This window comes from Megascapheus bottae, chromosome 1 (assembly GCF_031878675.1).
Source record: "Megascapheus bottae isolate mThoBot1 chromosome 1, mThoBot2.hap1, whole genome shotgun sequence".
NCBI lineage: Eukaryota > Metazoa > Chordata > Mammalia > Rodentia > Geomyidae > Megascapheus > Megascapheus bottae.
Window position 1 is genome coordinate 11,873,646 of NC_143509.1, and position 72,089 is coordinate 11,945,734.

Consider the following 72,089-nt stretch of genomic DNA (forward strand, 5'->3'; position numbering starts at 1 on the left):
GTATATAAATATAACAGATAAGGTGAGATGCTATAACAATATGAGAATAACCAAACAAAAACAAAAGAGATGAGAAATAACCTAGGACACTATGGACAACAATCACTCATTATATGGCTCTTATTTCCATATCCTGGAGGTCCTTTCATATAGCCTCCAGGTCCTAACTTCCTGAATTTGCTAGTTAATTCAAAACAAGAGTTTCCCAGAATTCCCTTCACCAGTCTGGCTTCCACCTGTGAATCTCAGACCTCAGCCTCTGGAATAGCTAGGATTAGAAGTGTGAGCCACCTCAAACACTGCATATTTTAAGGAGCAGACTGTTTCAACTTCCTCCTATTCATGTGGTTAAACTACAGATTAATTAATGAGAGGAATTGTTCCATCAGAATCCTTTCCTGCCACACTTTACTCAATTTGTGTGTGCATTGATACACATGACTCTATATGTACTCATACATCTTGATACTTGAAATCTAATTTCCATGATTTAGAGAAAGATAAATGTCCCTTGCTTCTCTGAACCTGACTTATTTTGCTCAATATCACATTTCCAGGCCTACACATTTCCCTACAAATGCCATAATACCAGAGGTGTCAAGTGCAGAGGAACCAGAAGTAGATTCACGCCTGCCTGATATTAGAATACAGATGAATGAGGAGTGACTGTTCATGGAAATAGATTCTTTTCCAGTGTGATAAAAATATTCGCTGCACTATTAGATGGGAAACTGCTTTGTCCTGCTAACTCAAAATTGCTCTCTTGGCTTGGTGTACCACTGGCCTTATCCCCAGGGGATCTTCCTGAAATCCTCCAGACCAGTTTACAACCCAGAATCTCAATCTACACATGAAAGTCCACTCTCCCACCCTTTCAGTGTATGGGCTTCCAAGAGCCTAGGGCAGGGCACTGGCTCCAAAAATAGGCTCCTAGAAAGAGAAATGCATCATAAATTTGTAAAATTCTTGGATCCCTCCTACTGCCCAGGATCCTGCTCCCAACCACACTACACAAGGTGTGCTGTACTGTCAGGTGATCTTGCACTAGCCAGCCTTTATTTTCTTGGCTTTCCAACACAGCTGTGTGGCACTGGGGCACACATGTAGACAAAAGCCTGAGGAAAAGGCATCCCAGAATGAGAAGATTCTAGAAGTAAAGGAAAGTCATAATTCACAAACACTCACTAGTATACTGTACTGCATAGGTAGTGCATGATTCAAGCTTATAAATATTTGAGTTTCAAATATTTAAGGCTGACAATTCCTGGATATGTGTTTAGTTTTCTATCAAGATGCTTTTGGTTTTGAGCAGTTGTCCAGGTCATGAAGAAGCACCAAATCTGACCTATGTTACGGATTTTCTTCTCCTGAAAATCTCAGAGGATCCAAAATTACAACCCATGGTCTTTGGGCTCTTCCTGTCCATGTACCTGATCACTGTGCTGGGAAATCTGCTCATCATCCTGGCCATTATCTCTGACCCCCACTTCCACACCCCCATGTATTTCTTCCTCTCCATCCTCTCCTTGGATGACATCTGCTTCATCTCCACCACTGTTCCCAAGATGCTGGTGAACCTGCAGAGTCACAGCAGAGCCAGATCTTGTGCAGGCTGCCTCACACAGATGTGTCTCTTCCTCAATTTTGGTTGTATGGACGCTATGCTTCTCACCATGATGGCCTATGACCGCTTTCTGGCCATCTGTCACCCCCTGAATTACCCTCTGCTCATGAACCCTCATCTCTGTGTCTCCTTGGTTGTGCTGTCATTTGTTGCCAGCTTCTTGGCTGATTGCACGTGTGGATGGCATTATGGATGACTGATTTCAAGGAATTGGAAATACCAAATTTCTTCTGTGACCCTTCTCAAATCCTGGATCTTTCCTGTAAAGACACACTCACAAATGCTATCTTCAAATATGTTGTTGCTACCATATATGGATTTCCTCCAAACTTTGGAATCCTTTTCTCTTACTATAAAATTGTTTCTTCAGTGCTGATAATTCCATCATCAGGAGGGATATACAAAGCCTTCTCCACCTGTGGTTCACACCTGTCAGTGGTGTGTTTATTCTTTGGGACAGCATTGGGAGTTTATTTTGCATCAGCTTTGTCACATTCTCTCAGCGGCAGTACTGTCTCCTCAGTGATGTACACAGTGATCACTCCTTTCCTGAACCCCTTCATCTACAGCCTAAGAAATCGGGACCTCAAAGGAGCCCTGAGCAGGTTTTACAAACCAGGAACTGACATCAGGAGGTAGGAAATCCATCTTTAGTATGGTTTTACAGAGGAAAAAAAATTAACCCGAATTCCTGTAAATCCTACCTGTCTGTACACATTCTTTGTATCTGTCTCATTTCATTGGTATAATTGATGACACAGGAGTACTAGAGAAAATTGCTGGCTAAGTCATGGATAATTATAAGGGAAGGATCCATTTGTATTTCATACATAAAATTTTACTTTGTAAAGATAACACATAGCTAGAGATGATAACCCCACAAACTGAATTTTACAATGGTTGAGATGTGAAGTTTCTATCATGGATATTTTACCTCAATAAAAGTGTAGAAAAACAGATCATTTTGATTTTGGTAGCACTGGTGTTTGAACTCTGGACTTTCTCATTTCTTGGGAAATGATGTAAGCCAGATCTTTTGTTTTTAGTTATTTTATAGATAGTCTCCAGTGCTTTTCTTTCTTTTGTGGGTCAAGGGGTGTGAACTCAGCCTGAGTGCTATCCCTGAGCTTTTCAAATCTCTGAGCTTTTCAAAGTCTCAAGTCCTTTTGTGCACAGGCTGCGTTTTGACATTGATCCACAGATCTCAGCCCCTCGAGTAGCTAGGATTACTGGGTAGAGCCTCCCCACTGGCTAGGATCTAGTGCTTGTAAAAGAACAGGTCTGGCCAAATGCCCAGATCTCAGGGGTGAGCCCCTACCTGCTGACTAATGAATGTAAGGTGGTGCTTTTTTCTGTGGATTGTTTGTTTGTTTGTTTGTTTGTTTGAACCAGTGTTGGTACATGAACTCAGGGTCTAGACACTGTCCCTGAGCTTTTTTGCTTAGGGCTATTGTTCTACTACTTGAGTCATGACTGCAATTCTGTGTGTGTGTGTGTGTCTGTGTGTCTGTGTGTCCATTTGTGTCTGTGTGTTAGTGTGTGTGTATGCGTGGGTGCATTGTGTGTGTGTGTGTGTGTGTGTGTGTGTGTGTGTGTGTGTGTGTGTAAATGGAGATAAAATTCTGATGTACTTCCCAGCCCTGGATGGCTTTGAAATGGAAATTCTCAAGTTTCTGATGCTGACTTTCTTGAATTCTGGGTGTGAACCACAGGCACACAGCTAAATGTGTTTTTCATCAGGGAAACCAATAAATGATCATTGTTTGTGACAGGGTAGGAAAATGAATACATAAGCTATTTTCTGTTATGGAACTTTTATTGATTTAGAGAACATGGTTGAGACAAATCAAATGATGTAAGATAATTAATGTAAAATGTGTGGCTTATCGTGTATTATTTTTAATTATGGGGAGATGAATATGTGCTGATGTCACTTGTGTACTTGGCTCTCCACATATACTTAAAGTTTTACAAAACTTTGTATTTCACAGAAGTCACTGATGATAGTTAAAGAGTATATCTTTAATGATTTGACTAAGCTACTTTCTCTCTTTAACACTTTTTATCTTAACTTCCTTGTAGAAATGCCTTTCATATTAACATGTCCCATACTTGTACAATGTCTCTTCATCAGATTTATCTCTTCCACCATTCTCCTCTTCCACCTAACCTTTCCCCAATGTGCACATTACAATCTAAATTTCACTTTTTTACACACATGACCATTGATTATCATGATTCCATTCTCCTATGGCTCCTTGATTCCATTCATTCCAGTACCTTCTAATGGAACCCCACTCAAGACACTGATATTCAGAATATTTCTGTTGTTAAATTGTCTGGGGACTACTCAAAACTCTTACATCTTGAAATTGCATTCCTCCATATGTTATAATTAGCCACGTTCTTTTGCCAGTCCTGGGGCTTAAACACAGGGTCTGGACACTGTCCTTGGGTTATCTCAAGGCTAGAGCTCATGGCCACTGGAGCCATAGCACCACTTCCACCTTTTTCTCTACTGAGGAATCAAACCCAGATCTTCGTGTATGCTAGGCAAACAGTCCACCACCAGGGTGAACTCATGGCCCCTATTGACCATATTTTTGATGTGATCATCTAGACATAGAACTTGGAAGCTTTGTTTTCCAGAGGAAAATCTAAAATATATTGCTTTGGACATTTTTCCCCTCTCATCGATGTTAATGAGTTCATTGAGATTTGTAAGCTTTGTATCAAGTTTTGTTACTGTGAATTCTGCAAATCAGGGTCCATGATGGTAGGAAATCCCATCATCAACCCGTCCTCTGACATCTCATCAAATCTCCAACACCATATGACACTGCAACTGGAAATCCTCCTTGTCCACCTATAGAATTCATTTTGTGACATCATTTTTTATTTTCTTTACTGTATTTTTTTCAATCCTGGGGCTTGAACTGAAGGCTGGGACACTGGCCTTGGGCTTTCTCACAGCTAATGCTCTACCACTTGAGACACAGTCACTTGCAACTTTTCTTTCGATATAGTATTAAAGATTCAAACTCAGAGCTTTGTTCCTGCTAGGCAAGCACTCTACCACTAGGCACACACGAAGCCCTACATAATCCATTCAGAAGAGAGAAAGCTGAGTTTTTTTGGTCAGCTGAGGAGCCATTTAGGTTGAGTAAATGGAAAAAAGTTTTGATTTCTTAAAGTATAGTTTATTCTGATGCTTATTGTTCACACCTGTGGTCCTAACTACTCAAGGCACTGAGATCTGAGGATCCTAGTTCAAAGCCAGCGGAGGCAACAAAGTCCAGGAGAATCTTATCTACAATTAACCATCAAAGAACCAAAAGTAGAGGTGTGACTCAAGTTGTAGAAAGAGAATAAAAATCTCAGTGAAGTTCACAGACTCTGAATAAAAGTCATTGATCTGTTATACACACTGGAAAAAAAGAAAGAAAGAGAGAGAGAAAGAAAGAAAGAAAAAAAAGAAAGAGATAGAACCAGGATGGGAGTTCAAAACCAAGGAATGATGAAGAAATCTCCTGGGAGATAGAAGGCTTAGCATAGTGTTTTCTAGTGCTGAATTGTTTGTATGAAATTAAGGGTGAGAAACCAATTGCCTACATTTTCCAGAACGTTTACAAGGATCATATCTGCACTATTTCTTTATAATAAAAGAAAGTGTACACGAATGTTTCTTCACAGATTAGATGAGATAGAGTTTGGGGAATAAGGATGACTGCTGTGGATTTTTCTCCAGTGATCTTGAAGTGCAACCTCTATCGTTTTGTGATCAGAAAATACTGCATATGATTTTCATTTTCTTTCTTTCTTTCTTTTTTGTTATTCTTTGTTTTTATTTTTGGATAATCATGGGGCTTGAACTCAGGACCTGGGCTCTGTCCTGAGCCTCTCTGTTCTCAAGGCTAGCACTCTACCTCTTGGAGCCACAGCACCTCTTGCAGATTCTTCTGTGTCTGTGGTACAGAGGCATCCAGCCTAGTGCTTCCTACTTGCTAGGCAAGCACTCTACCCCCAAGCCACATTCCCAGCAACTTCCTTTCTAATGTAGGTGAGTGTCTAACATGAGTACTAAGAATTTGATAGAAATGAGGAATGTGGAAGAGAGTACCATGTTATATATTTATAGATAGATAGACAGATAGATAAATAGAAATACAGATATGCATGATAATAAGTGACTGTGCACAAATACATTGCCAAACAATGGACTATACAGGGGGCGATTCAAATAGTGTGATACCTTTGACCATGAACTTATTGCCTAACCTAAAAAACAATATGAAGCAGCTTGTGCTTGAAGAGTTGGGGAAGGGATCAAACCAAGAGGAAGGGTGTAGGTGAATGAAGATGCATGGGTGAGGGAGAATCCATTCATGATATTCAGTAAGTAGATTCAATATTATCCAACATATGTGAAACTGAATGTAGGACAATCAGGAGATGAGTAAAATTGAGAAATATGGTGGGGGAATGATGAAAGGGGTGACACTGACGAAGAAACATAAAGGGACATACTAAATTATGAACACTTTGACATTCACTTAAAGACAATAAAAGTATTTCTTGAAAGGAGTGTGGGTATTTCCATGCTGATTTCAATAGTCACTCATAAGCAGAAATACTCAGTCTAAAACCTTAAAAACCTTTATCTCCAGATCTGTCCAGAGACTCAGAAGTTACCATTACAGGTGTGAGCCTATGTCTCTTGGTTAATAAAAGTTGGGTCATATGTAGGGATGCAGAGTAATTTGTTTGTGCCAGTCCTGAGGACTTGATGCAATCCATGAATTAATTTCCTCAAGACTAGTGACCTATCATTGAAACTATACCCCACTTCTGACTCCGGATGTGTGTGTGTGTGTGTGTGTGTGTGTGTGTGTGTGTGTGTGTGTGTGTGTGTGTGTGTGTGTGTATGTATGTGTAGTTGGAAATAAGTTATATGGGATTTCCAGCTGGGACTGACCTCAAAATGCAAATCATCAGATTTCTTCCTTGTGAGCAGCTAGGGTAGCACCCGTGGATCAACAGTGGTTCGCTGTAAGTGCTTTGGGTCAGGAAAAAATAATAAATGACGTTTCTTTGCTATTTTACCTAGGAAAATATTCAATACACCATCTCACATGACAGAAAGTTCATTGGCATGTAGAATATTCTTGAAACAAATGAAACGGCCTAAAATAAATCGTATGAAAACTGTGTCTCATCATTTATAGTTTGTAATTATGGGGAGGCTCTGTGTGTCTTGATGTCATTTCTGGAATCTGCTATAGCATACCACCATGTGCATTTAACTGACATTTCTAAATAAAATTTTGCATTTCATACGAGTCATTGATGATAGTTAAATATAAGTTATATTCTGTTTCTAACATTTTTGTGCCAATCGTTGTGGTTGAACTCAGGGATTAGACACTGCCCATGAGCTTTTTGGTGCAAGTCCAGTGCTCCACTCCTTGAGGCACAGTGCCACTTCCAGCCCTTGTTGGAGATCAGAGTCTCACAGACTTTCCTGCCATTGCTGGCCTAAAAACCTGATCTTTCACTCACAGCTTCCTGAGTAGTTATGATCACAGATGTGAGCCACCAGTGCAGCCTCATTTTGGAGATATTTGTTCTTCATTTGTTGGTAGACAGAACTTTCCATTTAAGATATTCATGTACATGTACAATGCATCTTAAACAGAGTCACCCCTTCCATCATTCTCCCCAACTACCACATTAATATTCACACTTCCTCATGCACATTGAGTATTGTGACAAAATTCTCCCACTTTTAGTTCACTGATTTGATGTGAAACATTCCTTCCTGTTAGTCCCCCATTCAAGACACTGGTATTCTAGGTATTTCCTTTATGAATTGTCTGGGAACTGTCCAAAGGGTTTGCAACAGGGAATTGCCTTCCTGTATAGCCTATAATTAGTCATATTTTTCATCTTGTCATCTATGTATAGACAGACCAGCTTTGTTTACCAATGGACATGCTTCAAAACTATTCTTTTATGCCTTTGTTCTCCCTCACCCCACCAACCAAGTTAGTAGTTCCATAGAGATGATTTGTTCGGCACCAGTTTGGCAAATTGTGAGCTCTGCTAATTGTGCATCCACAATCATAGAAGAGCCTACTACCAGCAAGTCCCCTGACATCTCTCTAAATATCTCCAATGCAATATTAGCCCCAGTTGGAAATTCTCCTGTGTTGCCCTATTCATTGTCAACTGTGAGGATTGAGCCTGAGGTTTTCATACACTTCAGGCATGGGACAATCTTTTCATCTGTACTTCACGGACATGACCTAACAGAGAAGTAACACAACCAAGTGTGTAGTGAGTGTACCACATTATTCATACAAGAGGGCTTTCTGCAAGGTTCCTGGTGATTTAGAGTTTTCCTTCTTGTCTGGAAATACAGTCAAATGTCTTGTGTCTTAACTAAAGAGCCAAATACTGCAAATACTGTTTGTACATAATGAAGACAAGCTTTTGGATGCATCCAAGGAATAGCAGTAGTGAAGAACATAAATTATTATTTTGCTCCACTGAAGCTCACAGGAATCTTACCTAAAATATCTTATGACTTGTATGGAAGTGATGGTAGATGGTTAGATGAAAAAAAAAACAGTGTGAATCTAGCTTTCTATTTGTCTATTGTCACCAAATATTAAATACTGGAAAGTGTTTTGTGAAAGGCCTTCTTAGTCCCCCAGTGATAATCTGGGCATCTGTCTCATTTCTCCCTGACTTCCAGGAAGAGAATACCAGTTTCTTGTTTAGGGGATTATTGACTGATCACAAAACAAAGCTGCAGGGATCACCACTAGTAACGAGTATAGAACGTGCAATCATCAGATAGATTATTGAAGAGGAAGAATCCAGTAACTAAATGTTAACCAGCATGGCCTAAATCTCAGGAATAACTTCCTACACTGTCAGCAATTTCCACAACACCTGCATTAGTTCAGGAAGAAGCAGATATCATATCAGAGGTTTTGATTTATTTATATGTAGGAGACTAAAGAATTAGTGTTTTTTTAAGTATACTTCAGTGCCAGTCCTGGTGTCTCATACCTGGAATCCTAGCTACTTACTTAACAGGCTGAGTTCTGTAGAGAGATGTACAAAACCAGCACGGGCAGCAAAACCTGTGAGTTCTCATCTCCAATTAGCTACCAGGATGCCAAAAGTTGAGTTCCTTACTCAAAGGTTTGAGCTTTCCTTTGGGCAGGAAAGCCTCAAGGCCTGTACTCAGGCCCCAAGTGGAAATCCTAGGACACAAACACCCTCACACACATGTGCGTGAACAAAGTGAGAGAGAGAGAGAGAGAGAGAGAGAGAGAGAGAGAGAGAGAGAGAGAGAGAGAGAGAGAGAGAGAGAGAGAGAGAGAGAATGGGGGGATTAGGAAACAAAGAAACAGAGTGAGGATGCAGAAATCTCCTGGGAGATTGCAGGCACATTGGATGAAAAAGAAGTTCATAGGTTAAAAAAAATCACTGCTGTGAACCACTCTGTAATGAAGAATAATATGTATTTTCTCTGATCAGAAAACACTTCCTATAATGTTCTAACATAGTTGAGTATTACGATGAATACATACGTAGGAATAAATGAGACATAAAGAAGTGTGGGACAGAATGTCGATATCAGCTATGCATATTTGAGTTCAAAATGATTGTGGAATTCTGACTTCATTATGTTTTGCTCTCTCTTTATATCAAAGGTCTCCAATTAATGCAGAGCTATGCAATCTAACAAACGACCCAGAATTTTATCTCCTGGGACTCTCAGATGACCCTGATCTACAACCCATGCTCTTTGGACTCTTTCTGTCCATGTTCGTGATCACTGTGCTCAGAAATCTGCTCATCATCCTGGATGTCACCTTTGACCCCCACCTCCACACCCCATGTACTTCTTCCTGTCCATTCTCTCCTTGGATGACATTTGCTTCATCTCCACCACTGTGCCCAAGATGCTGATGGACATCCAGACTCACAGCAGAGGCATCTCCTATTGGAGCTGTCTCAACCAGATGTCTGTTTTTGTCATTTTTGCCTGTATGGATGTTTTGCTTCTTACTGTCATGGCCTATGACCACTTTGTGGCCATCTGTCAGCCCTTAAATTACCCTCTCATCATGAACCCTTGTCTCTGCCTCTCCTTGGTTCTGCTGTCATTTGTTACCAGCTTCTTGGAAGGACACCTGAACGTGTGGATGGTGTTACACATGACTGATTTCAAGGAAGTGGAAATCCCAAGTTTCTTCTGTGACCCTTCTCATGTCCTGGAACTTTCCTGTAAGCACACACTCACAAGTGATTTATTTCAATACATTTTTTGGTACTATTTTTGGTTTCTTCCTACCTTAGGGATTCTTTTCTCTTACTACAAGATTATTTCTTCTGTGCTGAGAATGTCATTTTCACACGGGCAGTACAAAGCCTTCTCCACATGTGGATCTCACCTGGCCATGCGCTGTTTATTACTTGGGACAGCATTGGGGGTCTACTTTTCATCGGCTGTGTCAAATTCTCGAGTGGCATGGCTGTGTCTTCAACAAGGTACACAGTGGTCACTCCTCTCCTTCATCTACTGCCTGAGGAACAAGGACCTCAAAAGTGCCATGAACAGGTTGTACAAACCAGGAAGTGAGACCAGCAGGTAGGAAGTTTTTTCTTATGTGGTTTTTGCAGAAGGAACAAAATTGAGCATATAATCTGATAACTTATACGTGTCTGAAAACATTATTATTGTATTTTCATTTATATAATCCATTCTTAGAAAGGTTCTCGCTATCATGATAGATTTCTAAAGGAGGACTATTTCTTTTCAGTGTTTAAATTGTTAGTTTGTAAAGAATGATGAATGTCTGCAGATGGTTGGCCCAAAAAGGAATGTTGCAAGGATTTAGTGGTGAAGTTTGTAGTATGTAAAATTTATCTCAATAAACTTGGACCAAAACAGATTTTTGGTTTTTTTTAAAGTAGGCTTTGAAATCATAGCTTTCTAATTTCTAGATATCCGGCCTGCTGCCCTTTTTTGAGTTATTTTAGAATTTTAACTTGGTACCTTAATTGATGCCTGTGATGCATTGTTGTTCCTTAGACATTTGAGTGTTCATCTCAAATTCACTTGAAGACACACCAAGAGTAAGGTACATCGGCTTGGTTGTGGCCTTCCAAGCCTCAACCAGCCATAGCTACCCCATCCTTCATCTGTCAGCCACATCCTCACCATGCAGTTATCGCTGTCAAGACTGGGACACTCAGCGGCATCAACTTGTGGATGTGAAATGCAGTGTACAGTCCCAATCTATGACAGGAAGATTCTGTCATGGATATACCTAACATCAAGTCTTGGTTAATTCACAAATGCAAAGAACTAGCTGGCCTTTCTGTGTCAGTCCAGGCCAAGTTGAGCGGCCACCCAAAGTGCGGAGTAACTGATGGGATTGGCTGCGACCACTGCATCCCATGTCAACTGCTTTTTACCTTCTTGCTTTACTTCTCAACTCAAGAGGTTGCTGCAAGAAACATTTCTATATGCAATTTTCAGCTCAAAAATCTTTCCATGGATTTCAACGGCAGTTTCCTATTAAGTCTTATACACTGTATATGTATGGTACATTGTGGTCCAAATACTTAGGAACATTTTGGAGAAAACTTATATCCCCTTAACTCCATTAATGTCCCAAGAGTACCAGGAGATGTAGATAGAGCAAGTCCATAAAATACTCAGCATTTCCATATGACAAAAACCTGATATACTTGGATACTTCAACTAGCCGATCCAATGTCTACCACCAGAATTACCAGTGGTAATGTTTAAGACAAGTGCCAATTGTTATGCTTTGCCTACATTGCCTTAGTTTATTCTTACGGTCTGTTAATAATTTGTATATATGTGTGAAATAATATTGTTGTTAGGACATCAGTATCTCATTGTGACATCACTCAACTAGTACAAAATCATAGTTTATGACATCACATTGATGGAATGACATCACTGACCTACCATAACATCCTAACCTTTGTGATATCACGTGGCAATTTTTACATCAGAGAAGCTTTGATCTCATGCCTTGATTTTAGCCTAATAAAGTTTCAGACGTGACAGGCATTGTGACAGCAAAAAATCACCATGACCTCACATCAGTATTTTGGTATCTTTTTGCCATTGTGATGTCAGAAACCAATTTTGATCTTAGAGTATCTGTGAAATTACTGTACTATTGTGACATCCTAAACCTACTGTGACACCACAGTGTTTGTGGCAATCAATTGATTAAACCTGAATTCAAAGTATCAGCAGATGTGAAGTAATGCACCACCCATCTGGCGAATGTATTGTAACCCTTCTATTAATTACAATAAAAATATATAAAAAAATAAAAGTATCGGCAGCCCCATACATGGAGATTAAAGAAACCCTTGCTTTATTCATAGTCACATGCTCACAATTCACACATATGCACAGACCCTATTTGTATAGGTTTCTAGTTATGAATATGGAGAAGTAGTACTTTTCTGATCAAAATATCTGAGCTATTGCAAGTATAAATATATGGGCAAGTACAATTTCATTGATTGCCATAAAAAGAAACGATAACACCAGTGGGGTTTTCTGTCCAATACCAGGGCTTATGCTCAGCTCTGGTTTGCTCATTTGAACTACATCTCCAGACTGCCTTTTTGCTGAATAATTAAAATGGGTTTTCAAACTTTTTTTTCAAACCAGACTGACTTAATGACATTCACAGGACAGATAGAAAATCCTGAAGATAGAAGAGGAAAATGCAAGTGACACAAGAAGCAAGTAAAAGCACACCTATAACATTTACATATATTCAAAAGACGTGGTTTGGCTTGGCTCTGATATTAAGCTTCCCCAAATCCGGGACTTGTGGTAAGCCATGCACAAGGAAGCCAGTTATGATTTTATGAGGCCCAAACCATGACTTTGTTTTCATTGGGCTGATATGTTACATCAGGACACAGTAGAAGTTCTCTAGGCCTATCCCTGAAGGCATACTACTGGGCTGTTCCTGACAGCCTTATTTAGATCAAGCAGGAGGATGTCATACTATTGTTGGAAGGTAGATTCTCTAATAATATAAATGTAAAAGAGTCTAAATTTTATTTATTTTTTGAAGTCCATGGGACTTGAACTCAGCCTGGGCATGGTCTCTCTGCCTTTAGGATCAAGGCTTCCACCCTACCCCTGGGCCTGGGGTCTGTCCCTGAGCTCTTCAGCTCAAATCTACCACCCTACCCTTGATCCAAGCCCCATTTCCTATTTTCTAGAGGTTAACTGGAGATAAGAGTCTTAGGTCCTTTTTTGCCCCAACTTGCTTTTAAACTTGATCATCAGATCTCAGCCTCCGGAGTAGCTAGGATGAGTCTGAACTTAGTCTGAGTGCTCATCCAGTATAGCCTGAGTTGATAGTTTTACTGTTGTTGACAGAAAGCATCTTTCTATCTATTCTCTAAGTTCATGACAAAAATTATTTCACTCCAACGCTGTCTATTTCACCCTCATAGACCAACTATTAGAAGTTTATAATAGTGGCTTTTCTCTTCCAGGAAATTATAGCTACAAATAGCCTTAGACTGAGGGTAAAACATCAGTACTTATAATAACTCCGGTTTCTGAAACCAATACCACTTAACTGTATTTCAAGCTTTCTAGTATTTCACTGGCACGTCGGTCAGTTTTATATTGATAGAAGCATCAAAAAATAATAAGCCAGTATTTCTTAATATATATATATATGTGTATATGTGTGTGTGTGTGTAAATAATTTTAATACCCATCTTGACTTGCAGACCAACCGGAAAAACTATAGGATTGAGTAACAAAATCTTTATGGTAGAAAATTAGTTGTTGCTGAGGTTTCCTGGTTTAAGGATGCTGCTTTTCCACTGAGTTATAACTCTCCATTCCTCACTTTCATGAGGGGGTATGCATTTCGAGGAGCTTACTTCATTAGAGAAAACAGGCCCTTGCACTTCTCCATCAGCCTTGTTGGAACCATGAATTTCAGATTATAATTTCCTGAAGAGCAAGGATTACTAACTTGAACCAAAGATCCTCTATCCTTTCCAGTGTTTTGAATACATTTAATTACTTACCCCTAACCAGAGGCCAACTGAGTACAGGGTATATCATTTGAGTCTGAAAGAGACATAGAGAGAAAAAGAAAAAGATTTTGAGAGTGTGTGTATGTGTGTGTGTGTGTGTGTGTTTGTAGTTTATGGCCTAACCAGATATTCCCTGTGATATGAATTTCCCAGAATATATTGTAACAATTCAATTCTGTATTGGTAAATAAAAGCTATTTCTTAGATTTGGACAACCTTACACACTTTGTTCAAACACCAGGACCAGAACTCAAGAATATATTAACAACTAAATACTGACAATAATTTTAAAATATTAAAAATATTTGATAAATTAAAAGAAGAGCTTAAACCATTTTAAATATACTCCTGGGATAGATGATTGGTAGAAAGGCAGGGGACACAGGCTGCAGCCCTCACTGTGGGCTTCGGCCTGTGAGGTGACACACTGGAGCCAGGCTGTTCACCACCAGGCTGCTGGAGAAACCAGCAATTCCAGTCTGTGGAAGCACTGGGAGGAAGGTCAAAGGGAAAAAAGGGAACACACAGAGCAGCACTTCCACAGACAATGTCACCACTTCTGGGGGCTTAACACATCTAAAGGGACTACCTGTGTCCTCCCCACACAATTTTCACCAAGAGGGTTCAACCTAGCAAGGGGCGTTTTCTAGACACAGCCCCCAGCCGGCCCACTCAGCTCATCACATCACCAGCTCTGGAGACAGCAGGACAGACTCTGCTAAGCCCAGTTTCTCTTTCCACTTCCCTACAGTGCTGGACAGTGGGTGGGTGGATATGTGAGCCATTCCCAGCTCCCCTACTTCATTGTGAAGAACCTCCAACACAAACCCAGAAAAAAGAGCCAGATAGGCTGTGTAAACTAGCTCAAAAGGAAATTCCTCCCCCTACTCAGCCTGCTTTCCACCTGACCAGAAGCAGTCATCCCACAGCACAGTACACCCTAACCAAGGGTAGTGGGAGGGTGGAGGAGTTGGACGTTACTGTTGATGGTCTACACTTCTGGGCCCAGCGTACAGGAGAAACCTCCGGCTCCAGTTCAACAAGGGCTCCCTCATTGCCTTCTACTGTGTCCTGGGCTACCTGGGCTCCCTAGCCCTGGCCAGCTTCACAGTGGCTTTTCTGGCCAGAAACCTGCATGACACCTTCCATGAGGTAAAGTTCCTGACCTTCAGTATGCTGGTGTTCTGCAGTGTGTGGCTCACCTTCCTGACTGTCTACCACAGTGCCAAGGGGAAGGTGATGGTGGCTGTGGAGGTCTCCATTCTGGCCTCCAGTGCAGGGACCCTGGCTACAACTTTGCCATCAAGTGATATTGCCTTTTTTATTAAAGAATTTATTGACATTGATTTTTACATCATATTTCAAATCTCATGTTTAACAAAGAAGTATTCAATAAGGGGATCTCTATATACAATCACTGGAACTTAGATTTTAGAACATAATTAAAATTAGGCTGAGAGTTTGTATGTCATAGACACATATTAATCTATGTAATAAAATACTGTGTCTATAGAGTCATAAGTTTTTATGTCTATGTATTTCTGATTATATTTCCAGTACCATGTCCATAGCTTTGGTTACACAACTAGTGAGTCCTTACTTTTGTACTGTTTGGATCTAATAGCCAAATATTAAGAATTCCCATGCGCCTTTTGTTCCTTTGGTCTTTACTTGTCTCACTCAACAAGATTCACTCCAGATTCATCCACTTCCCTGCAAATGCCATTATTTTATCTTGTCTGTTGGCTATGTAGAATTCCATTGGATATATATATACCACATTTTCTGTGTCCATTCATCTGCAGTAGAACATCTGGATTGTTTCCATCACCTGGCCATTGTGAATAGTGCAGAGATGGACGTAGCTGAGCAGGTGTGCTTATCATATCTTGGGTTATGAAGCTCAGGATAGATGCCCAGGAGTGGTATGGTGGGATCATAGGGAAGGTCAATTTTCAGTTCTTTAAGAAACCTCCACACTGTTTTCCAGAGTGACTCAACCACCTTAAAATTATTTTCAATTCTTTGTTCTTGTTTTTTTCCCCTTTCATGGCCTTTTACTCAGGGATAGGGAACTGTCCTGGGGTTTTTTCTCAAGGTTAGAGCTCTACCACTTGAGCCACAGTACAACTTCCAGCTTTTTTTCTATGCCTGTGATACTGTGGAACTGAACCCGGGTCTTCATGCATAATAGGCAAGAAGTGATACAGATTCTCAAGAAGATGTTCGAAGGTCCAAAGAGAGAGATCCTATTCTGGAAGCAAGATACTTTAACATGAGTATTAACTTGCCAGAAATGCTTAGAGTTTCTGAGGCATTTTTAAGCCATAACTCAGGAATTCCTTCAACAATAAGTTACTATTCTTCATTTCATTAGTGACATTCTTGTCACAGCAAGTTTCCTCTAAGACTTCTTCATTATGTGTTTTATCCTGGATTTTCTATATTTTCTATGCAACTGGCAGCAGAGGACTTTTGTCTTCCTTTCTTCCATCCTGACTTACTTCCACTCCCCAATCCCATTCTGCATTCTTTTGGAAAGAGACCCTCTAAAAGCACAGGCTGAGGCCAAGAGTTTGGCCAAGTGGAGTTGAACTTGACTAGCATGCATGAAGAGCAGGGTACTATTCTTTGGTTCCACATAGCCTGAAAAAGTTGAAAGTGCTGTTGGGGCTCAAGTGGTAGTGGTAGCCTAGTGCAAAAGAAGCTCAGGGAAGTACTCAGTCCCTGATTTTAAGCCCCGAGACTGGCAAAAACAAGCAAAACTCTAAATTCTGGAGAAAACCTGAATGGTAGAGGATCCTTAAACAATTACAGACCCAGGAAGTGTCAACACACTTCAGAGATGGAAGGACAGTGAAGAATTGAAAGCATGCCCCAAGAAGAAAACAAGGCTTCAATGGCTTCCCCTAGATCATTCCTCTCCCACACAGGTGAATGTGCTCATCTGAACGTCAATCACCAACTGGAAATTCATGACAGGATCTTAATCTACTCACTGCCTGGGAATCACTGCAGACTCAGGCCCATCACTTAGAAGGAAATGGACACAGCATTAGACAATAGCCACCCAACGTGAATGTGAATGACAGAAGATGACACATAGAATCCATCATCTCATGACACTATCAAGTTCAAGTATGAGAAGGACACGCAGACAACTAACTGTTGTCATCACAAAGGCTCAGTTCAACAAACCTTCCCGTTATCCATCTTGGTCCAGGTAAACACAACATGAGTCACTCCTTAATACTAATGGGAGAAAAAGTAGATTTGGTAAAAAGGAAGGTGACCAATATATTCTACTGGGAAGGAATAGCATGTAACCCATGCATTACTTTCATTTTATTTTTCTTCTTGGTTCAGTGTGGGTATGTTAATATTGGCTAGGAATCATTTTATTTTTCTTAAGAATAACTTATTTTTAAATTTCTATTCCTGGGCAGAATATCCTTCATGAAAGAGTATTTCCATTTCCCAGGAATTTCAGATGCAGAGCCAGGGGCATTCGCCAGGCTGCACACATCAATCTCTAAGACCTTCCATCTTTCCAAATGAAAAGTTCTTTCCTTTAGAAACTAACCATAGAACCCTTCACTGTGTGGACGATCTACATTGTATAATGACACACTGTGTGCTTATCTTTGTGTGTTTCTAACCTGGCAGATGGCAGGATTCACAGCACAAATTGTTTGCTTTTGTGATTAATTTCCATGCTCCATGGAGACATAAAGCCTACAGGCCTGAGATTACACAGCTCTGCTGTGGAGTCTCCTCAGAGAGCTTTGAATGTCCTTATTTCTCAGGCTGTAAATGAAGGGGTTCAGCATAGGGGTGACCACAGTGTATATCACGGCCCCAGCCCATTTCCAGGAGATTCAGACACAGCTGATCAAAGATACACACCCATACTCGTTCCATAAAACAATCACACCACAGACAGGTGAGGGCCACAGGTAGAGAAGTCTTTACGCATCCTACCGAAAGAGGAGAGTCTCAGAACAGAGGAAACAATTCTAGAGTGAGAAAAAAGGATGCCCAAGACTGGAATAAAACAAAATAACACACCAGTAACATACTTCAGAGTGTTGCTGGAGAATTTGTCACAACTGAGAAGGCGAAGAATATCAGAGAGATTGCAGAAAAACTTGGAAACCTCCACATCTTTGAAATTGGGAAAGTGCAGGACAAATAAATTGTGTATCTGGGAGGCAAAAATACTAGCCAGGAAAGAACCAACACTAAGAAACCACACAGGTGAGGGTTCATAATGACAGGGTATTGTAGGGGTTGACAGATGCCCACAAGCCTGTCATAGGCCATCATGGTCAAAAGTATATTATCCATACTTCCACACAGAATATAAACAGACATCTAGGTGAGGCAGCCCGCAAAGGAGATGGTGCTGCTGTGAGTCTGGAGGTCTACCAGTATCTTAGGAACAGTGCTGGAGGTGAAGCCAATGTCAGCCAAGGAGAGGATGGAGAGGAAGAAGTACATGGGGGTGAGAAGATGGGAGTCACAGCTGACAGCCATGATGATGAGCAAATTTCTGAGCACAGTGATAAGGTATAGGGACAGAAACAGACCAAAGAGAATGGGCTACCGGTCTGGATTCTCGGAGACTCAGGAGATGGAATTCTGAGACTGGAGTAAGATTATCTGCCTCTGTCTTGCTTGGACACCTGTTGAAACAAGAAAATGTTTTAGAAAAATTAAGTGGACAACAAAAGCTATGTATAGATGTTCAAGTATCTGCAAGCTACTGTCAACACCTGATACCGAAATCATTCTCCATGGTGACATTTCCTGAATGTCTCAAACTCTGTCTTTTGGTTGCTCTACTCTCAAATTCCTATTGGCTTCTACTGTAGAGATACACAGCATTATAAGGCAAAGGTCTTAAGAATTTACAAGTGCCCAATAACACTGAGATGCAATCTAGTCTTCAAAAATAGAGAATGAGAAGCTGGGCGCTCATGGCTCATAGCTGTAATTCTAGCTACCCAGGAAGCTGAAATCTGAGGATTGCGGTTCAAATCCAACCAGTGCAAAAAATCCATTGACCCTTACTTACAATTAAACATAAAAAGCATGGAATTAGCGGTGGTTTGAATGGTAGAGCACCAATTTTGAGCAAAAAGAAGCTCAAGGACAGTATTCAGGACCTCATTTTAAGTCCAAGTCTTGCCCAAGCAAAAATGGGAGAAATAGAGAAACTAGTTCACTCCCACCCCTTTGTAGAAAAATCTTATCCCAATGGAAATAAACTCAGCATCCATCAAGTTTATCTTGTTTTCTTAAAAAAATTATAAAACTTTCCTGGAATTGGGTTTTGTTTTTGAGTAAATACCACAAAAGGCAGGACGGCATTTCTGAACAGAAGTTGCAATCTGAAAATATTGTTTTGTGTGAATTCCCAGAAGTTTTCCCTAATTCTTGTGCTTTCTTATTTTCCTCCTTTAAAGAATTATTACCTCACACTTTGCTTCTATAGCTCAAAGATAGTAAACAACTCCAATGTGCAACTTGGCTGAATCACACAGTTTTATAAAGAGGTTGCTAACAAAATAGTATTAAGGCTTAATCATATTTATATCAGGAATAATTTACAGAGGTCTTTAAAACTGTTTATGAGGTATGATGGTTGAACCCAGATGATTCCGTCTTTCTTTGTATGTATTTCTACGGAGAAACATTGTAATATTTCTATACAAAGATTTTATGTAAAAATGTCAGTACTGATGTATGTATACAGAAATGCTTTTCTCTCAAATCTCACCCCTAAAATTTCCTAAAATTTAGCAATCAACAAAATGTTTATTGCTCACAAAATGTACTAGCACATATCAGCAAGAGCTCTGAAGGATGAATGTCTACTTCAAACCTGAGAGCTCACAGATGATATTACATGAGAGAGGGTTGCCATCTAATTTGTAAGATTGTCTGAACACTGAAATTATGTGCCAGTTGCCTCTGGACACATGTGAGAATTCCTATGAATTATGTGGCAGAGGAAGTTGTATGAAATCAGGCGGTTTTCTATCACTTCCAGCATTTTCTTTTCAGTTTCACTAATAACTGATGCATGTTTTCCAGAAGAAATGAATTAACAAATATGTCCCACCTATAGGTAAAAATCTTTTATGATTAGTACAAAAATACCTTTTCCTTTTTGATAATAATCATGTGAGAATTCTTTAACTCCAGGAATATGAAAAAGAGGAAATGTAAATAGACATACAATGTGGAGCAGACAGCTGGAATTATAGAATTGTAGGACAACGCTAATAAAATGCTAAAATATATAAAATTATATAAAATGATGTGGTAATACTTCACAGATTGCAGTGTGTGTACTTGTCATCTTCTCACCTACGTAATCCTTTGGAATATTTGCGTTATAGATTAAATAGAAAGATCCAGGAAATCTAGAAGACATAGAATCAAGACAGGTGTGTCTGTAGCTGCTGGTGTTTGAACTCAGAGCCTGGACTCTGCCCTTTAGCTTTTTCACAGAAATCTAGCACTGTACCATTGGAGCATCTGCTCCACTTCCAGATTTTGCTGGTCAATTAGAGTTAGAGTCTCATGGATTTTCCTGCCCAGCCTCAATTTGAGCCTAGATCCTCAGAATTTCTTCTTCTGGCCCCAAGAGAACTTTTTTGCCAGTACTGGGCCTTGAGCTCAGGTCCTGAACACTGTCCTTGAGCTTTCTCAAGGCCAGAACTCTACCACTTGAGCCACAGCACCACTTCTGGCTTTTTATTTCTAGGTATGTGGTACTGAGGAATCAAACCAGGGTCTTTGTGCATGGTACGCAAGCACTGTACCACTAGTCCCTGAGATTTTATTTGGTTGATTAGGTTTCTTGAATTCAGAAGGGCATTTTATTTGTGCTTGTCCTGGAGATGAAATTCAGGGCATAGGTATTGTCCCTGAGCTTTGCTTGCTCAAGGCTGGTCTTCTATGACTTGAGCCGCACTTGTACCTCCTGTTTTTGGGTGTTAAATTGGACTTTGACAGACTTCCCTGCCTGGTCTGGATATCTCAGCCTCCTGAGTAGGATTCCTGGCATGAGCCACCAGTGCCAGACAGGAATAGATTTTAAATAAAACTCAGGACCTACGGTTCCAATCCCATTGCTTGGAGGTAAAGAGGATCTGTAAAAGCTGCCATCAGTCATTCCAAGTGGGTAAATGAGTACTCAAGAAAATCAAGGAGTTAGGGCCTGGGTTTTTCAGGAAAAGGAGAGGGTAATTCATCCTTAAAGTTCCTGAAGAACTAGGTAATCTGGTTTGGGTTACCAGGCATCCTGGAGATGATCCTATGAACAGCTTAAAGAAGGAGCAGATTAAAGGAACCCTCAGATGGCCAGTTTCCATTGAACTCTTGCCATTCCACCTTAGAAATGGCCTATGAACACTGGCTCTACTCCAGAAATCAGAGAAATTTTCAAGCATTAATTCCACTAGGGATGGAGACTGATGTCAATTGGCCCATGTTGTCCCATTGGCAAATAGAAACAGTTGCACACAGAGAGAAACAAGTGACCCACAGACAAGCTGCAGGTAGCCTCAAAAAGAAAAAAAAATTAGAAACAGGGTTAGGTCCGGAGTTCAAGACCCTGATAAAAGGATTGCAGTGCTAAATTCCAGAAATCTTAGCCTTAGTTTTGAAATCTCACTGCTTAAGATCTCACAGTCTTGGTGACTTCTTTCTTTTCCCTCTTTTCAAAATTTTATTATGGATAAATAGTTGTACCAGAGGATTGAACTTGTCATGTTTATTTGTATACTCTGTGATCAAAGTCATTCATTCCCCAGTTCTTCTAGACTCTCCCATGCCCTACCCATCCCGTCACTTTGTCTGGATCACTTTCCACATATGCACATGAGCAAATGCAGTCACAATATTCTTTGGAACTCAGGGTCTGGGTGCTGTCCTTGAGCTTTATTGCTCAAGACTAAATCTCCACCGCTTTGAAACATGAGGCAACTTCGGGTTTTCTGGGGGTTCATTGAAAACAAGAGTCGATAGATCCTTCCTGGAGACCTGGTTTTGAACCATGACCCTCAGATCTCAGTCTCCTGAGTAGCTAGGATGACAGGTGTAAACCACCATCACACAGTTTTGTTTACCTTGTTTCCTGATGCTTTCCTGAGCATATTTTATTTTGTTTATTCCAATTTCAATAAATAATGAAAACCCCAACTATGTCAAATATACCTGTAGCCCCACTACACTTTACAATAAAAAACAAAAAGATAAATTTTTAAAAAGTGGACAAAAACAGATCATTTTGGTTTTGGTAGCACTGGTGTTTGAACTCAGGGCAATCTGGTTTCTTAGCAAATGATGTATAACATGCTTTTTTGTTTTTAGTAATTTATAGATAGGATTTAGGACTTTTTTAATGCACAGGTCTGGCCAGATTCTTGTATCACAGGGATGAACTTGTACCTGCTGGCTCATAAAATCAAGGTGGATGATTTTTGTTGTTGTTGGCTTGCCTCTTTGTTTTTTGTTTGTGTGTACTGGTTCTGGCATTTGAACTCAGGATCTGGACACTTTCCCTGAGCTTTTTTGCTCAAGACTATTGTTCTACTACTTGAGCCATAGCTTGACTTCTTGCTGTGTCTGTGTGTGTGTGTGCGTGTGTGTGTGTGTGTGTGTCTGTGTCTGTGTCTTTTGTGTGCTGAATTGGACATAAAATTCTGATGTACTGCCCAGCCCTGGATGGCTTTGAAACAGAAATTCTCAGGTCTCTGCCTCCTGAGTAGTTAATATTCTTGGTGTGAAGCACAGACACACAGGTAAAAGTGTTTTTCATCAGGGAAACAAAGAAATGAACATTATTTTGGACTTGGTGATAAAATGAATACATAAGCTATTTTATATTGCAGAAGGTTCATTGATTTACAGAATATGTTTGAGACATATCAAATGACAATATAAATAATATCAGGGTGTGGCTCATCATGAATTATTATGAAATATGGGGAGATGAATGCTTGCTGATGTCACTTTCATGTCACTTGTGTGATTGGCTCTCCCCATATAGTTAACTGGTATAATATTATAAAAGTTCACATTTCACCGAAATCACTGATGCTAGATAAAGTATATATAATTTAATAATAGGATTAAGCTACCTTCTCTCTTCTCTCTTCTTGACTTCTTGGTAGAAAGAGATTTCAAATTAATATGTCCACACCCTTGTACAATGTATATTCACACCTGTAATCTTAGCTACTGAGCGGGCAGAGGTCTGAGGATCTTGTTCAATGCCAGCCAGAAAAAAACAAAGCCCAGAGATTTTTATTTCCAATAATCCCTAGAAAGCTGAAAGAAGAACTGTGGCCAAGTGTAGGGCAGTATCCTTGAGCTGAAGAGGTCAGGGACAGCACCCAGGGCCTGTGGTAGGGTGATACCCTTGAGCTGAAGTGCTCAAGGACCAGGCCCAGGCCAGAGTTCAAGCTCCATGACCTCCACTCCGCCCCCCCAAAAAATTCAAATTTCCTTTTTTACACACATGAACATGGAATATTATGACTGCATTCTCCTATGGTTGTTTGTTTTCATTTATGCCAGTACCTCCTAATGGAATCCCACTCAGGACACTAATATTCAGGACCTTTCTGTTGTTAAATTTTCTGGGGACTACTCAAAAACTTACAACTTGGAATTGCACTCCTATATATCCTATAATTAACCAACCTGGGGCTTGAATACAGGCTCTGGACCCTGCCCTTGGACTTCCTCAAGGAAAGAGCTCAAGGCCACTTGAGCCACAGCACCACTTCCAGCTTTTTCTGTGCATGTCATACCGAGGAATCAAACCTGGGTCTTTGTGTTTGCTAGGCAAACAATATACCACCAAAACTCCTGGCTCCAATTAGCCATATTTCAGATGCTGTCCTTTGCCATAAAATTTGGAAGCTTTGTTCACCAGAGGAAAAATCTAAAATCTGTTATTTTGGACGTTCCTTTTTATTTTTCCACCCCTCCATCCATGTTAGTGAGTTCATTGAACTATGTAAGCTTTGAATTAATTTTTATAATTGTAAGTTGTGCAAATCAGGGTCCATGATGGTAGGAGAGCCAATCATCAGCCTGTCCTCTGGCATCTCATCAAAATCTCCAATACCATATGACACTGAAGCCAGAAATCCTCCATGTCCACCTATACACAATCTATTCTGTGAGATTTTTTGAAGATTTTACTGACATTGATTTTTACATCATATTTCAAATGTCATGTCTCACCAAAAGTATTCAAGAAGGAAATCTCTATATAAAATCACTAACATATACATTTTAGAACATAATTAAAATTGAGCTGCATCTTTTATGTCATAGATACCTATTAATATATGTAATAAAATACTATGTCTATGGAGTTTACAGCCCATCATAGATTTTTGTCTATGTAGTTATGTTTGTATAAGCCTCTCTTCAGTTCCCTTGCCCATTTAGTGATGGGTTTTTTGGTTTTACAGGGGATTAGTTTCTTGAATTCCCTGTAGATACTGGAATATTAACCATTTGTCTGATGTGTTATTGGTAATACACTTTATGACAAATTATACAAGACTCTAGCCATGCACATGCAGTTCAAGCAAAGTCAGCTACACTCAGGAGAGAATCACAAAGTCTCAATACCTGTGAGCATCTGATCACATAAAACAATATTTATCAAAATGAACTCCAGAAAGTGGAAATGAGAGGTTCATTTTCTTTGTTGTTCTTTTTACTTTCTTTTCCTTTTGCCTTCTTTGTTTATCTGTATTGAGGAATGTAAGATGACAGAGAAAAGAAGAGAAGAGGGTGAACAAATGCAGCAGTGAAACTCACTAGATACTATGTTGAACTTGAATTCAAAAAATCATAGGTGATGATGGGAGGGAAAAATTGGGAGAGAGGGAAGGAAGAAATTACATTGTCCAGAATGAAACGCACTCTTAACCAGACTTATGTAATGGTAGCCCATTTACATAACACCTGTAAAATAACAAAAGGCATCAGAGGAAAAAAGTAAGGTACAGGTTATAATTTTAAAATTAACTCAAACTAAAAAGGCAGGATGGGATAGCTGGCTACCAATTAGAATGTTCTGACTTCATAGTCTGTACAATATTATTAATTTAAAATGTACTTATTACAAACTTCGCCACTCAATCCTTGCAATATTCTTTGTTGGGCCTGCCATCTGTAGACATTCATCATTCTTTGCAACCTAAAATTTAAACATTAAAAAACATACATTCCTCCTTTAGGAATCCATCTTGACAAAGACAGAAAATTTTTCTACTGCTAATGGGTTGTACTAATGAAAGGTATTCAGACACGTAGAATTTAAAGGATTATATGCTGAAGTTTCTTGCTTCTGTCAAAACCACATAACAAATGAACTTCTTACCCACTGGTGTAGGCTGCTGGTTTGTAGAACCTGCTCAGGGCACTTTTGAGGTCCCTGTTCCTCAGGCCATAGATGAAGGGGTTCCAGAGAGGAGTGACCACTGTGTACATTGCTGAGGACCCAGTGCTGCCCCCCCCGGGGAAGGTGACACAGCCGACTCAAAGTATACACCAAATGCTGTCCCAAAGAACAAGCAGACCATGGACATGTGAGAACCATGTGTGGAGAAGGCTTTGTACTTCCCGCTTGAAGATGACATTCTCAGCACAGAAGAAAGAATCTTGAAGTAAGAGAAAAGGATCCCTAAGATAGTAAGGAAACTATATATGGTACCAATAATGTATTTAAATAAATAATTAGTGAATGTGTGCCTACAGGAAAGTTCCAGGACATGAGAAGGGTCACAGAAGAAACTTGGGATTTCCAATTCCTTGAAATAAGTCATATGTAACATCATCTGCACGTGCATCTGTCCATCCAAGAAGCTGGTGACAAATGACAGCAGAACCAAGGAGACACAGAGATGGGGATTCATGATGAGAGGGTAATTTAGGGGATGACAGATGGCCACAAAATGGTCATAGGCCATCATAGTAAGAAGCAAAAGATGCATACAACCAAATGCGAGAAAAATACATATCTGGGTGAGGCAGCCCGCATAGGAGTTGGCTTTGCTGTGAGTCTGGATGTCCACCAGCATCTTGGAGAAGATGGTGGAGGTGAAGCCCATGTCAGCTAAGCACAGGTTGGAGAGAAAGAAGTACATGGGGGTGTGCAGGTGGGAGTCAGAGGTGACAGCCAGGATGATGAGCAGATTTCTTAGCCCAGTGATCAGGTACATGGACAGAAAGAGCCCAAAGAGCATGGGTTGTAGTTCAGGGTCATCTGAGAGTCCCAGGAGATAGAATTCTGAGATATGTGTTAAGTTTACACAGCTCTGCATTAATTGGAGACCTTTGATAAAAAGAGCTAGCAATACATGCTGAAGAAGTCAGAATTCCACAATCATTCTGAACTCAAATATGCATAGTTGATACCGACATTCTGTCTCACACTTTTCATTTGTCAGAAACCCAATCATCCTACATTTTTTTCTTAAAGCCTTTCCAGTGTTTTATATTCAGTGACAAGAGACAAATAAAAAGTTAAATTCACAGTTTATTTGTAATCTAACCATCTACAATTACTTCCATACAAATTGTGTGGTCAGTCATATTTTATTAGATAACATGATAGACTATAGGAAAGCAGTAAGAGATTTTATGTAACAATCATGTGAGCTTCTGCGGAGCAAAGTAATAACTTACATTTTTCACTACTGTTATTCCTTGGACTCTTCTAACAGAATATCAAGTTTCTAGCTTGTCTTCATAATGTAGTAGCAGTCCTTGCAGTTGTTTTTCTCTTCAGTTAAGACACAACACATTTCACTGTATTTTGAGACAAGAAGGAAAACTCTAAATCACCAGAAAGCTTGCAGAAAGCTCACTTGTATGAATAGTGTGGTACACTCACTACACACTTACTTGTGTTGCCTCTCTTTTGGGTCATGTCCATGAAGTACAGATGATAAGATTGTACCATGCATGAAGTGTATTAAAACCTCAGGCTCTATCCTCACAGTTGACTATGAACAGTGTATTGAAGGGGGATTATCAGGAAGGACTGGATCACATGGAATCAGTGAACAGACAGTGAAGACTTTGGTCACAATAATCAATGTGCATGTATAAGATAAAGTGTGGATATTAATGTTTCTGTTGGTGGATAGAGAGGGGAGGTATTTTGGAAGGTGTGGATTTTTCACATATTTTTATTGTAATAAATACAAGGGTTACATTATATTCACCAGAAAAAAGTGCATTAATTCACATACATTGATACATTTCTTATGCCTTGGTCCCCATTTCTCTCCCCAACACCAACACCCCTCACCTTGTTTTCCCGCCTTCCCTATCCACTTTCAAATAACCAAATACAGATATATCCAATATATCAGATAACCAAATGAGATACTGTAACAATATGAGATAACCAAGGGACAGAAAATTAGATGAGAGATAACATAGTACATTAAGGAAAACAATCACTCATTATATGGCTTTTGTTTCTATATCTTAGAGGTCCTTTTATTTAGCATCACACTCTATGGCCTTATGTATCTAGGTTTTGCTCTATTGCGAATCTCTGCTAGGAGAGCCCAAGGTTTCTATTGATTATGACAAATGAGGGAAATCATTGATTCTGGACAATTGGATAAATGCCAAGCAGTGGAATTGCTGGGTCATAGGGGAGCTCTATGTTTAGTCTTTTGAAGAAATGCCATACTGCTTTCCATAGTGGTTGAACGAATTTGCACTCCCACCAACAGTGTAGTAGTGATCCCTCCTGGCCAAATCCCTTCCAGCATCTGTTGTTATTAGTTTTCTTGCTCCTGGCCATTCTTACTGGAGTGAGGTGGAATCTTAGAGTTGTTCTGATTTGCATTTCTTTTATGACCAGAGATGTCGAGCATTTCTTCAGAGAAGACTCTCTTTAAGTCTTCGGCCCATCTTTTAATGGGATGGTTGTTACTTTGGAGATCAGTTTTGGAGTGATTCAATTTTTGAGCTGTTGATATATTTTAGATATGAGGACTTTGTCTGTTCTATAGTTAGTGAAGATCTTCTCCCATTCTGTAGGCTTCCTAATTAATTTTCTAGCTATGCCCTTTGCCATACAAAAGCTCTGCAGTTTAATGCAGTCCCAATTATTCAGCGTTTCTCTGATTTCTTGTGATTCTTGGTCCTTATTAAGAAAGTTTTGACCTGTGCCAAGGAGCTTAGTGTATCTCCTATTTCTTCTTGTAAAGTTTTCAGTGTGTCAGCTTTTACCTCCAGGTCTTTGATCCATTTGGAGTTATTCTAGTGCAGGGTTACAAAGAAGGATCCAATTTTAGTTTCTGCTCTTGTCTAAGTAAGCTTTAGCGCCACAGACATCTCAGTCAGAGTGGAAGGTGTGATTTTGTTTAAGATGCATTTTACATGTATATGAATGTCTTAAATGGAAATTTCTTCCTAAAAACAAGTGAAGAATAAATATCTCCAAAACGAGACTGCACTCATATCTATGATCTAGCAACTCGGGATGCTGTGAGTGGAAGATCAGGGTTTTTTTTATATAGTTTTATTTTAATTAATAGAAGGGTTACATTATATTCACCAGATAGACGGTGCATTACTTCACAAATATTGATACACTTTCTCATGTCATGGTCCATGGAAGATCAAGTATTTAGGCCAGCAAGGGCAGGAAAGTCTGTGAGATTCTGATCTCCAATAGACTACTCAGCAAGGGCTGGAAGTGGCACTGTGGCTCAAGGATTGTAGCACTGGACTTGAGCCACAAAGCTCATAGGCAGTATCTTATCCCTGATTTCAACCACAAGGACAAGCACAAAAAATGTTAAAAACAGAATGTCACTTATATTTTACTCTCATCAATGACTCGTGTGAAATGCAAAGTTATATTTAGAAAGGTCAGTTCAATGCACATGGTGGTATGCTATAGCAGAATTCAGAAGTGACATAAGGGCACATAGAGCCTCCCCATAATTAAAAAACAATAAACCATGAGACACAGTTTTCATATGATTTATTTTAGGCCATTTCATTTGTTTCAACCATATTCTACATGCCAATGAACCTTCTCTCATGTGAGAGAGTTTATTAACATTTTCCTAGGTGAAATAGAAAGGAAAGGTCATTTATTTTTTTCCTGACCCAAAACACTTACAGCGAGGCACTGTGGATCCACGGGTGCTATCCTAGCTGCTCACAAGGAAGAAATCTGATGATTTGTGTTTTGAGGACAACTCCACCAGGAAATCCCATAACACTCTTATTTCCAACTAAACACATAGAAACACACACACACACACACACACACACACACACACACACTCAGTCAGAAGTAGGGTGTAGTTCTAGTGATAGAGCACTAGTCTTGATGAAACAAATTTCTGGAAAGCAGCAATTCCTGAGGACTGGTACAAAGAAATAAATAACTCTCCACCCCAACATATGACCCAATTTTATTAACCAGCATACAAAGTCTCACACCCATAATGGAAACTTCTGGGCAGTTAAGTATGTCAATTTTGAATGTTGGACAGTGTCAGTTCTTTCATCATTCCCCCCCAAATATCACTCAACTTACTCATCTCCTGATTGTCCTACTTTCATTTTCACATATGTTGGATAATATTGAATCTACTTACTGAATATCATGAGTGTTTTCTCCCTCACCCTCACCCATGCGTCTTCATCCATCTACACCCTTTCTCTTGGTTTGATCCCCTCCCCAACACTTCAAGTACAAACTATTTCATATTTCTTTTAGATTAGCCAGTAAGTTCTTGCTTCAAAGGAATTACATGATGGGAATCCTCCCCTGTATAGTCAACTGTTTGTCAATTTGTGCACAGTCACCTATGTTCCTGCATGTCTTTTTATGTATATTTATAACATACTCACTTCCACATTTCCACATTTCAAGCAACTTGTAGGTACTCATGTTAGACACGCAATTGTATTAGAATTGAAGGGGCTGGGAATGTGGCTTGGTGTTACACTGCTTGCCTAGCAAGTGGGAAATCCCAGGTTAGATGCCTCTGTACCACATACACAGTAGAATCTGCTAGTGGAGCTGTGTCTTCAAGTGGTAGAGTGCTAGCCTTGAGAATAGAGAGGCTCAGGGCAGAGCCCAAGCCCTGCGTTCAAGCTCCAGGACTAAGAAAAAAACAAAAGAATAACAAAAAAGAAAGAAAGATAGAAAGACAGAAAGACAGAAAGAAAGAAAGAAAGAAAGGAAGAAAGAAAGAAAGAAAGAAAGAAAGAAAGAAAGAAAGAAAGAAAGAAAGAAAAAGAAAATGAAAATTATTTGCAGCATTTTCTGATCACAGAACAATAGAGACTCCTCTTCAAAGATCACTGGAAGAAAATCCACACCAGTCATCCTTGTTGGTAAAATTCAATCTCATCTAATCTATGAAGAAACACTCATGCATGCTTTCTTTTATTATAAAGAAATAGTGACATTTTCTTAAGATGTGATACTTGTAAACTTTCTGGAAAATATACACAATTGCGTTCTTACCCTTAATTTCATATGCATAATGCAGCCCTAGTGTGTACTATGCTGAGCCTTCTATCTCCCAGGAGATTTCTTCATCATTCCTTGGTTTTTTAACTCCCATCTTGGGTCTTTCCCTTTCTTTCTTTCTTTCCTTCCTTCTTTCTTTCTTTCTTTCTTTCTTTCTTTCTTTCTTTCTTTCTTTCTTCCTTTTTCTTTGTTTCTTACTTTCTTTCTTCCTTTTTCTTTGTTTCTCACTTTCTTTCTTTTCTTTCTACCAGTGTGTTTGATAGGTCAAGGACTTTTATTCCGAGTCTGGGAACTTCACTGTGATTTTTCTTCTCCTTCTACCACTTGAGTCACACCACTTCTTTCGTCTCTTTGAAGGTTAATTTTAGATATGATTGTCATAGGTATGAATATTAATGTTTCTGTTGGTGGATGGAGAAGGAAGTATTTTGGAAGGTGTGTTTTTTTCATAAATTTTATATTGTAGTAAATAGAAGGGTTACATCATATTCACCAGAAAGAAGGTGCATTAATTCACATACATTGACACCTTTCTTATGCCTTGGTCCCCATTTCTGTCCCTAACACCCACACCCCTCATCTTGTGTGCCCGCCTTCCCTACCCACTTTCAAATAACCAAATACAAATATATCCAATATATCAGATAACAAAGTGAGATACTGTAACAATATGAGATAACCAAGGGACAACAAAAGAGATAAAAGATAACATAGTACATTAAGGAAAACAATCACTCAGTATATGGCTTTTGTTTCTATATCCTAGAGGTCCTTTGATTTAGAGTCATATTATATTGCCTTGTGTATCAGGTTTTGCTCTATTGTAAATCTCTGCTAGGAGAGACCCAGGTTTCTACTGATTATGACAAATGAGGGAAACCATTGTGCCTATGTTCCTTTGAGTATGGCTTACTTCACTTAATATGATTTTTTCTAAATCTTTCCATTTCCTAACAAATGGGGCAATGTCATTCCTTCTGACAGCAGCATAGAATTCCATTTTGTACAAATACCACATCTTGTTGATCCACTCATCAACTGAAGGGCATCTGGGTTGGTTCCATAACTTTGCTATGGTAAATAGTGCAGCAATGAACGTTGTTGTGCTAGTGGATTTAGTATATCCTTGTTTCTGGATGATTGGGTAAATGCCAAGTAGTGAAATTGCTATGTCATAGGGGAGCTCTATGTGTAGTCTTTTGAGGAACTGCCATACTGTTTTCCATAGTGGTTGAACGAGTTTGCACTACCACCAACAGTGTAGTAGTGATCCCCTCCAACATCTGTTGTTGTTAGTTTTCTTGATCCTGGCCATTCTTACTGGAGTGAGGTGGAATGTTAGGGTTGTTCTGATTTGCCTTCCTTTTATGACCAGAAATGTTGAGCATTTCTTCATAGTTTTATAGGCTATTTTTATTTCTTCTTCAGAAAAGACTCTCTTTAGGTCTTTGCCCCACCTTTTAATGGGATGGTTGTTACTTTGGAGATTAGTTTTGGAGTAATACAACTTTTTCATATATTTTTATTGTAATTATTAAAAGGGTTACATGATATTTGCCATATAGAAGGTACCTTAATTCACATTCATTGATACCCTTTCATATGTCTTGCTCCCCATTTCCATCCCTGCCACCCCCACCCCTCTTCTTGTTTTCCCCCCTTCCCTATCCAATTTCAAATGGCCAAATACAAATATAATACAAATACAAATACAAATACAAATGAGGGAAACCATTGTGCCTAAGTTCCTTGAATCTGGTTTACTTCACTTAATATGATTTTTTTCTAAGTAGTTCCATTTCCTAACAAATGGGGCAATGTCGTTCTTTCTGACAGCAGCATAGAATTCCATGTGTGCAAATACCACAACTTGGTGATCCACTTATCAACTGAGGGACATCTAGGTTGGTTCCATATCTTTGTTATGGTAAAAAGTACTGCAATGAACATTGTTGTGCTAGTGGATTAAGTGTGTACTTGTTTCTGGATGATTGGGTAAATACCAAGTAGTGGAATTGCTGGGTCATAGGGGAGCTCTATATTTAGTCTTTTGAGGAACTGCCATACTGCTTTCCATAGTGGTTTAACAAGTTTGCACTCCCACCAACAGTGTAGTAGTGATCCCTCCTGGCCACGTCCCCTCCAGCATCTGTTATTAGTTTTCTTGATCCCAGCCATTACAACTTGAGTGAGGTGGAATCTTAGAGTTGTTCTGATTTACATTTCTTTTATGACCAGAGATGTTGAGCATTTCTTCATGTGTCTATAGGCCATTTTTGTTTCTTCTTCAGAGAAGACTCTCTTTATGTCTTTGGCACATCTTTTAATAGGATGGTTGTTACTTTGGAGATTAGTTTTGGAGTGCTTCAATTTTTTGAGCTGATGATTTATTTTAGATGTGAGGCCTTTTTCCGTTGTGTGATTGGTGAATATCTTCTTCCACTGTGTAGCCTTCCTAATTAATTTAGTAGCTATGTCCTTTGCCATACAAAAGCTCTGCAGTTTAATGCAGTCCCACTTATCCAGCCTTTCTCTGATTTTTGTGATTCTGGGTCCTTATTAAGAATGTTTTGACTTGTGCCAAGGAGGCCTAATGTATCTCCTATTCCTTCTTGTAAAGTTTTCAGTGTGTCGGCTTTTACCATGAGATCTTTGTTCGATTTGGAGTTAATTCTAGTCCAGGGTGACAATTAAGTATTCAACTTTAGTTTTCTGCAGGTGCTTAACCAGTTCTGCCAACACCACTTGTTGAAGAGGCTGTCTTTCTTCCATTCTATTTTTTTGGCTCCCTTGTCAAAGATTAGGTGGCTGTAGGTCTATGGTTTAATATCTGGGTCCTCAATTCTATTACATTGGTCTTCAGGCCTGATCTTGTGCCAGTACCAAGCTGTATTGAGTATTATAGCTCTGTCATAGAGTCTAAAGTTTGGTATTGAATTAATTCCTGCGCTGTTCATTCTGCTAAGAAGTGTTTTTGGTTGGTTTTTTGCTCTTTATTCAGGAACTTAAGGTGACACATTATACTGTTGGTTTGTGATTTTTCCAATTTTTATTGTAGGCATTCAGAGCTATAAATTATCTTCTGAGTACTACTTTTGCTGGTATTTTATGTGTTCCTTTTCGTGAAATTTCATAAACTGTTGGATTTCTCTTCTGATCTCTTCGATGACCCATTGGTGATTCAACAATGTGTTGTTCATTCTCCATCTCCATGAGTTACAGGGTTTTCTTTGGTGGAGGTGGGTGTTCAGTTCCAACTTGATGCCCTTGTGTTCTGAGAGAGTGCAGGGAATAATTTCAGTTTTTCTGAATCTGCCTAGGTTTGTTTTATGCCCTAAAATGTGATCTGTTTTGGAAAATGTTCCATGTAGTGCTGAAAAAATTGTATATTGTGTTGTTGCTGGGTGGAATAATCTGCAGATGTCTAACAGATCTAGTTGGTCTATACTGTTGTTCAATTCTAAGTTTTCTCTGTTGAGTTTTTGCCTGGTTGATCTGTCCATAGGTGAGAGTGGTGTGTTAATGTCACCAACAATCACTGTGTTTTGATCTATGTATGGATTCAGTGAAAGTAAGTTTGCTTGATGTAGTTCAGAGCTCTGTGATTTGGTGTGTAGATATTTATGATGGTTATGTCCTCCTAGAGGAAAGATCCCTTTAGTAGTATGTAGTAACCTTTTTTGTCTTTTCTCACTAATTTTAGTTTGAAGTCTGTTTTATCTGATATGAGGATGGCAACTCTAGCCTGTTTATGGGGGACGTTATCTTGATAAACTTTCTTCCAACCTCTCACTTTCAAAAAATGTTTGTTTTGGGGGGTAAGATGTGTCTCTTTGAAGACAGCAGAAGGATGGATCTTGCTTTTTAATCCAACTAGATAGTCTATGTCATTTAATTGGACAGTTAAGTCCATTGATATTGAGAGTCGGGATAGAGAAATATTTATTAGTTCCTGAAATTTTTAAATGCTTTCACATTATAATGTGGTGGTGAGATTTCCTTTTCTTGTCAGGTCTGTTTGGGTTCCTAAAACCTTCTTGTATCTGGATGGGCCTGCCCTTCTAGATATTTGGGAAGTTCTCTAAGATGTTTCCCTGGAGTGTATTTCCAATACCATTGACCTCTTTCTCCACGCCCTCCTCAATACCAATTAGCCTTAAATTAGGCTTCCTAATTGTATGTTGGACCTCCTGAAGAATTTTCTCATATTTCCTAGATTTCAATTGACTCATTTTCTGTTCTTTCTCTATAGCAACTAAATTATCTTCCATGCCAGAAATTCTCTGTTCTGCATTGTCTAACCTGCTATCAAAGCTTTATAATTTATTCTTCAACCATCTTGCTTCTAATTGCTCATTTTTGATGCCTTGAATCTCTTGTTTTAGATCATGTAAGGATTTCTTTAACTCCTTGATTTCCTTCCATTTGAGTGGTTATCTCACCAGCTTTATTCTCTTTGGACATTTCTTGGAGTTTGGTCACCTTTTTGTTTGTGGATTCTATGAATTCATCCATTTTTTGAGAAACCTTAATTATGTCCTGCTTTATGGTTTCCCCTTTTTCACATATCACCTTGTTTATGGTTTCCTCTTGTTTAGCTATGGCTTCCTCCCTTATCTCTTTCTTTATGTTTTCACAGTTTTCATTAATGGTGTTTATCAATTGCATTTGTATAGCACTTGGAAGACTCTCCTCTAGGTTTGCCAGTGACTGTTCCATTGTCTGTTTACATTGGGTGGGGGATGTTATTCCTTGATTTCACATTTTTCTTGAGTTTCTTGTTCTGCCCATTTGAAAATGGGAGCAATATTAATATTAACAAGAGTATAATTTTTCAGATACAACCAACCTAGATCTTTTTAGTTGGCTGAGAATACGTGTTTGCTCTTTTATATTGGTAATATCACTTTCCTTTTCTTTTGTGCACTTACATACAAATCTAATACAACCACAAACCATAAACCCCTGAATCCAATCTCTATTGTATTTATGTCCCTCTGAACCTAGAGTATAATTGCACACCTAGATACACAGCATTGCTCAACAACAATCAAATGTAGATCCATGCATTATAAGAGTTCAAGGATGAACAGAGGACCAGAGATAGAAAAATGATATGAAAGACAACAAGTTAGGTAGAAAAAAATAATGCAGGAGTGTGAGATGATTATAGTAATGCAGAAAAGGTATACTGTAAGGATAAGTGACAGACAGGTAGAATATTTGAGTAGAAAGTTTAGAAGAACTTAGATAAAACTCATGAAAATAAGAAGAGTAATAAGAAGAATATATAGAGAAAAGTGAGAGGTAGATATAGGAGATTTCAATGATAAAAATCATAACATTAAATATAAAGGTGTAGGTAAAATGGCAAAGAGAATATAAGAACATCTATGTAAGCTTTAGTGCCACAGAGATCTGAGTCAGAATGGAAGGTGTGATTTTGTTTAAGATGCATTGTACATGTATATGAATGTCTTAAATGGAAATTTCTGCCTAAATACAAGTGAAGAATAAATATCTCCAAAACGAGAGTGCACTGGTGGCTCACATTTGTGATCTAGCAATTCAGGATGCTGTGAGTGGAAGATCATGTTTTTTTTCATATATTTTTATTGTAAATAATAGAAGTGATACATTATATTCACCAGATAGAATTTGCATTACTTCACAAATATTGATACACTTTCTCATGTCATGGTCCCCCGAAGATCAGGTTTTTAAGCCAGGATGGGTAGGAAAGTTTGTGAGACTCTGATCTCCAATAGACTACTCAGCAAGGCTGGAAGTGGCACTATGGCTCAAGGAGTAGAGTGCTAATCGTGAGCCACAAAGCTCATGGGCAGTGTCTAATCCCTGATTTCAACCACAAGGACCAGCACAAAAAATGTTAAAAACAGAATGTAACTTATATTTAACTCTCATCAATGACTCGTGTGAAATGCAGTGTGTATTATTTTTTTCCTCACCCAAAACACATACAGCAAGGCACTATGGGCCCACGGGTGCTATCTTAGCTGCTCACAAGGAAGAAATCTGAAGAGTTGGGTTTTGAGATCAACCCCACCTGGAAATCCCATAACACTCTTATTTCCAACTAAACACATAGAACACACACACACACACACACACACACACACATACACACACACACACAGAGTCAGAAGTAGGGTGTAGTTCTAGTGATAGAGCACTAGTCTTGAAGAAACAAATTTCTGGATAGCAGCAATTCCTGAGGACTGGTACAAAGAAATAAATAACTCTCCACCCCAACATATGACCCAACTTTTATTAACCAGGATACAAAGGCTCACACCTGTAATGGTAACTTCTGAGCAATTCAGTATGTCAATTTTGAATGTTGGACAGTGTCCATACTTTCATCATCCTCCCCCCATATCACCGAACTTACTCATCGCCTGATTGTCCTACTTTCATTTTCACCTATGTTGGATAATATTAAATCTACTTACTGAATATCATGAGTGTTTTCTCCCTCACCCGTGCATATTCATTCATCTACACCCTTCCTCTTGGTTTGATCCCTTCCCCAACACTTCAAGTACAATCTATTTCATATTTCTTTTAGATTAGCCAGTAAGTTCTTGCTTCAAAGGAATTACATGAAGGGAATCCTCCCCTGTATAGTCAACTGTTTGTCAATACATTTGTGCACAGGCACCTATGATCTTGCCTGTCTTTATATGTATATTTATAACATCATACTCACTTCCACATTTCCACATTTAAAGCAACTTGTAGGTACTCATGTTAGACATTCAACGATATTAGAATAGAAGTGGCTGGGAATGTGGCTTTGTGGTAGAGTGCTTGTCTAGCAAGTAGGAAGTCCCAGGTTGGATGCCTCTGTACTACATACACAGTGGAATCTGCAATTGGAGCTGTGACTCAAAGTGGTAAAGTGCTAGGTTTGAGAACAGAGAGGCTCAGGACAGAGCCCAGGCCCTGCATTCAAGCCCCATGACTAAGGAAAAAAATAATGAAAGGAAGAAAGAAAGAAAGAAAGAAAGAAAGAAAGAAAGAAAGAAAGAAAGAGAAAATGAAAATTATATGCATTATTTTCTGCTCACAGAACAATAGAGACTCCTCTTCAAAGATCACTTGATGAAAATCCACTACTCAGCAAGACAGAAGATGGCGCCGAGACCATAGGGATGCTGCCTAGCTCTCTCTCACAAAAAGAGAGAACTAGGGGGTCCCATGAGCCAATTATCTTAAGAAATCTACAACAACAAACTTAAAAAGCAACACAGAAGGACTCAAACCGGAAAAGAAATCCAGATAAAGCTCACATCCAACTTTCTCAAAGAATTCGGAACACGAGGACCCCTCCCCCACCTCTCTCCACCGGCTCCAAGCCATGAAAAGTGGCGGCTGGCGGAGGGCAGCCCAAAAGCTGCAGAAACCAGCATAGAACTGGCCAGCTAGTGGCAGAAGCAATGGAACCCAGACACGGAACCAGAACAGCAAGCAGTGGAACCCAGACGTGGAACACAGGCGGCAGTGGAGACCCAAGGGGAGTAGAAGATTCCCCACCACTGTGAAACACCCGCAGACGGAACCCAGACAGCACCGAGGGCCCCCCCCACAGTCACAGACTCTCTGACAAACCAGTGGAAACACAGCAGGGATCTGAAGGGCCGACCAGCAGCCAAGCTCGCCTTCTGAGAATCAGAAATGCGAGGCTCCGCCCTTGGAGCCCACGTCCTCAGCTGGGCCCCCCACCTGGGAACAGAGGGGTCTCCTGCTGGTCCTGCTGAGACCCCTGGAAACTCTCAATCCCCAGTCCCTTGGCTTGGGGCCGCCCCTGGAAGCAGCAAAGGAAAACATCTGCCCAGTGCACTCAGACTGAATCTTGCAGATGCATCCCATGGTCCACTGTGAGGCCACTGGTTGGGCTAAGAGCTAGTCGTGCAGCAACACATAAGTTTAATTCTAATACTTTCCAAACTTTGTACTCAAATACGCTACCTACTTACCAACTTAGGTCAGTTGTCCTTACGCTAAACCTTTTCTTCAGTACTACAATATTCTTACACTCCTACATTAATCCTCTTGTACCTCCCCTGACCTCTCTCATTCTACTTTTCTATCTTTGGACCTCTGTTTGTCTTTCAACCCTTAATACTGCACGGATCTACACTTGATGGCTGTTGAGCAATACTGTATATTTAGCTGTTTAATTATTCTCTAGGCTCAGAGGGACTTAAAGACAATAGAGATTGGATTGAGAGGCTTATTGTTCTGGGTATAAGTCACTTATAAGTGGTTGTATTAGACTGGTCTGTAAGTGCACAAAAAGAAAGAGTGATAACACCAATCAAAACTTGTGAACATCTAGTGTCTGCCAGCTACAGAGGTCTAGGCTGGTTATATCTGAAAAATTATAAACGTATTTAGTATTAATCTTCCTCCCATTTTCAAATGGGCAAAACAAGAAACTCAAGAAAAATGTCAAATCAAGAAACAACATCCCCCACCCAATGTAAACAGACAATGGAACAGTCACTGGCAAACCTAGAGGAGAGTCTTCCAAGTGCTATACAAATGTAATTGATAAACATCATTAATGAAAAATGTTAAAATATAAAGAAAGAAATAAAGGAGGAAGCCATAGCTGAACAAGAGGAAAGCATAAACAAGATGATAAGTGAAAAAGAAGAAGCCATAAAGGAGGCCATAATAAAGGTTTTTCAAAGAAAGATGGATGAATTCATAGAATCCACAAATAAAAAGGTGACCGAACTCCAGCAAATGTTCAAAGAAAATAAAGCTACTGAGCTAACCACTCAAATGGAAATCAAGGAGCTAAAGAAATCCATACATGATCTAAAAGAAGAGATGCAAGGCATCAAAAATGAGCAATTAGAAGCAAGGGAAATGAAAAATATAGTAGATAGATTTGATAGCAGGTTAGATAATGCAGAGGAGAGAATTTCCGGGGCTGAAGATAATTTAGTTATTATAGACAAAGAACAGAAAATGAGTCAATCCAAATCTAGGAAAAATGAGAGAGCACTTCAGGATGTCCAAGATACAGTTAGGAAGCCTAATTTAAGGCTAATTGGTATTGAGGAAGGCCTGGAGAAAGAGGTCAATGGTATTGGAAATATACTTCAGGCAATCATCTCAGAGAATTTCCCAAATATCCAGAAGGGCAGGCCTATCCAGATACAAGAACCTTTTAGAACCCCAAACAGACCTGACCAGAAAAGAACATCCCACTACCACATTGTAATCCAAACTGGATCAATAGAAACAAAGAAAGGATCCTAAAGGCAGCCAGGGAAAATGATTCAGTAACCTATAAAGGAAAAACAATCAGAATAACCCCAGATTTCTCAGAAGAGACCATGCAAGCAAGAAGTGACTGGAAGCATATATGTCATGCCCTTAAGTCAAATAACTACCAACCAAGAATACTGTACCCACCTCAGCTCTCATTCATAACTGAGGGAACAATAAAAACATTCCATTCCAGGGAAAAGCTGCAACAATATGTTGCAACAAAACCAACACTACAGAGAATTCGCAAAGATGTTCTATACATAGAAAACCAAAATAAATGCAATATAGGGAAAGAAATGGCACCTAAACAGCATACCATCTAAGGACCACAAGAACTGCCAAGATACAGGCCCTAATAAAAGCTTTTAAAAATGGTAGGAACTAATAAATATCTCTGAATCCTAACTCTCAATATCAATGGACTTAACTCTCCAATTAAACGGCATAGGCTGTCTAGTTGGATCAAAAAGCAAGAGCCATCGTTCTGCTATCTTCAAGAGACATATCTTACCCAAAAAACCAATCATCTTTTGAAAGTGAGAGGTTGGAAAAACTCTATCAAGCTAACGGCCCTCACAAACAGGCTGCAGTTGCCATCCTCATATCAGATAAAATAGACTTCAAACTAAAATTAGTAAGAAAAGACAAAGAAGGTTACTACATACTACTAAAGAGATCTTTCCTCCAGGAAGACATAACGATCCTAAATATTTACACACCCAATCCCGGAGCTCCGAACTTCATCAAGCAAACTTGACTTACACTGAAACCATACATAGATCGAAATACAATGATAGTCGGTGACTTTAACACACCACTCTCACATATGGACAGATCAACAAGGCAAAAACTCAACAGAGAAACCTTAGAACTGAAAAACTATCTAGACCATCTAGATCTAACAAACATCTGCAGAATATTCCACCCAGCAACAACACAATATACGTTTTTCTCAGCAGCACATGGAACATTTTCCAAAATAGATCACATATTAGACCTTAAAACAAACCTGGTGGGATTCAGAAACACTGAAATTATTCCCTGCACACTCTCAGATCACAAAGGCATCAAATTGGAACAGACCACACATCTCCCCCAATGAAAACCCTGTAACTCATGGAGACTGAACAATGCATTGTTGAATCACCAATGGGTCATCGAAGAGAGCAGAACAGAAATCCAACAGTTTATGAAATTTAATAGTAAGGAGCACACAAAATACCAACTCCTTTGGGACACAGCAAAGGCAATACGCAGAGGAAAATTTATACCACTGAGTGCCTACAAAAACAAGTTGGAAAAATTGCAAACCAACGAGTTAATGTCGCACCTTAAGCTCCTGGAAAAAGAGCAACAAAGCAACCCTAATTCCAGTAGAAGAAAGCCAATAATTAAAATCAAAGCAGAATTAAATGATTTGGAATCCAAAAAAACTATAGAAACAATCAACAAAACAAGGAGTTGGTTCTTTGAAAAAATTCACAAAATTGACAAACCCTTAGCAAATCTTACCAAAAAAGAAGAGAGCATATCGAAATAAACAAAATCGCAGATGAAAATGGTAATATCACGACAGAAATGACCAAGATCCAGAATATCATGAGGGAATACTTCTCAAACCTTTACACCAACAAATTTGAGAATCTAGAAGAAATTGATGAATTCCTAGCCAATATTAACATACCCACACTGAACCAAGAAGAACTAACCCAACTCAACAGGCCTATTTCAAGCTCTGAAATAGAAATGGCAATAAGAGAACTTCCACCTAAGAAAAGCCCAGGGCCAGATGGATTCACAGCTGAATTCCATATGGACTATAAAGCAGAGCTCACACCAATACTCCTCAAGCTCTTCAACGAAATTGAAAATGAAGGTTCTTTACCAAACTCATTCAATGAAGCCAGTATAACCCTCATCCCCAAACCAGACAGAGATTCATCAAAGAAAGAGAACTATAGACCTATTTCATTGATGAATATTGATGCAAAACTTCTCAACAAAATAATGGCCAACCCTCTACAACAACTCATCAAAAAATTATACACTATGATGAAACTGGATTCATCACAGGGAGGCACAGCTGGTTCAACATACACAAATCAATTTATATAATTCAACACATCAACAGGAGCAAGGACAAAAATCACATGATTGTCTCAATAGACGCGGAAAAGGCATTTGACAAGATCCAAAACCCCTTTATGTTAAAAGCTCTGGAGAAATTAGGTATTTATGGAACATTCCTCAGTATAATAAAGGCTGTGTATGAGAAACCCACTGCTAGTATTACACTTAATGGTGAAAATCTAAAGCCATTCCCTCTAAAATCAGGAACGAGACAATGATGCCCACTCCATTACTCTTTAACATAGTACTATTAATTCCTCACCAGTGCAATAAGGCAAGAAGCAAGTATAGAGGGTATCCAAGTAGGGAAAGAGGAAGTAAAACTATCCCTCTTTGCAGATGACATGATTCTGTATTTGAAGAATCCTATAGACTCTACCCCCAAGCTCCTTGAGCTGATTCAAAGCTTTGGAAGAGTAGCAGGCTATAAAATTAACCCTCAAAAATCAACTACCTTCCTTTATGACAACAGTGAGAGGAACGAGGCAATAATCAGGAAAGCAACTCCTTTCACAATAGCCTCAAAGAAAATAAAGTACCTAGGAATTAGCTTAACTAAGAATGTAAAGGACCTTTTTGATGAAAACTTTAAAACCCTGAAAAAGGAAATTAAATCAGTACTAAGGAAATGGAAAAACCTCCCATGCACCTGGATTGGAAGAATCAACATTGTGAAAATGAGAATCTTACCAAGGGCTATCTACAAATTCCACGCAATACCCATCAATATTCCAATGGCATTCTTTAAAGAAATAGAAGAGGCAATTCAAAATTTCATATGGAATAATAAAAGACCCCGTATAGCAAAAACACTTCTTAGCAGAAAGGACAGTGCCGGAGGATTTTTAATTCCAAACATTAGATTCTATTACAGGGCTATAACTATCAAAACTGCTTGGTACTTGCACAAGAACAGGCCTGAAGAACAATGGAATAGAACTGAAGACCCAGATATTAAACCACAGACCTATGGCCACCTAATCTTTGACAAGGGAGCCAAAAAAATAGAATGGAAGAAAGACAGCCTCTTCAACAAGTTGTGCTTGCAGAACTGGTTAAGCACCTGCAGAAAACTAAAGTTGGATCCTTCTTTGTCACACTGCACGAGAATTAACTCCAAATGGATCAAAGACCTGGAGGTAAAAGCTGACACACTGAAAACTTTACAAGAAGGAATAGGAGATACACTAGGCCTCCTTGGCACAGGTCGAAACTTTCTTAATAAGGACCAAGAATCACAACAAATCAGAGAAAGGCTGGATAAGTGGGACTGCATTAAACTGCAGAGCTTTTGTATGGCAAAGGACATAGGTAGTATATTAAATAGGAAGCCTACAGAGTGGGAGAAGATCTTCACCAACCAAACAACGGACAAAGGCCTCATATCTAAAATATATCAACAACACAAAAAATTGAATCACACCAAAGCTAAAAGTAACAACCATCCCATTAAAAAATGGGCCAAAGACTTAAAGAGAGTCTTCTCTGAAGAAGAAAAAAATGGCCTATGGACACATGAAGAAATGCTCAACATGTCTGGTCATAAAAGAAATGCAAATCAAAACAACTCTAAGATTCCACCTCAATCCAATTAGAATGGCCAGGGTCAGGAAAAAGAATAATAACAGATGCTGGAGGGTATGTGGCCAGGAGGGATCACTACTACACTGTTGGTGGGAGTGCAAACTCGTTCAACCATTATGGAAAGCAGTATGGCAGTGCCTCAAAAGGCTAAACATAAAACTCCCCTATGATCCAGCAATTCCACTACTTGGCATTTACCCAACCATCCAAAATCTAGGGCATACTAAATCCACTAGCACAACAATGTGCATTGCAGCACTATTCACCATAGCAAAGATATGGAACCATCCTAGATGTCCCTCAGTTGATGAGTGGATCAACAAGTTGTGTTATTTGTACACAATGGAATTCTATGCTGCTGTCAGAAAGAATGACATTGCCCCATTTGTTAGGAAATGGAAAGACTTAGAAAAAATCATATTAAGTGAAGTAAGCCAGACTCAAAGGAACTTAGGCTCAATGGTTTCCCTCATTTGTCATAACCAGTAGAAACCATGGGCTCTACTAGCAGAGATCTGCAATAGATCAAAACCTTGATATATGAGGCCATATGGTTTGAAGCTAATTGAAAGGACCTCCAGGATACTGAAACAAAAGCCATATAATGAATGATTGTTGTCCTTAATGTACTATGTTATCTTTCATCTCCTTTGCTGTCTCTTGGGTATCTCATATTGTTACAGTATCTCACTTTGTTATCTGATATATTGAATTTATTTGTATTTAGTTATTTGAAATTTGATAAGGGAAGGGGGGAAAACCAAGACCGGGGGTGGGTGGTGGGTGGGGGGGAGGGTGATGGATACCAAGACATGTGAAAGTGTATCAATGTATGTGAATTAATGCACCTTCTATCTGGCAAATATCATGTAACCCTTTTATTAATTACAATAAAAAATTATAAAAAAGAAGAAAGAAAATCCACACCAGTCATCCTTGTTGGTGAAATTCAATCTCATCTAATCTATGAAGAAACACTCATGCATGCTTTCTTTTATTATGAAGAAATAGTGACATGTTCTTAAGATGTGATACTTGTAAACTTTCTGGAAAATATACACAATTGCTTTTTTACCCTTAATTTCATACAGATATTTCAGCACTAGAATATACTATGCTGAGTCTTCTGTCTCCCAGGAGATTTCTTCATCATTCCTTGGTTTTGTAACGCCTGTCTTGGTTCTTTCCCGTTCTTTGTTTCCTTCTTTCTTTCTTATTTCTTTTTTCCTTCTTTTTTCTTACTTTCTTTCTTTCTAACAGTGTGTATGATAGGTCACAGTCTGGGAACTTCACTGGGATTTTTCTTTTCCTTGTACCACGTGAGTCACACCCCTTCTTTTGCCTCTTTGAAGATTGATTGTAGATAAGATTTCCATATGCTTAAGGAATGATTGCTGTCCTTAAGGTGCTATGTTATCTCTCATCTCTTTTGCTGTTCCTTTGTTATCTCATATTGTCACAAGATCTCACTTTGTTTTCTGATATATTGGATACATTTGTATTTGGTTACTTGAAATTGGACAGGGAAGGGAGCAAAACCAAGAGGGGAGTTGGGGGCATGGTAATGGGGACCAAGACATGTGTAAGAATATCAATATATGTGAATTAATGCGCCTTCTATCTGGCAAATATCATGTAAAGCTTTTATTAAATACAATAAAAATATTTAGAAAAAAGATTATCATATGCTTTGTTGCCTTGGTTGGCTTTGAAATGGGAGTCTTAGATCTCAGTGCACTGAATAGCTGGGACCACAGGTGTGAGCCATAGGCACCAGAACAAACTATACATAAGAAAATAAAACTTTTTTCCAGTTTACTCAACCTAATTGCTTAAGTGGTAGAGCACTATACTTGAGTACAAGAGGCTCAGGGACAGTGTACAGGCCCCAAGTGTAATCTCTACAACTGACAAAAAACTCAGCTTTCTCACTTAAGAATGGATTATGCAGGGCTGAGAGCATGCGAGTGGTAGAGTGCTTATCTAGCAGGCACAAATTTCTGGATTGGAGTCTTTGGTACCACATCCAAAGAAAAAGTCTGGAAGTGGCTGTGTCTCAAGTGGTAGAGCACTGGCCATAAGAAAGCCCAAAGAGAGGAACCCCATCCCTGAGTTCAAGCCCAGGATAGATAAAAAAGAAAAGAATAGAATCTCACAAAATGGATTTGGTATAGGTATATATGTAGGATTTCCAGCTACAGTGTCATATGTTGTTGGAGATTTTGACAAGATGCCTGAGGACAGGATGATGACGGGCTCCCCTAACATCATGGACCCTGATTTGCAGAACTCACAATTAGAAAAATTAATCCAAAGCTTACAAATCTCAATAAACTCATTAACATCGATGAGAAGGGAAAAAAGAAGTCCAAAACAATGGATTTTAGATTTGTCCTCCTGAAATAAATCTTCCAAATTCTATGCCTAGATGGCAGCATCTAAAATATGGCTAATTGGGGCCAGGAGTTTGGTCTGGTAATGTATTCCTCTCATACATGAAGATAAGTGTTTGATTTCTCAGTAGAGAAAAAGCTGGAAGTGGTGTGTGGCTCAAGTAGCCTTGAGTTCTAGCCTTGAGAAAGCCCAAGGACAGTGTCTAGACCCTGTGTTCAAGCCCCAGGATTGTCAAAAATGTAGCTATTTACAGCACATGCAGGAATGCAATTCCAAGTTGTAAGTCTTTTGAATATTCCCCAGAAAATTTAACAATAGAAATATTTTGAATATCAGTGTCTTGAGTGGAGTTCCATTAGGAGGTACTGGAATGAATGGAAACAAGGAGCCATAGAAGAATGCAGTCATAATAACCCATGTTCATGTGTGTAAAAAATGAAATTTGGATCGCAATGTGCACATTGCTGAAAGGGTAGGTGGAAGAGGAGAATGGTGGAAGAGATGAATCTGATGAAGATACATTGTACAAGTATGGGGACATGTTAATGTGAAATGTGTTTCTACAAGGAAGTTAAGATAAAAAGTGTTAAAGAGAGAAAGTAGCTTAGTCAAATCATTAAAGATATACACTTTAAATATCATCAGTGACATCTGTGAAATACAAACTTTTGTAAAACTGTTTAAATCAAGTATATGTGGAGAGCCAAGCACACATTCATCTCCCCATACTTAAAAATAATACATGATGAGCCACACATTTTTACATTATTTATCTTTCATCATTTTATTTGTCTCAATCATGTTCTCTAAATCAATAAACCTTCTGAAATACAAGATAGCTTACATATTCATTTTTCTCCCCAGTTGCAAATAGTGTTCCTTTATTGGTTTCCTTGATGAAAAACAGTTTTAGCTGTGTGCCTGTGGTTCCCACCCAGAATCCAAGAAATTCAGGAGGCAGAGACATGATAGTTTCAATTTCAAAGCCATCAGGGCTGGGAAGTCCATCAGAATTGAATCTTCACTTGCACACACACACACACACACACACACACACACACACACACACACACACACACTGAACACACACTGAAAACACACAAACACACACTCACTAACACAAACTCACTAACACACACAGACACAGACACACACACACACACACACACACACACACACACACACACACACACACACAGCCAGAAGCACCTATGGTTCAATTAGTTAAACAATTTCCCTGAGCAAAAAAGCTCATAATACAGACGGATTCCATACTTCCTCCTGTCAGCTCCTGGTTTGAACAACCTGATCAGGATACTTTTGAGGTCCCTGTTCCTCAGGCTGTAGATAAAGGGGTTCAGGAAAGGAGTGAACACTGTGTACATCAATGAGGACACAGCACTGCCCCTGGGAGAATGTGACATGGCTGATCCAATATAAGCTACCGATGCTGTCCCAAAGAATAAACACCCCACTGACTGGTGAAAGCCACAGGTGGATAAGGCTTTGTACTTCCCTCTTGTTGATGGAATTCTCAGCACTGAAGAAATAACTTTATAGTAAGAGAAAGAAATCTCTTGCCTGAGGTTGGCTAGAGTCCAAATATGATACAAACAAAATATTTAAATAAGTCATTTGTGAGTGTGTGATTACAGGAAAGATCCAGGATTTGAGAAGCGTCACAAAAGAAAGTTGAGATTTCCAATTCCTTGAAGCTGGTTATCTGTGATGCCATCCACACATGTACCTGTCCATCCAAAAGGCTGACGACAAATGACAAAAGAACCAAGGAGACACAGAGACGAGGGTACATGATTAGAGGGTAATTCAGGGGGTAACATATGACCACAAAGGGGTCATAGGCCATCATAGTAAGAAGCAAAACATCTATACAGCCAAAAACGATAAAGAGACACATTTGTGTGAGGGAGACTACACAGGACATGGCTCTGCTGTGAGTCTGGAGGTTCACAAGCATCTTGAGGACCATAGTAGAGATGAAGCAGATTTCATCCAAGGAAGGGATGGAGAGGAAGAAGTACATGAAGTATATGGAGGTGTGGAGGTGAGAGTCAGAGCTGACAGACAGGATGATGAGCAGATTTCCCATCACAGTGATCAGGTACATTGACAGGAAGAGTCCAAAGAGCATGGGTTGTAATTTTGGATCCTCTGAGATTATCAGAAGAAGGAAATATGCAACCTGGGTTGAATTTAGTGACTCTATCACCTGGGCAACTGCTCATAAACAAAAACATCTTGTTAGGAAAATGAAGCACATATCCAGTAATTGTCAGCTCTAAGTATTTGAAACTCAAGTATACACAAGTTTAAATTTTGCACCACCTATACAGCACAATATACTAATGAATGTTTGTGAATTGGGGCACTCCCTTACTTCTAGCATCTTCTCACTCTGGGACACCATGTTCCTGTCTTTTTTCTGCATGTCTGACCAGGGACACATAGCCATTTTGGAAAGCCAAGAACATAAGGGATGGTTAGAGCAAGATCACCTGACTGTACAGCTCACCCTTGTGCAGTGTAGGGGGAGCAGGTTCCAGGACAACAGGTTGGAATCAAAGAATTTGACATGTTTATGATGCATGTCTTGATCTAGGAGCCTACTTGCACATCCAGTGCCTGCCCTAGACTCTAGGAAGCCAATCCACTGAGAGGGAGGGAGAGTGGGCTATCATGGATCAAGATAAATTGTGTTTATAAACTGCTCTACTGAGTGGCAACTCCTTTGTACAAATACATTAATGAAATTTAAATATTTATTTAAAAATAGAATATTGAGGATATCTTTGGGTTGAGACAGTTGGGGAAACACAAAGGGTGTCAACAACCAAAATCCATTTTTTCTCGCAAACTGATATATTGAACTGAAACATCTTGGTACAACAAATTAACGATAATAATGATAATAAAGAAACCAGTGCACAACTACTTTAAAAGTCTTATTTTAGCCATTCCGGGGGCTTGAACTCAGAGCCTGGGAATTCTCTTGGACAGGTTTTGCTCCAGGATAGCTCTGTGCCACTTGTGTCACAGCACCACTTCTGGCTTTTTCTAGAGGTAAACTGGAGATAAGAGTCTCAAGTCCTTTTGTGCTCAGGAATGTTTTGGAACTTGATTCACAGATTTCAGCCCCGTGAGTAGCTAGGATTACTGACTAGAGCCACCCCACAGGCTAGGATCTAGTGCTTGTTAAAGGAGAGGTCTGGCTTAATATCAGAGCCCAGCCATACCATTCTTTTGAATATATGTCAATGATATAGGTGTACTCTTATTTGCTTCTTATGTCACGTGGATTTTCCTCTTCTGTCTTCAGGATTTTCTATCTGTCCTGTGAATGTAATTAAGTTAGTCTGGATAGAAAAAAGTTTGAAAAACCATTTTAATTATTCAGTAAAAAGGCAGGCTGGAGATGTAGTTCAAATAAGGAAACAAGAGCTGAGAAAACAGGATAGAAACAGGAGATCCTGAATTTAAATTCTGGTATTGGACAGAAAACCCCACTGGTGTTATCATTACTTTTTATGTCAATCCATGAAATTGTAATTGGGCATATATTTATACTTAGAATAGCTCAGATATAAGAAAAAGATAAGTATGACCTCTACATATTCATAACCAGAAACCTATACAAAGAGTGTCTGTGCATATGTGTGAATTGTGAGCATGCAACTATGTATAATACAGGGGTTTCTTTAATCTTCATTTGTGGGGCTGACAATACTTTTAATTCAGGTTTAATCAATGGATTGCCACAAGCACTGTGGTGTCACAGAAGGTTTATGATGTCACAATAGGACAATGATGTCACAAACATTCAAAGGTCAAATATAGGTTTCTGACATCACAATGGCACAATGATGCCAAAATACTGATGTGAGTTCATGATGATTTTTTTTGTCACAATGTCTGTCATGTCTGAACCTTTCTTAGTCTAAAATCAAGACATGAGGTCAAAGCTTCTGTTGTGTCGAAATAGTCAGGCAATGTCACCCATGTTAGAATGTTATTTTGGGTCAGTGATGTCATTCCATCAATGTGATGTCACAAAATATGATTTTGCAGCAGCTGTGTTAGGTCACAATGAGATAATGATGTCCTAAGAACAATATTATTAACAGTAAGAATAAAAACTAAGGCAATGTGGTCAAAGCATGACAATTGTTCCTTGTCATAAACATCATCACTGGTAATTCTGGTGGTAGACATTGGATCTCCTATTTGAAGTGTCCAAGTACATCAGGTTTTTCACATAGGGAAATGTTGAGTATGTTATGGACTTGCTTGTCTATATCTCCTGATACTCATGGGATATTAATGGAGGTAAGGGGAGATAAGTGTTCTTCAAAATGTTCCTAAGTATCTGGACCACAATGTACCATACATATACAAATGTTTAAAGACTTCATAGGAAACTACCATTGAAATCCATGCAAAGACATTGAGGAGGAAATTGCATACAGAAATGTTTCCTGCAGAAACCTCTCGAGTTGAAAATAAAGCAAGTAGGTAAAAAGCAGTGGACATGGGATACAGTCGTCTCAGCCAATCCCATCAGATGCTCTGCACTTTGAGTGGCCACTCAGCTTGGCCTGACTGACACAGAAAGACCAAGTAGTGCTTTGCATTTGTGCATTAACCATCACTGGATGTTAGGTACATCAGTGAGAGAATATTCCGGTCAAAGATTGGGACTGTACACTGCATTTCAGATCCACAAATTGATGCCCCCTGAGTGTCCCTGCTTGACAGCGGTAAGGGCATGGTGAGGATGTGGCTGATAGATGAAGGATGGGATAAATTGTGGGCTAGTGAAGACTGGTTGAGTCTTGGAAGGCCAAGACCAAGACGATGTCGCTTACTTTTAGTTTTTCTTCAAGTGAATTTGAGATGAACACTCCACTGTCTGTCCAAGGAACCACTCACATCCCTGTAGATTAGTTAAGGGATTGCTCTTTCATTGCTTCCTCCAGCTCACTCAAGCATAGAGTTCATGTACTCAGAAAATCAAGCAGCCTAGAAACAAATGTAGGCACCAGTGTATTATGTTTGTCTATCCTCACTTAATTTCACTAGGAAACAAGATTTTCAATTTTCTTTGAAATATGTTATGGAAAAAAGGGAAGGAAGGAATTACACTGTCCAGAATGAAATGCAGCTTTATTTGCATTATATAATGGTAACCCATCTACATATCACCTTTAAAATAACAAAATGCATCACAAAAAATAATGAGGGTAGTAAATTATAAGTCTAAAATAACTCAAAACCTGAGGGCAGGAGGTAGGATATCTGGCTACCAAATAGAAATTTATTACTTCAAAGCCTGCTTAAAAAAAGTAAAACAACTCTTCTTATACATTTATTTTCACACACAAACATTTTCAATTAGGGAATTCCTTGAAACATTTCACAATGTTCAGGCAAAAGACAGACTGAAGGATGGAAAACAAGATAATAACTGATGGAGAGAATGACAGTAGTTTTGTAGACAATATTTTTCAAAACTCTAATAAAGCTCATGAATTGATACTTCATTTAAGTGCATTTTATATTATTACCTGAAATATGTTGCAAATATCTTGCATTATATCATTTGATTAGCATCTCAATTTTAAGTCTATTAATATAGAACTTTTCATAAAGCTAAGAACTAGCATTCAACTGAAATATTTATGATTCCAAAAGGGTTCCATATCCCTAGTTTTCTACTGATATTTGTGTTGTTATGTATGTCTGAGGACTTGGTTACACAGTGCTAGTTAGTGATAATCATGTGCATTGGAATCTGGATATCTGGGTTCAGTTTTGTGTTTTCTGCTACATAACTATGCGTCTTGATTAAATGATTTTAAACATTGAAAAAAAGAAAAACAAAGAGGTCTGTTTCTGTCCAAGTTTATTGAGGTAAATTTTACATATTACAAACTTTGCCACTCAATCTTTGCTAAATTCTTTGTTTGGCCCACCATCTGCAGACATTCATCATTCTTTACAAAGTAACATTTTAAACATTAAAAAGATACATTCCTCCATCAGGAATTTATCCTGATATATTCCTTTCTAATAATGGATTATACTAATGAAACTAGGATAATCATGTATACAAACAGGTAGAATTCATTGGATTATATACTCAAGTTTGTTGCTTCTGCAACACAGCTCCTGGTTTGAACAACCTGTTCAGGGCACTTTGGAGGTCCCTATTCCTCAGACTGTACATGAAGGGGTTAAGGAGAGGAGTGACCACTGTGTACATTGCTGTGAATATATCGATGCCCCTGGAAGGATGTGACACAGCCAATGCAAAATAGACCCCCAATACTGTCCCAAAGAATAAGCAGACCACAGACAGGTGAGAGCCACAAGTGGAGAAGGCTTTTTACTTCCCACTTGAAGATGATATCCTCAGCACAGAAGAAATAATCTTATAGTAAGAGAAAAGGATCCCAAAGACAGGAAGGAAACCGAAAATGGTACCAAAAATACGTAAAGAAATCATCAGTGAGTGTGTGCTTACAGGATAGATCCAGGACTTGAGAAGGGTCACAGAAGAAAGTTGGGATTTCCACTTTCTTGAAATTGGTCATCTGAAAGCCATCCACACGTGCATCTGTCCATCCAAGAATCTGGTGACTAATGACAGCAGAACCAAGGAGACACACAGACGGGGGTTCATGATGACAGCGTAATTCATTGGGGCCACAAATCGGTCATAGGCCTTGAGAGTAAGAAGCAAAACATCCATACAACCAAAACTGATAGAAATATACTTCTGGGTGAGGCAGCCTGCATAGAAGATGCCTCTGCCATGAGTCTGGATGTCCACCAGCATCTTAGGGATGGTGTTGGAGGTGAAGCCAATGTTAGCTAAGGACAGGTTGGAGAGGAAGAAGTATATGGGGGTGTGGAGGTGGGGATCAGAGGTGAGGGTCAGGATGATGAGCAGATTTCCAAGCACAGTGATCAGGTAAATGGAGAGAAAGAGTCCAAAGAGCATGAGTTGTAGCTCAAAGATATCTGAGAGTCCCAGGAGATAAAATTCTGAGATGTGTGTTAGATTGCACAGCTCTGCATTAATTGGAGACCTTGAATATAAATAGCAAAACATAATGAAGAAGTCAGAATTCCACAATGATTTTAAACTCAAATATGCATAGTTGATACCAACATTCTGTTCCACACTTTTCAGTTTTGACATACCCAATCATCGATTTTTTATGTCTCATTTATTCCCTTTATATATTCACTGTAGATAATCAACTATGTTAGAACATTATAGGCAGTGTTTTCTGATCCTAGAATATACAGTTTATTCTTCATTGCAGGATAATTAAGAGCAGTATTTTTTTAATCTGTGAACTGCATTTTCATCCAATGTGCCTGCAAGCTCTCAGGAGATTTCTGCAGCCTGGCTTTGTTTTCTAGTTTGTGTGTGTGTGTGTGTGTGTGTGTGTGTGTGTGTGTGTGTGTGTGTGTGTGTGTGTGTGTCCGTATGCATTCTGGGATTTTGACTCTGGGCCTGGGTACAGGCATTGAGGCTTTCCTGACCAAATGATAGCTCAACTCCTTGATCTAATTGGAGACGAGAGCTCACAGGTTTTGCTGCCCATTCTGGCTTTGAACCTGTATCTACAGAACTCAGCCTGTTAAGTAGCTAGGATTCCGGGTATGAGACACCAGGACTGGGACTGAAGTATACTAAAAAAAAAACAAAAACAAAACAAAACAACAAAAATACATGAACGCTTCAGCCTTCTGCATATAAATAAATCAAAATCTTTGATATGATATCTGATTTATCCTGAACTAATTTCAGGAAATGAGAAATTTGCTGACAGTGTAACAAGGGATTCTTGAGATATAGACACTGCTGTTTGACATTTAGGAACTGAGTTTGAGTTTCTTCCTTTTCAATCATCTTCTGATTATTGCACTTCCTATACTGGTTTCTAGATGTGACTCCTTCACCTCTGTTGTGTAATCAGTCAATAATCCCCTAAAAAAGAAACTGGTATTCTCTTCCTGGAAGTCAGAGACAAATGAGACAGATGCCAAGGTTCTCACTGGGGCCTTTCACAAACCACTTTCCAGTATTTAATTTTCTATGTCAATAGACAAACAGAAAGTTAGATTCACACTCTTTATCTTCTCTAACCACCTACCACCATTTCCATAGAAATTGTGTGTTCAGTAATATTCTATTAGATATCAAGGCAGACTATAGGAAAACATAAAGAGATTTTAGGTAAGACCCCTGTGAGATTCAGCGGAACGATGTAATAACTTACATTCTTCACTATTGCTATTCCTTCAACTCCTCTAACAGGATCCCAAGTTGCTTGCCTGTCTTCATTATGAAGAAACAGTACTTGCAGATGTTTGGCTCTTTAGTTGAGACATTTCATTGTATATAGAGACAAGAAGGAAAATTCTAAATCACCAGGAAGCTTGCAGAAAGCACGCTTGTATGAATTGTGTGGTACACTCACTACACACTTGGTTGCGCTGCTTCTCTGTTGGGTCATGTCCATGAAGTACAGATGAAAAGATTGTCTCATGCTTCAAGTGTATGTAAACCTCAGGCTCAATCCTCACAGTGGACCACGAATAGGGCAATACAAGAAAATTTTCAACTGGGGCTAATATTGCATTAGAGATATTTAGGGAGATGTTGGGTGACTTACTGGTAATAGGCTCTTCTATGATTGTGGATGCACAATTCACAGAGCTCACAGTTTGCCAAACTGATGACAAACAAATCATCTCTAAATACCCACTAACATGTTCAGGGTGAGATAGAGGAGAAAAATGCTTAAAAGAATAGTTTTGAAGTATGTTCTTTTGTAAACAATGCTGTTCTAGTCAATGTATAGATGGCATGATGAAAAGTATGGCTAATTATAGGCTATACAGGAAAGCCATTCTACATTGTAAACCCTTTGGACAGTTCCCAGACAATTCATAAAGGAAATACCTAGAATATCAGTGTATTGAAGGGGGATTATCAGGAAGGACTGGATCACATGGAATCAGTGAACAGACAGTGGAGAATTTGGTCACAATACTCAATATGCATGTATAAGAGGAAGTGTGGATATTAATGTTTCCATTGGTGGATAGGGAGAGGGAGTATTTTGGAAGGCGTAATTGGGTTTAAGATGCATTGTACATGTACAAGAATGTCCTAAATGCAAATATCTGTCTACAAACAAGTGAAGAACAAGTAACACCCAAAACGAGGCTGCACTGCTGGCTCACATTTGAGATCCTAGCTACTCAGGATGCTGTGAGTAGAAGATCAGGTTTTTAAGCCAGAATGGGCAGGAAAGTCTGTGAGACTCTGATCCCCAAAAGACTACTCAGCAAGTCTGGAATTGGCACTGTGGCTCAAGGGTTGGAGCACTGGACTTCAGCCACAAATCTCATGGGCAGTGGATAAACCCTGAGTTCAACCACAAACCACAAGGACCGGAGCAAATTAATGTTAAAAACAGAATGTAATTTATATTTAACTCTCATCAATGACTCATGTGAAATGCAAAATTTTATTTGGAAATGTCAGTTAAATGCACGTTGTGGTATGCTATAGCAGATTAGAAAATGACATTAGGACACACAGATTTTCCCCATAATTAAAAAACAATAAACCATGAGACACAGTTTCCATATGATTTATGTTAGGCCGTTTCAACCATATTGTACATGCCAATGAACTTTCTGTCATGTGAGAGAGTGTACTTAACATTTTCCTAGGTAAAATAGCAAGGAAAGGTCATTTATTATTTTTTTCCTGACCCAAAATGCTTACGGCGAGGCACAGTTGGTCCATGGGTGCGATCCTAGCTTCTCACAAGGAAGAAATCTGATGATTGCATTTTGATGTCAGCTCCAGCTGGAAATCCTATAACACTCTTATTTCCAAATAAGCACACACACACACACACACACACACACACACACACACACACACACACACACACACACACACACACACACACCAGAGTCAGAAGTGGGGTCTAGTTCTAGTGATAGAGCACTAATCTTGAGGAAACAAATTTATGGATGGAGGAAGTCCTGAGGACTGGTACACAGAAATAACTAACTCTCCACCCCAACATATGATCCTACTTTTATTAACCAGGAGACTAATGCTCACATCTGTAATGGTGCTGCATAGTGGTAGAGTACTTGCCTAGCAATTAGGAAGCCCCAGGTTGGATGCCTCTGTACCACATACACAGAAGAATCTGCAAGTGGCGCTGTGGCTCTAAGTGGTAGACTGTTAGCTTTGAGAACACAGAGGCTCAGGACAGAGCCCAGGTCCAGAGTTCAAGTCCCAGGACTATCCAAAAAAACCCACAAAGAATAATGAAAGAAAGAAAATGAAAATGAAATGCAGTATTTTCTGATCACAGAATAATAGAGGATCCTCTTCCAAGATCACTAGAGGAAAATCCACAGTAGTCATCCTTGTTGGTGAAATTCAATCTCATAGAATCTATGAAGAAACACTCATGCATACTTTCTTTTATTATGAAGAAATAGTGACGTTTTCTTAAGATGCGAGATTGTAAACTTTCTGGAAAATATAGACAATTGCTTTTTTACCCTTAATTTCATAGAAATAATTCAGAACCAGAAAAGACTATGCTGAGCATTCTGTCTCCTAGGAAATCTTCATCTTTTCTTGGTTTTGTAACTCCCATCCTGGTTCTTTCCTTCCATTACTTTCTCTCTCTCTCTCTCTCTCTCTCTCTCTCTCTCTCTCTCTCTCTCTCTCTCTCTCTCTTTCTTTCTTTCTCTCTTTCTTTTTCTTTGTTTCTAACTTTCTTATTTTTCTTTCTACTAGTGTTTATGTCAGCTCAAAGACTTGTATTCAGAGTCTGAGAACTTCACTGAGATTTTTTCCTCTCCTTCTCCCACTTGAATCATAACTCTACTTCTGCCTCTTTGATGGTTAAATGGAGATAAGATACTCATGGACTTTGTTTGCCCTATTGGCTTTGAACTGGGATCCTCATATCTCAGTGCCTTGAATAGCTGGGACCACATGTGTGAGCCATTGGCACCAGAACAATCCATACTTTAAGAAACAAAAAATTCTTTTCCAGTTTACTCAACCTAAATGGCTCAAGTGATAGAGCACTATCCTTGAGCACAAGAGTTTCAGGAACAGTGCACAGGCCCCAAATTTAAGCTCCACAGCTGACCAATAAACTCAGCTTTCTCTCTTCAGAATGGATTATGCAGGGTTGTGAACATGCAGAGTGGTCGAGTGCTTGCCTTGCAGGCACAAAGCTCTATGTTTGATTCTTTTGCACCACATCTACAGAAAAAAAAACTGGAAGTGGCTGTGTCTAAAGTACTGTAGAACACTAGCTATAAGAAAGTCCAAAGACAATTTCCCAGCCCTGAGTTCAGGCCCCAAGACTGGGAAAAAGAAAAGAAAGGAAAAGAATCTCACAGATTGGATTCTGTATTAGTGGACATGCAGGATTTCAGTCGCAGTGTCGTCTGGTGTTGGAGATTTGATGAGATACCAGAGGACAGGCTGATGACAGGCTCTCCTACCATCATTAAGCCTGATTTGCAGAACTCACAATTACAAAAATTATTCCAAAGCTTACAAATCTCAATGAACTCATTTAACATCGATGAGAAGGTAAAAAAGAATGTACAAACAATAGATTTTAGATTTGTCCTCTGGGAAACAAAACTTTGAAATTGTATGCCTAGGTGACATCTTCTAAAATATGGCTAATTGGGGCCAGGAATTTGGCCTGGTTGTGGACTGTTTGTCTAGCATACCTGAAAATCTGGGTTTGATTCCTCAGAAGAGAAAAAGCTGGAAGTGGTGTTGTGCCTCAAGTGGCCTTGAGCTCTTTCCTTCAGAAAGCCCAAGGAGAGTGTCCAAACCCTGTGTTCAAGCCTCAGGATTGTCAAAAAAATGGCTGATTACAGCATATGCAGAAACGCAATTCCAAATTGTAAGCCTTTTGAGTAGTCCCCAGATAATTTAACAACAGAAATATTCTGAATATCCGAGTCTTGAGTGGAGTTCCATTAGGAGGTATTGGAATGAATGAAAACAAAGAGCCAAGGAGAATGCAGTCGTAATAATCCGTATTTATGTGTGTAAAATAAAATTTGGATCGCAATGTGCGCATTGGTGAAAGAGTAGGTGGAGGAGGAGAATGGTGGAAGAGATGAATCTGATGAAGAACATTGTACAAGTATGGGGACATGTTAATATGAAATGTGTTTCTACAAGGAAGTTAAGATAAAAAGTGTTAAAGAGAGAAAGTAGCTTAGCCAAATCATTAAATGTTATACACTTTAATTATCATCAGTGACATCTGTGAAATACAAACTTTTGTAAAACATTTCAGTTACATATGTGTGGAGGTCAAAATTCAAAAGTAACATCAGCACACATTCATCTCCCCATACGTTAAAATAATACATGATGAGCCACACATTTTACATTATTTATCTTTCATCATTTTATTTGTCTCAATCATGTTCTCTAAATCAATAAACCTTCTGAAACACAAAATAGCTTATGTATTCATTTTTCTACCCAGTTACAAATAATGTTCATTTATTGGTTTCCATGATGAAAAACAGTTTAGCTGTGTGCCTGTGGTTCACACCCCAAATCCAAGAAACTCCGGAGGCAGAGACATGAGAATTTCAGTTTAAAAGCCATCCAGCACTGGGAAGTCCATCAGATTTGTATCTCCAATTTAACACAGGCACACACACACACACACACAACGCACCCACACAAACACACACAGACAAACTCATACACACTCACATACAAACACAAATACACACATACACAGAGCCAGAAGTGCAGTTATGGCTCAAGTAGTACAACAATACCCCTGAACGAAAACTGCTCAGGGACAGTGTCCAGAGCGTTATGTCCAATTTACCTCTAGAAAATGGCAAGTGGGGTTTTGGTCAATGGTGAGCAGTGGCCTTGATCTGAAGAGCTCAAAAGAAGCACTCAGGCTGAGTTCACCCCCTTGATGCAGAAAAGAAAGAAAGCCTAAAGCCTACCTATAAAATAACTAAAAAGAGAAGACTCTCTTTAAGCCTTTGGCCCATTTTTTAATGGGCTGGTTGTTACTTTGGGGATTAGTTTTGGAGTTATTCAATGGCCTATAGATGCATGAAGAAATGCTCAACACTTCTGGACATAAAAAATGCAAATCAAAACAACTCTAAGATTCCACCTCACTCCAGTTAGAATGGCCAGGATCAGAAAACTAATAACAACAGATGCTGGAGGGGATGTGGCCAGGAGGGTTCCCTACTACACTGTTAGTGGGAGTGCAAACTCGTTCAACCACTATGAAAAGCAATATGGCAGTGCCTCAAAAGGCTAAACATAGAGCTCGCCTATGACCCAGCAATTCCACTACTTGGCATTTACCCAACCATCCAGAAACTAGGGCATACTAAATCCACTAGTACAACAATGTTCATTGCAGCATTATTCACCATAGCAAAAATATGGAACCAACCTAGATGTCCCTCAGTTGAGTGGATCAACAAATTGTGGTATTTGTACACAATGGAGTTCTATGCTGCTGACAGAAAAAACCGACATCGCCCATTTGTTAGGAAATGGAAAGACTTAGAAAAAATCATATTAAGTGAAGTAAGCCAGACTCAAAGGAAATTAGGCTCAATGGTTCCCCTCATTTGTCATAATCAGTAGAAACCTTGGGCTCTACTAGCAGAGATCTGCAATAAAGCAAAACTTTTATACATAAGGCCATATAGTATGAAGCTAATTGAATAGACCAACCAGGATATTGAAACTGGAGCCATATAATGAATGATTGTTGTCCTTAATATACTATGTTATCTCTCATCTCTTTTGCTGTCCCTTGGTTATCTCATATTGTTACATTATCTCACTTTGTTATCTGATATATTGGATTTATTTGTATTGGGTTATTTGAAATTCGATACGGAAGGGGGGAAAACCAAGACGGGGTGGGGTGGAGGGGATGGTAATGAGGACCAAGACATGTGATAGGGTATCAATACATGTGAATTAATGCACCTTCTATCTAGCAAATATCATGTAACCCTTTTTATTAATTACAATAAAAAATAAATTACAAAATAAAAAATGGAAAAAAATAACTAAAAAGATAAGATCTGGTCTTATACCATTTGCCAAGAAATGAGAAACCCCTGAGTTCAAACACCAGTGCTATCAAACCCAAATGATCTGTTTTTCTCCACTTTTCTTGAGGTAAAATATCCATGATAGCAACTTCACATCTCAAGCATTGGAAGAAGTCAGTTTGTGGGGTGACCATCTCTAGACAAGCATCATCTTTACAAATTAAAATGTTATGCATTAAAAACAAATGAATGCTTCCTCATGAATATCCTTGACTAAGCTAGCAATTTTCTGTAGTGCTCCTGTGTCAACAATTACACTAATGAAACCAGACAAATACATAGTATGTGTATAGACAAATAGGATATATAGGAATGACAGTTAATTTTTTTTCCTTCCGCAAAATGATATTAGTGATGGATTTCCTACCTTCTGGTGTCAGCTCCTGCTTTGAACATCTTGAGCAGGCCAATTTTGAAGTCCCTGTTCCTCGGGCTGTAGATGAAGGGGTTCAGGAAATTAGTGAGCTCTGTGTACATCACTGAGGAAAACAGCACTGCCCCTGAGAGAATGTGACAGAGTTGATCCAACACAAACACCCAGTGCTTTCCCAAAGAATAAACACACCACTGACAGATGAGAGCCACAGGTGGAGAAAGCTGTGCACTTCCCTCCTGATGATGGAATTCTCAGCACTGAAGAAATAATTTTATAATAAGAGAAAAGAATTCCAAAAATAGGAGGCAATCCATATACAGTAGCAGCAAGATAATTGAAGATAGCATTTGTGAGTGTGTCTTGCAGGAAAGATCCAGAATTTGAGAAGGATCACAGAAGAAATTTGGGATTTCCAGTTCCTTGAAATCAGCCATCTGTAATGTCATCCACCTGTGCATTTTTTCCATCCAAGAAGCAGATGATAAATGACAGAAGAAACAAGGAGACACAGAGACGAGGGTTCATCATGAGAGGGGAATTCAGAGGGTGACAGATGGCCACAGAGCGGTCATAGGCTATGACAGTAAGAAGAAGCATAACGTCCATACAGCAAAAAAAAAAGGTGAAGAGGCACATCTATGTGAGGCAGCCTGCAGAGGAGATGGCTCTGCTGTGACTCCACAGGTTCATCAGCATCTTGGGTATGGTGGTGGAGATGAAGCAGATGACATCCAAGGGGAGGATGGGGAGGAAGAAGTACATGGGGGTGTGGATGTGGGGGTCACAGGTTACAGCCAGGATGATGAGCAAATTTCCCAGCACAGTGATCGCGTACATGGACAAGAAGTGTCCAAAGAGGGTGGATTGTAATTTTTGATGCTCTGAGATTCTCAAGAGAAGGAAATCTGTAACCTAGGTTAGATTTAGTGTCTCTATATCACTTGGGCAACTGGTCATAAACAAAAAACATCTTGTTAGGAAAATGAAACTCATATCCAGACATTGTCAACTGTTTATATTTGAAATTCAAGTATATTAAAGATTGAATTTTGCACCACCCATACAGTACAATACACTAATGAATGTTGGTGCATTGTGGCATTCTTTTACTTCTAGAATCTTCTCAGTCTTGGATGCCTTGTTCCACAGATTTTTGTCTACATGTCTGTCCAGTGACACACAGCTGTGTTGGAAAGCCAAGAACTTAAAGCTGGCTAGAGCAAGATCACCTGACAGTACAGCCCACCCTTGTGAGTGGGGGGAGCAGGTTCCAGGGCAGTAGGGGGGTATCTAATAGTTTTACACATTTATGATGCATGTCTCTTTCTAAGAGCCTATTTTTGGAGGCAGTCCTCTGCCCTAGGCTCTTGGAAGCCTATCCATTGTGAGGATGGGAGAGTGGCCCTTCATGTGTAGACTGAGATTCTGGGTGTTAAACTAGGCTGGGGTATCTCAGGAAGATCCCCTGGGGGAAAGGGCCAGCAGTAGGTCAGCCACAATAGCAATATTGAGTTAGGAGAACAAAGCATATTCCTATCCATTAGTGCAGTGAATATTTTTTATTCCACTGAAAAAACCCAATCCTATCCAATTATTATTCATCTCTGACATCAAGCAGGCACATATCTACTTCTGGTTCCTCTGCACTTGCCTTTTCTGGTATTATGGCATTTGTAGGGAAATGGGTAGGTCTGGAAATGTGGTATTGAGTGAAAGGTCAAGCTCATAGAAACAAAGAACGCTGAATATTCTCTTTAACATGGAAATTAGATCTCAATCATAAAGGTGTATGAATACATATAGGGTGTTATGTATCAATTCACAAACCAATTGAGAAAAGTGTGGAAGGAAAGGATTCTGATGGAATAACTCCTTTCATCAACTCATCTGTTGTTTAACCAAATGAATAAGAGGAAGTTAAACAGTCTGCTCTTTAAAAGTACACATTGTCTCAGGGATAGATGGCTCATAATTTGCATCCTAACTATTACAGAAGCTGAGGCCTGAGATTCCCATGTGGAAGCCATTCTGGGGCAGGGATGTCTGAGAAACACTTGTCTTCAATTAACTAGTAAAAAGCAGGAAGTAGAGTTGCAGTTTGGAGCCAAAATCTCAAGAACAGCACTCAGGGTCTAAGTTCAAGCCACAGAGCCTACATGTGTGCTTGCACATGCACATACACACAACACAGAAGGTGAAGCACATGAAATGAGAAAAGATGGCCTCAGAAACTGATCTCCAGGAAGGACACAAGTCATATCTGTCAATAATTTCACTGATGTAATGTCCTCTTTTCATTTTCATCATCATCATCCTCTTCCTCCTCCTTCTCATCATCCTCCTCCTCCCCCTTGTATTCCTCCTCCTTCTCTTTTTAGTCAGCCTCTAGGAGAACTTAGGAAACTGGTTTGAAACATTTATATGGTGCTACTTTTGATGAGCCACAAATGAGAATGAAAAGCACAGTAGCTATAGAATTCTCCATTACATATACTGGTACCCTAACCTTCAAACCCTACCTGCAAATTCGCTGAAGACATACACTTTTCAGTCTCCTTGTGTGCAGGGTTTTACATGTCCATCCTCACCCCTTGTAATGTCCAAACCATCCTACCTGTCCTCATGCTGCAGAGAAGACATTCCTGAAAGTCCTTAACCACCGATACAGCCCCACTCTAGTGCTTAAGCTGCTTCTCTCTTCAGCTAAGACCCAGGTGGACAGATTTGAGGACTGCAGATCTGGTGCCCAGCACAAGTCCAGCTCTGTCCTAGGAAAGAGATGAAGACACAGAAGGAGCAGAGATGGTAGTTATGAGGAGTCAGATATAGGACCAGTTCCAGGAGGAAGGAGAGGGAAGCCTCATCCTTGACTTCCATATGACCTTGGAGGACTAATACAGCTCACAATTAATCAAACTTTATGTATTAATATGCCAAGTCTCTGGACATTTCCAACACAGGGACAACAGAATCCCCTTCCCCACCAGCTGAGAGCAACACTATCTAGACTGCTGGCAAAGACCCTGCCAAACCAACTGGAGCTTGAGAAGTGGTGCTGGCAGCACCATCATTCAAAAGGGCATGGGTTTCCCCTAGGCAGCTTAGTCTGAAGTCAGACCTGGTGCTAGTGGAAGTTCCTGCCCCAGAGCGGGGCCTCAGTCCTAATAAACAAATCTGCTGCTTTTTTTCTGCCCAGTAAGTAAACAAACAAAAAAAACTGGCAAAGCTAAATAACAAGAGAGGGCTTGGGTCCCCAATTTAGTGGAAACACAAATTTCTTATCCTGTTTCCCCCCGCCCCCTGCGCTCAAAAAAAATAAACTGAAGAATAACTTTTTTTTCTTTCTTTTGTTTCCCCTTTTTTGTTCTCTATTTGCATTTTTATTTATTCTTATTTTTTGCCATTTTACCTCCACCTTTTCTTGTTTTTAATGTTATGATTGTTTCCTCTCTTTTTTTCTGCTTTTCTTCTGTCATTGTGGTCGTTCCTAGAAACATAGTGACAGCACTGGGTACAGACTGGATATAAATGATATTTATGTTGATACAGTCACAGTTTTTAATCTGTAGGTTCTTAACCCTAGTATTTCTTGTCTAAGAACTCACAATTCTGTGGGATCTCCCCCACCTTTATTTCTTGTTTTTGTTTTTTGTTGTTGTTTTTCTTGTTTCTTTTAACTTTTTAAAATTTTTATCATTGAACTCTCCTATATATACCTTCCCTTTTCTCTATATACTCTTCTTATTACTCTTCCCATTTTCATAAATTTTATCTTATTTTTCTAAATTTTGTACTTAACTGTTTTATCTTTCTATCGTCTTAGGTCAGTTATCCTTATGCTATGCCTTTTCTTCATTACTATATCAATCTTATACTCCTAATGTACTCTTTTCTTACCTCCCCTTTTGTCTTTTTACTGTTTTTCTATCTCGGATCCTCTGTTCATCCTTCACCTTTCATAATGCATGGATCTATGATTGATGGCTGTTGAGTGACTAGGTGTTCAATTATACTTTAAGTCCAGAGGGACTTAAATACAATAGAGATTGGATTGAGGGGTTTATTCTTTTGACCATAAGACAGTGATCGGTGGTGGTATGAGATTTGTCTGTAAGTGCACAAAAAGAGATGGAGAGTGCTAATACCAATCTAAAATTGTGAACATCTATTGTCTGGCCAGCTAAAGAGATCTAGGTTGGTTATATTTAAAAACTGTAATCTTGTACAGTAGTAATCTTGCTCCCATTTTCAAATGGGAACAAGAAGAAACTCAAGAAAAATGGCAAATCAAGGAATAGCATCTCCCACCCTATATAAACACTCAATGGAGCGGGTCAATCGGCAAACTAGAGGAGAGTTCTCTAAATGCTATCCAAATGCAATTGACAAACACGATTAGTGAAAAGTTTGAAAACATACAGAAAGAGATTCGTGAGTTTGTTGGGTCACTCAAGTAGAGGATCATGTCATCTTTGAGTAGGGATAGTTTAATTTCTTCTTTTCCTTTGTGGATCCCTTTGATGTCCTTTTCTTGCCTTATTGCTCTGGCTAAGGGTTCCAGCACTATATTGAAGAGAAGTGGATAGACTGATATTAAGGTGAATGGTTCCAGTCTTTCACCAGTTAGTATAATAGTGGCTATAGGTTTTTCATATATGGCTTTCATTATTTTGAGGAATGTACCTCTTATTCCTAGTTTTTCTAGTGCTTTCAACATGAATGGATGTTGTATTTTGTCAAATACCTTCTCCGAGTCCAGAGAAATTATCATATGATTCTTATCCTTGGCTCTATTGATGTGATGTATTACATTGATTGATTTGGGAATGTTAAACCAGCCTTGCACCTATGGGATTAAGCCTACTTGATCATAGTGTATGATCTTTTTATTTATTTATTTTTTTGCCAGTCCTGGGCTTGAGCTCAGGGCCTGAGCACTGTCCTTGGACTTTCTCAAGGCTAGAGCTCTACCACTTGACCCTCAGCACCACTTCCGGTTTTTCTCTATGTATGTGGTACCAAGGAATCGAACCCGGGTCTTTATGCATGCTAGGCAAGCACTTTAACCACTACGCCAAACTCCAGGCCCCTATATGATCTTTCTAATTTGTTTCTGGATTCTGTTGGCTAATATTTTATTGAGGATTTTGCATCTATGTTCATGAGAGAGATAGGTCTGTAGTATTTTTGTTGGGTCTTTCCCTGGTTTGGTGTTGGGAGCCAGAGTAGAATCAAATTGTACCTTGATTTGCATCAGACCATGGCTTTATTGTCTTATTGTTTTATGGCCTTATTCTGTTTAAATTACCTGAGATTTACCATATGAATGTAACAGCTGGAAGTTCCTGGTTTCAAGAAGGGATATAAGCCTGGAGTTGACAATAAACGGGGCAGTCTTTACCTGGGCTGCAGACATCCCGGACCCAGTGTGTCTGTCTCTCTTCTATTTTTTCCTAGTCCTTGCCCCCTATTTCAGGAACCCCAATCTGCAAACCCTGGTTTGCTGCCGGCTGGCCCCGGCAACTGGAGCCCAAACAGGGACCCTGAAAATCTGGGACGAAGGTGAAGGACCCCCCCTGTGGTGAGTAACACATCGTAGGACTATTAAGAGAGGATCTTAAGAGAGTGTATAGTCAGGAGTAAAAATTATGGGTCAAACTCATAGCCATAGGTCATATGTACCGATCTAACAGGCCTACTTGAAGCCCACGGAACGTGGGTGGAAAAAGGGGTGCTTCAGACCTTCCTACAGTTTGTCGAGGAGGCATGCCCGAGGTTTATTGAGGAGGAATTCCAAAAAACCTGGCAGCGGATAGGAAAAAGAATTCAAAATTATTATAATGTATATGACCCCGAAAAGACCCCAGTAGAGGCTATTGATGTATGGAATATAGTAAGTGAATGCATAAATCCTCAACATGAGAATGCTGAACTTAATCTTGAATTAAGAGAAATTTATGAGTTAAAGGACCCTTCTGAAAAACCTGAGGCTGAGCTATATGCCGCAGCCCAAGAGAGTTTAAGTGAGATCTTGAAAAGGGAACAACAACCAGTAGATATTGAGTATCAGAATTCAGATTTGAATATCAAGGAGGAAAGTTATGATGAGTCAATGGAGGGCCGGATGGCTACGGTGGAGAAGAAGTTAGAAGAAATGCTACATCTTCTATCGAAAATGGGGATAGAGCAGAGAGCCCCCCCCCAGAAGTAGGAAAGAAATATGACCCTCAGGCCACTATGGTGTCTGATTCTAAACCTTACCCCTCACACCCACCGCCTCCGGCTGCAGCCTTAAGGCCTCAATCCCTTTTTCAACCTTTAGGCAAGCCTAAAGGCCCTAGCAACAAGTCCCTTTTAACAGGCACTACCGCCAGGCCCAGTGCATCGCAATTAAACCTGGCTCAGGCTGCTAGAGAGAGGGAAGATATTTCAGGGCCTCGATGCTTCCCTAGTTTAGTTGATCATGATGAACAAGTATACCATCAACCTGTTCCCGTTAAACTATTACAGGATTTAAAAAGTGCCTGCTCCCAATATGGGCCAACTGCCCCTTTTACTCAAGTAATATTGGAGGCCGCGTGTGCTGGTATTGCATGCCCAAATGACTGGAAGCGGCTTGCCAGAGCATGCCTTAGTGCAGGAGAGTACTTATTATGGGAGACAGAGTTCACTGCACAGTGTCGGGCTAAAATTGAAACAAACAGGTCTAAGAACCTGCCTTATACTTTTGATCAGTTTTTAGGAGAGGGAACCTATAAAAACACTAAAGATCTATGGGTTATGCAAAGGAGGCCTCTTTACAAATAAATGCTGCAGCGAGAGAGGCTTGGAAAAGGTTATGCAATTCCAATCGTACAAAAAATCTAGTAGAAGTTAAACAGGGACCGAATGAACCTTATCTAGAATTTTTGTCTCGATTAATGGAAACTGCAGACCGCCTAGTACAAGATGAGAATGCAAGGAAGATTATAGTTAGACACATAGCCTATGAAAATACCAACACCGCCTGTCAGGCGGCTATCAGACCCCATAGGAATAAGGGAGGAATCACGGACTTTATTTCACTGTGTGCTGATATTGGACCCTCCCATGTACAAGGCCTTACTTTAGCCACCGCTCCTCAAGGAAAGACTGTTACTGAGTTTCTAAAATATAGAGGTCAGCGGCATTCTTGGGATGCTAGACCCCCAGGGCGTTGCTTTTCTTGTGGACAAATAGGACATTGGATGACGCAATGCCCACGCCAGGCCAGGTTAAAGAGAGAAAAATCACCTGGCACATGTCCACGCTGTGGTAAAGGGAAGCACTGGGCTAAAGATTACAAGTCAGCAACAAATCGCAATGGCCGCCCGTTTTCGGGAAACTGGAGATGGCGCCAACCCCTGGCCCCGCAAAACCATGGGGCAGTCCCTCCCTCTTCTCGGCCACAAGTGCATCTTCTAACAACCCCCCAAAATCAATCTCCAGCCTCCTCCGTGCCACCCCAGGCAGTGCAGGATTGGACCTCTGTTCCTCCACCTACTCATTAGTGACCCCAGAGATGGGGACACAAGCTCTCCCCACGGGGGTCTTCGGCCCCCTTCCCCCGGGAGTGGCTGGATTGCTGTTAGGGCGAAGTAGCTCAGCCCTTAAAGGGATACAGATTACACCTGGCAAAATTGACCAGGATTTTACTGGAGAAATCAAAGTTATGGCCTCTGCCCCGAAACATGTGGTATCGATCCCAGCCGGTCAAAAATTAGCACAACTAATACTTGTGCCTTTACCTCCCGGGGAGACTGCTAATTCCCCATATGGACAGAGAGGATTTAGATCTTCTGATATCTATTGGGTACAAAGCATAAAACAAGAGAGGCCTGAGATGACTATATTTATACAAGAAAAGCCCTTTAAAGGAATATTAGACACTGGAGCAGATGTGTCTGTGATATCTAAAAAACATTGGCCAGCCCAATGGCCCCTGATAACCTCTATGACTTCCCTACAGGGGCTTGGGCAAGCAACTGACCCACAGCAGAGCAGTGCGATCCTTGTTTGGACAGATGAGGAAGGGCACTCTGGTCATTTTCAGCCATTTGTCTTGGATCATCTGCCAATTAATTTATGGGGTCGTGATATCATGGAAAAAATTGAAGTGTATATGTTTAGTCCTAGTGCTGTGGTCACTATGCAATTACTTGATCAAGGCCTCCTCCCATTTAGGGGACTAGGCCAAGCAGCACAGGGGGAGCCAGAGCCACTCCAACCCTAGTCTCACCGTACGAGACAAGGATTAGGGTATTCTTTAACGGGGGCTGTTGTTTGTCCTGCCCCTCATGCTGATCCCATAAATTGGCTCTCTGAAGAACCGGTATGGGTCGAACAGTGGCCTCTTTCACTAGAAAAGATCATTGCAGTACAGCAGCTGGTACAGGAACAGCTGGACTTGGGACATGTGGCCCCTTCTAACTCTCCATGGAATTCTCCAATTTTTGTTATAAAGAAAATGTCAGGTAAATGGAAGCTGTTACAGGATCTGAGAAAGGTAAATGCAACTATGGAACTGATGGGGGCCCTACAGCCTGGCTTGCCTTCACCCATGGCAATCCCAAAGGATACTTATAAGATTATTATAGATTTGAAGGATTGTTTCTATACTATACCCCTGGTGCCTCAAGACTGTAAGCGCTTTGCCTTCAACATCCCCTCTGTTAATTTTAAAGAACCCATGAAGCGATATCACTGGCTTGTGCTTCCACAGGGCATGGCAAACAGCCCAACTTTATGTCAAAGTTTTGTAGCTAGAGCCACTTCTTCCACTCATGAAAAATTTTCTTCTGTTTATATTGTTCATTATATGGATGACATCTTGTTAGCTTGTTCTGACCCTATTGTCGTAAGACAAGCCTTTGGACAACTAAAGCAAGATCTGAGCCTCTTTGGCCTCATAATAGCAGCTGAAAAGGTTCAGGAACACCCCCCTTTTACGTATCTAGGCCATATATTAGGGCCACACTATTTTAAAAGCCAAAAAATACAATTAAAAACTTCACACATAAGAACTCTTCATGATTTTCAGCAATTCTTAGGAGATATAAATTGGCTTCGGCCTTATCTAAAGCTGTCCACAGGGGAGTTAAAACCCCTCTTTGATCTCTTAAAAGAAGATAGCAACCCCACATCCTTGCGCAAATTAAATCCCGACGCCAGGAGGGCCATCCAAATCGTAGAAAAGGCAATTTCCCAGCAACAAGTGACCTATTGTGACTATTCTAAACCATGGGGAGTTTACATTTTAGCTACTTCTCACTCCCCAACTGCTGTATTGTGGCAGGATGGCCCACTTTTATGGCTTTATCTACCATCAACACCCGGCAAAGTGCTGAACCCCTACTACAAATTGGTAGCTAATCTGATACATATGTGCCGAGTGGATTCCCGTAAATATTTAGGTCAGGAACCTCATTTTATCTGTGTCCCATATAATTTACAACAACAAGATTGGCTATTCGCCCATTGCGATCCTTGGGCCATTGCTTGGGCCAATTAGATGGGAAAAATTTTGCATCACTACCCGTCTAACAAACTTCTCCAATTTGCTGCGTGTCATACGTTTCTATTTCCTTCTATAGTACGGGCCTCGCCTTTATCTTCTGCCACTTTAGTATTTACAGATGGATCCTCTAATGGAACGGCTGCTTTGACCATTAATGGGAAAACTCAATCTTGGGTTACGGGTTTTTCCTCCGCCCAAGAGGTGGAATTAGAGGCTGTTTTACAAGCACTCGTCCTGTTACAAGACGAGCCCTTTAACTTATACTCAGACAGTCAATATGTAATTCGTACTCTTCAAGTCATAGAAACTGTTCCCTTTATTGGAACTACTAACTCCAATATTCAGACCCAATTTCGCCAAGTACAAACTTTGCTTTGTTCTCGCAACCACCCTTGTTTTTTTGGCTTTGTTCGAGCTCACACTAATCTTCCTGGCCCTTTAAGTGAGGGCAATGCAGTTACTGACTCCGCCACCAGAGTTTACTTAACTCAGGTTGAACTTGCTAAGCAGTCACATGCCATCCATCATCAAAACAGTCGAGCCTTGCGCCGACAGTTTAAATTATCTAGAGAAGCAGCACGACAAATAGTTAAGACTTGCTCCAACTGTGTCCCTTTTTCACCAGCCCCCCATTTAGGTATAAATCCACGGGGACTGCTTTCAAGTCACATTTGGCAGATGGATGTCACACATGTTCCATCATTTGGCCGATTAAAATATGTTCATGTTACTGTAGATACTTATTCTAATTTTATCCTGGCCACCCCCCTTGCTGGGGAAGCCACTAAACATTGTATTTCTCACTGCATTCGATGCTTTGCTGTGATGGGGATTCCCTCGCAAATAAAAAGAGATAATGGCCCTGGCTATGCAGGCCGAACATTTCAATCCTTCTGCCATTCCTATAATATCACTCATATTACAGGCGTTCCTTACAATCCTCAAGGTCAAGGCATCGTGGAGCGAGCTAATGGATTATTAAAACATCAAATTGCTAAAATACAGAAAGGAGAGGCATATCCCACTACCCCTGTGAATATACTTAATCATGCTTTATTTGTTTTAAATTTTTTGAATTTGGATTCAAATAATTTATCTGCTGCTCAGCGATTCTGGGAAAAAAGAGAGCAGCATGCTTTTGCCTTAGTAAAGTGGAAGGATCCCCTAACTGGTACTTGGCATGGACCCGATCCTCTTCTAACCTGGGGTCGAGGGCACGTATGTGTTTTTTCACAAGGAGAAAATGATGCCCGCTGGCTGCCTGAACGCTGCGTTCGGATTGTGGAGAGTGACAGTGGCCATCCAAGCATCGACTCACTGGGCCTACACCCCCAACCCTCCAGTGGTGCATCCTGCGACGTGGAAAGGACCTGAGTTATTTGTGCATGTCAATTGGGACTGCTACTGATCCATTTGTTCAACACATTTATATGAGCTGTGTTTCTCCTCCTTTTACTATTATGTAGGGACCTTTTAACATATTCATTGACTCTACACAATTTAATATGTGACATTATTTTGTCTTTACCATCCCTCTTCTTAATAACCTTTTTTGTAAAAGATGCCCAGGTGAAAAGCAAAGGCCTCCAGAGGTAAGTAGAAGTCGGCCGACCCCCTGTATGTCTGCGTTTTATTTTATTGTATTTTATTTATTTTTTGTTTGTTTGAAAAGGTGCACTGTGGGCCTAAAACAGAGGCCTGGGTGGTCAAGGGACGCCTTGACCCCCCCTCCCCTTCTGAGTTTCTTGTCGATAACAAGGCATACCTGAGAGTCCCACCAGCAAGACATGTCTAAATCTAAAAATAACTGTTCGGTGAAAACATTCATTTGAGCTCATGTTTTTTTGTGTTAAGTGTATCTGATTGAGTCCAATTTTCTTGTTATATGTCAATGTCTGATTATTTAAAAGTCTCCGCTTCTCTGTCTTGTTCGTGTTACATATTTTTCCTTGTCCAGTTTTGTCTTTAAAATTGGTACCATTTCTAAGTATGGATCCTTATGGTTTTTCTGTGCGTACGCAAGCACACATCCTTGTTATTTATTTGAACATTTCTGGGCCTAGCATGGCCACTCCCCCATGTCTGCAGTTGTAACAAGCCCTGGAAAAATAAATCCCAGCTAAGTTGCCTTGCAAAAAGTTTTGTTTTGAACCTGGTTCTCACCTGTAAGAGTAAAATTGGCAAAACTCTC

The 72,089-nt window shown here is 39.7% G+C and overlaps 5 pseudogenes; 1 reads left to right on the forward strand and 4 right to left on the reverse strand.

The window, feature by feature from the left end:
- The first annotated feature begins 1,424 nt into the window (after nt 1-1,424).
- On the forward strand, nt 1,425-2,263 carry LOC150068402 (olfactory receptor 7E178-like; annotated as a pseudogene).
- Nucleotides 2,264-25,189: 22,926 nt separating this feature from the next.
- Nucleotides 25,190-26,085, reverse strand: LOC150068403 (olfactory receptor 7E178-like; annotated as a pseudogene).
- Nucleotides 26,086-46,972: 20,887 nt separating this feature from the next.
- LOC150068404 (olfactory receptor 7E178-like) lies at nt 46,973-48,225 on the reverse strand (annotated as a pseudogene).
- A 3,684-nt stretch (nt 48,226-51,909) lies between these two features.
- On the reverse strand, nt 51,910-52,974 carry LOC150068405 (olfactory receptor 7E178-like; annotated as a pseudogene).
- A 7,376-nt stretch (nt 52,975-60,350) lies between these two features.
- LOC150068406 (olfactory receptor 7E24-like) lies at nt 60,351-61,200 on the reverse strand (annotated as a pseudogene).
- Between the last annotated feature and the right edge of the window lie 10,889 nt (nt 61,201-72,089).